Below are 69362 nucleotides of genomic sequence, written 5' to 3' on the forward strand. Positions count from 1 at the left end.
GCATCCAGGAAGAGTCTGTGGGTCCAGATCGCAAAAGGGGGACAGTGAGTAGGAGAGAAAAAGACAGCGATGGGGCCAGAGAGACACACAGTGAGGAGGGCGCTGGCCTTTCACTCAGCAGACCGGGTTCGATCCCCAGCATCCCATAGGGTCCCTTGGGCCCCACCAGGAGTGGTCCCTGACTGCAGAGCCATAAGTAAACCCTGAGCACCACCGGGTGTGGTTTTCACTCCCAAAATAAAGAAGATACACTACCTCTAGCTCTGTTTCTGCAGGAAAGGGACTCAGACCGACTTGCCTGGCAATAGAGTCCCTTCCTGTGGCTCTTTGCTCCCCAAAATCTTTCTCAGTGGGAGTGTGTGCTCTGCCTACAGCCCACTCCCTGGGTTTGAGTCCCCAAAAAAGTACAGTCGATTCTTTCAGAAATGGCCTTGCTGCAGGGCAGGGGTCATGGAGGCACGCAGTTACCCATGTAGGTGTCCTGCTGGCCTTGCCCGGGCAGTCTTGCACAGCATCTGTAAAAATAGCTTCTGCACAGCCCTTTTCTCACGGCCTTTTTACCCGGCAGCCCACCAAGCCGGCCTGGGCTCAGGCTCCGTGCATGTCACAGCAGATGTGAGTTCACGGGTGAGGAATCCCTCCTTCATGCTGCCCTAAAATCTGGGAAGGAGCCCAACCGAGCATGAGCCATGAATGAACTGATGTGAGTGCCACGTGGCGTGGCCTGAGTCACCAGCCAGGTGAGACGGGAAAGCAGGGGCCAGAAATCCACTGGGCCACTGAGTTTTGGAATGTTGGGCCAACTTCTGATCAGCTCAGTGGATATTTTGAGAGGCGGAAATAAGGGTGGGGGGTGAGGACGGTTGGAAAAATCACATAAAAACGAAAACCTCAGCATTGGGCTGGCTCCCTCAGAATATGTGAGCAAACACATTTACTTATGGCAGCTGAAAGCATATTTATTCCCAGACCTCAGACTCTGGCCTCTGACATCAGGACAAAAGGGACTTGTTTGAAGCCCCAGGACAGGCCATTTGCTCACAGATGCTGTGGCCGAGCAGCTGGGAAGGGGAGAGTGATGGATGTAATGGGGTGCGTTGGACCTGACCAGGCACATGTAGAGGCCTAAACATGGCCCCAGGAAGACAGAGCACATGCCTGGCATCCACGACGGGGTCCCTCCAATTCACCTCTAGAATAAGGCCCATTGGCTCCAAATGAGGCTGAGGGAAGCCCCCAAGAGGGGAAAATAAAATCAGAAAGTGAAGAAAAGAAACCCACACTGGTGCCTTCCCTCACCTCCAAGGATCCTTCCCTTTGTAGTTCAGATATTTTTCCATGCTTGGCTCCTCCTCCAGGAGGTGCAAGGCACAGGCCCTACCCACTACACTCTCTCTAGCTTTCACTATTTTCCTTTCTAGAAACTTCCACTACAGCATCGCCTGGTGGTTCTGCAGTCATCTTATCCTTGTGACTGATGCCCAAGAGTGTCTTTTTTGTTGTTTTTGCATTTAGGCTACACTCAAGAGTGGTGTGTGTTTGTGTGTGTGCGCGTGTGCATTTTTGTTTTGCAACCACACCCAGAGGCTTCAGGAATTACTCAGGAATTACTCAGGAATTACTCGTGGCAGTACTGGGGGTGGGAGGCTATGGGATGCTGGGAATCAAATCTGGGTTGGCCTTGTGCAAGGCAAATGCTCTCCTTGCTGTACTGGGCCTCTGGCCCCCAGGAGACCATCTTTCCTAGTAAGGGTTTTAGATGTGGGTTTCCTGTAAGGACGCCAAATCTCCCTTTCACTTCTAGTTTGTCCACCCTGAGAAGGAGTGCGGATGACATCTGTTTATCTTCTTGGGATAGCCAAAACTGACTTTGGGCTGGATCTCAGTGAAGTCACTAGGAAAGAGACTTTATTTATTTATTTATTTTGCTAACTCTGAAATATCATTCTTAAAATTACTTATACAGGTAATTAAATTATTTAATAGGCAATAATAAAACACAATAAAACAATTAAAATAAAAAAGAAGTTAGTGGAAAACAGCTCTGACCGGGGAGCTGTCTATCTGCCCTTGCCCTGGCTGTCAGGGTTTCGTCAGTAGCAGCTCCAGGCTTATTTCCTCAGACTATGTAAGGTCCCTCCTTTTAGCTATGGGGGTTGGGGGGTGGGTGGGTAGGTGGTAAACACTTGCTCTAGCTTGCAGATCTGAAGTCTTACCTGACCCTTAAGCAGAAAACACCCTCCTTTGCTTGCTTTGTCTCTGGAAATCCTATGCATCCCTGCAGCGTGGAGCACCCTAACACTGGGGCCTGTTCCCAGGACACAGCTCTGTGCCTTGACCACTTCTGGCAAGCATGGAGCAATTCATGCTCCACCCAGCCTTGCATGCCTGGGCTTGAATCCGCTGCCTGCTAACTGCCTCATATATACTTTTTTTTTGGCCTTCTCACTTTGCATTGCTCCTTATAGGAATCAAGCGGACTATCTTTCTATAAAACTCAAGCAACAACGAGAAAAAAACTTCTAGGGAGGACGAGGTCGACTTTGCTAGCTTAGCTAGCTCTCGGGGTGGGCCCTCTAGCCTGCCAGCAGGCCCCGCCCAGAAGGGGCGTGACCTCCTTCGGGAACTGGGCGTGGCGTTTCACCAGGGAGGGGCGTGGCCACCCAACCCGCGCAGGACTGTTGCTGCTCGAGGGCGTGGCCTCAAGCTAGATGGGCGTGTCTTCACACTCCGATTGGCTGTTCACTGGGGCGTGGTCTCCCTCCCTTCCCGGGGGCGTGGCCTTGCGACCAATGACGGAGCCACGGGGCGTGGCTTCGCTCTAAGGGGCGTGGCCTAGCGGCGTGGGGGCGTGGCCGCGCCTCCTGATTTATTCCCGTCCAGGCGCTGCAGGGAGGAACCCCGCGATCTCCGGCCCCGCGCCCCGTGCCTGTCCGCGCCCGGTCCAGATCGCAGCATGCCGGGCGCCTCCGCGTTGGTCGCGCTGTGCGGCGCGTTGCTGCTCTGCATTCCCAGCCTCCGGGCAGAGGAGTCCTTGAGTGAGTCCTGGAATCAGAAGTTCAGCCTAAAACTTGGGGTCCCAGGGGAATCCGGGGGGCTGCCCGGGGACCGATCATCGGGGCTCCCGCTGTTGGCAGCCCGAACAAAGGACGCCTTCAACGTCCGGCCTCTCCGGGACAGCAGCGGCGAGGCCCCCCCCCCCAGACGGAAGGAAGGATGTGGGGGAGTCTCCAGCCCCAAGGCCCAACCGCCCTTTTTGCAGTTTTGCCCGGAGGAGTTGGGTGCTGTTTTGGGGGAGGCAATTTGGGGGGGGGGGTCCTGCCTGGTTGGAGGTGGCGTCAGGGGAGGATTTGGAAAAGGGCCACCATCACCCTTCTTCCTGGGCTGGGCCTCGAACCTGCCTCTCCCTGCACTTACCACCCCGTCTTTGCACGTGGGCCTAGGAAGGCCCCACTAGGGTCCACAGGATGTGGGGTGGGGGGCGATCAGGCTTCTGCAGCGCTTTCCCCATACACCCCCCCTGAAAAATAAAACTTCTCATGGGGCTCTGCAGAAAGCGCTTTTGCCTTGGGTGCACGTGGCCGACCCGCTTTTCATGCCTGGCATCCCCTGAGGGTCCCCTGATCATTGTGGGGAATGATCCCAGAGCACAGAATCAGGAATAACCCTCCCCACCCCACCCCCCAGTACTGCCGGGTGTAGCTCCAAAACAAAAACAAAAACAAAACCCCAACAAACTCTTCTCGCAGCAAGAGGATCTGGGGAGCTGGCCCTGTGATCAGCCTAAAACGCCAGGCCTGGGCCTGCCCCTTCTTCAGGCTCCCCAGTGACCCAGTGGCCTTTGAAGTCTGCTCTTTGCTCTCTATCCCTGTAACCAGTTCCCCCCACCCATCAAACCTGGGCAAAAATTAGCTCTGGAAAAATAATTAGCTCTGGAGAGGTATTCCAGACTCGGGTGCTGGGATTCCCCAGAGATGGGGGTTTGGAGGAGGGAAGGGGGAACCCCCTCTGAGCCACAGGTGAGTCCTGAGCCAGAAGGAAAGTGGGGGAGGAACTTTCACTTCTTTTTTTTTCCCCTTGCCCTGTGGCTTCTTTCTTCTGACTAAAGGGGTGTGGGGGTGTATGGGGGAACGGAGAGTTTAGGAGAGTTTGTCCTGTCCGGAGGAGGAGCTGGAGTGCACACCAGCCTGCAGCCTGGCTGGATTTAACCTGCTATTTAAAACCAAATGACTAATAACAACCTGGGATCCGCCTTAAGGCGGGGGATGAAAGGGAGGAGGAGGAGGAGGGAAGTATGAAGGGGAGGAGGGATGGAGGGGAAAGAGGGATGGGAGCATGGTGAGGCAGGTACTTTGCTCCCAGGATTCAAGGCAGCTCTCCCTGTCTTTGGGGTTTCTGGGAAACCCAGCACACCAGCACCCTGCCATGGGGCCTGGCTGAGTGGAGGGAATTTTCTCAGCTTTGGGTGTGGGGGTCTGGGGCAGGCTCCACTAGGCTAGACACCTCCCCCCCCCAATCCAGTGTCCAGTGGCTGATCTTCCTTTCTGCTCCCTCCCAGAACCGGAGATGTTTTCCTTCCAATTCTCAAGGTCACCGTTTTCCACCTCTGGGTTTGAGGGGCCCAACAGCTTGGGGCACAGGATGGGGCTCAGCCTCCCTCAAGCACTTCACCAGTGCTTTGTGGAACCCTCAGGCCTCCTGTCTGCTTGGGGGGAATACTAGGCCTTGGGAATCGTACCCTCAGCCCCTGTCCCACATCTTGAGCTTATCCGTCACCTTGCAGGTGACATTTGCCACGACAGCAGGTGCCAGAATGGTGGCACATGCCTGCTGAGACAGTGGAAGCCCCCTTACTACTGCCTCTGCCCCAAGGGCTTCACAGGCTTCAATTGCGAACAGAAGGATAAAGGTAGCCCCGTCCTGATCTCAGCCACACCCCATTATTAGGCCATGCCCCATACATTGGGCTCCACCTCCTACACAATGGCCACACCCCAACTTCAGACTCACACTTTGGGCCCCTCCTCCCAGGCCCTAGCCACGCCTACTCTCAGCTCTGCCATTTAGGGTTCAAAAAGTTGATTCTGGGACCCCTGACCAGCCTCCCCACCCCATCCCGGAGCCCCTCCAGCCGATGTGGGGGGAAGGTGGGGCTGGGAGGCAGATGGTTCAGGAGGGGTGTCTAGGCTTGCAGGGGTTCCTGGGGTTGATGAGGCCCCTAAACTGCCTCTGACCCCAGCACTCACTGATATTTTTATCTTCCACAGGCCCGTGTTACCTGAACCCCTGTTCCAACAATGGCGAGTGCCACTTGGTGGAAGGTCGTCCCCGAGGGGACAACTTCCAGGCCTACTACTGCTCCTGCCCCCAAGGCTTCGTTGGCACCCACTGCGAGGCCAGTGAGTGGGGCTCAACCTCAGGGTTGGAGGGAGGCTGTCCTTCCCAGGAGCCCCTGCCCCCTCAGACTTCTTCCTGTTCTTGCCCCCCTGAGACTGTAGAATTTCAGGGGTGGGGACCTCATATTCACGAGTCTGTCCCCCGAAACCAGGCTCAGCATTGTAGGGTTAAATATGGGGGTTGCTGTTTGTGTTTTGGGGCCACACCTGCTAGCCACACCTGCCAGTGCTCAGGGCTTACTCCTAACTCTGTGCTCAGGAATCACTCCTGGTGATGCTTAGGGGACCCTCTGGGTTGCTGGGTCCCTCCCCACTGTATCATTGTTCCTGCCCTGAGTGGGAACCTATTTGAGCCAAAGTGATAGCACAGCGGTGAGAGAGCACTTGCCTTGCAAGCGAGCTGACTTAGGTTTGATTTCTGGCATCCTATATGGTCTCCCAAGTCCTGAGTGATCTCTGCAGAGACATAAATAAACCCTGAGCATTGTCGGGTGTGACAAAAATAGAAAGATTTGGGGTGTTTTTCCCTTCATTTTTTTTTTTTTGGATCCCATACGGTAAATTACTTGGGCTGAAAGGCCTGACATTCTGAGTTTGGCCTGTGATGTCACAACTTGGGAACCACGGGAAGAGGTTCGGTCTGGGCTGCTCAAAAGACAGTCCTTGTGACTGGCCGGGTCTCCAAAGTGCCTAGCCTCCTGGCTCAGCTGCTGACCCTCCCAAGGAGCCCCCATTCTCCTCTCCTGCTGGGGTGGGTGACATGGGGGCCCACCATTTTTGCAGTTTCCCCTGACCTCTAGGAAGGAGGAGGGGATTAGGCAGATTCCTTCTGTGGGCCCCAGGGTGGGGACTGAGGAATGTGAGGGTACAGAGTTGGGGGATTGGGTTTCTGGCAGGCAGATCCTTTGGGGGGGGCCAAGGGGGCCCATAATTATGTGCTGGGTGCCCCATAACCATAGGTGTGTCTGGGTTGGAATCACCCACACCTCTCCCAGGTCCTTCTGTTCTGGGGCAGAAGGAAGAGACAGGTGGGGTCATGGCATCCCCTCCAGATCCTGAAAGCCCAGAGGTTCTCTGGATTAGTTTCTTTTTGTTTTTGTTTGTTTGTTTGGGTTTGGTGGCCACACCTGATGACACTCAGGGCTCATTCCTGACTCTGCACTCAGGAATCCCTGGTTTCCGTCCTGGAAAGACCACTCTGGATGCCGGAAAACGAATCCAAACCACAAGTACAACTGTGGTTACTCGAGCACAAGGCAAGAGCCCTCCCCTCTGTACTATTGTTCTGGCCCCCCCCTGGGCCAGGTGGGCCAGGTTCTGTCATGCTTGGCCAGAGATGGCATGCCGGGTATCCACTACTCCAGGTTCCCAGGGTGTGGCCCGGTGGGGGCAGCCATGGTCCCTTTCTCTGGAGTCCTAGGGAAGCTGAGAGGGCCTAGGACGGTGTCTTCCCCCTCACCCCCTGTGGCATACTTAGGAGCAGGAAGTGAGCAGGAAAGGGCCAGGGATGGGGGAGGAAGTGGGACATAGCTCCGCTTCCAACCTTTCCAGCGGCTTTCCAGTAAATTCAAGCTAGGGCTGGAGCCATAGTACAGCAGGGAAGACACTTGCCTTGCATGCAGCTAATCTGGGTTCGACAGCCCCATCCCAGATGGTCCCCAGAGCTGACCAGGACTAAGTAATTCCTAAGCGCAGAGCCAGGAGCAAGCACAGAACATGGACAGGTGTTGGCCAAAAGCAAACAAACAAACAAAACAAAACAAAACAAAAAAACACCAGAAAATTCCTCTTTCTATGCCTAGTTGTCCACTGTGGTCAGAGGGTCTCTTGGCCCCTTATAATCACTGTCTCAGGGAGCTTAGCCCTGGGCCAGGCTGGGGCATTTGTTGTTGGGGATACTGGGGAAGATACTGGTTTTGCCCCTGTCCCCCACACCTTTTTTCAGGGTCCTCTCCTAGGCCTCCACAGTCGGCTCTTCTTGGGGGGTCACGGGCCACACTGGGATGTGAGTCCTGCCCCCCCCCCCAGCTTCCCTAATGGTGCCCTCCTCTCTGCCTCTCAGTGTGTGCCATGCCCCTGGGCATGGAGTCTGGCTCCATTATGGATGCCCAGATCTCTGCCTCGTCTGTACACATGGGGTTCCTGGGCCTGCAGCGCTGGGCGCCCGAGTTGGCCAGGCTACACCGCACTGGCATTGTCAATGCCTGGACTGCTAGCAACTATGACCGGAATCCCTGGATCCAGGTAAGATGCCTTGGAGTGAGGGGTGAAGGGGGGAACCACTGTTGCAGACTAGACTAGCCCTCCCTGTGCCAGAACAATCAGCCCCTCTGCAGTCTCGGTTTTGGGGAGCAGAGAAGTGCAGAGGACCAGGAATTCAGGGTGTTTCCCTCTCCCACCCTGGCTCTGACCAGGTAAATCTGCTGCGGAAATTACGGGTGACAGGCGTGGTGACGCAGGGGGCCAGCCGCACAGGCACTGCCGAGTACCTCAAGTCCTTCAAGATGGCCTACAGCCTGGACGGTCGCAAGTTCGAGTTCATTAAAGGCGCCAACGGGCAGACAGACAAGGTGAGGGAAGGGAGGAACCCCAGGGAGTGCTGGTGGCAGAGCCCAGTGAGGTGGGGAGTGATGGGCCGGCCGGGATGTCAGCCTGGAACACAACGCGTACATTCTGCGGGCATTGATCACCCCATTTTGGGGATGGGAACAGTGAAGCTCAGAAGAGATTCACTGGGAGCTGGAGCAATAGCACAGCATTGGCCTTGCACATGGCAGACCCAGGTTCAATTTCCAGCATTCCATGGGGTCTCCTGAGCCGCCAGCCAGGAGTGATTCCTGAGTGCAGAACCAGGAGTAACCCCTGAGTGCTGGTGGGTAGGACCCCAAACCCCATCAAAACAAAGGGTGTGTGTGTGTGGGGGGGTGTTAAGGGCTGACCCATGTACCACCTACCCTGTGTGTGTGTGTGTGTGTGTGTGTGTGTGTGTAAACCCAAGCAAAAGGTTTGTGTGTGTGGGGTGTGTGTGTTAAGGGCTGACCCATGTACCACCTGCCCTGTGTGTGTGTGTGTGTGTGTAAACCCAAGCAAAAGGTGTGTGTGTGGGGGGTTTGTGTGTTAAGGGCTGACCCATGTACCACCTGCCCTCTCCTTCCTAGATATTCGTGGGCAATGTAGACAATAACGGCTTGAAGGTGAACATGTTCCAGACTCCACTGGAGGCACAGTACCTGCGGCTGGTGCCCATCATCTGCCACCGTGGCTGTACCTTGCGTTTTGAACTCCTGGGCTGTGAGCTCAGTGGTAAGCACCTAGATCTGGAGGCCAGCACCCCGCCTCGGCCCAGCCCAAGGGCTGCTGCCGACGCTGCCTCCTAAGGGGCGGATGTGGATGGAGAAGGAAAACAAAACTATTAAAAAAAGACTGTTTGGGGGCTGGAGCAGTGAGGAGGGCATTTGCCTTGCACACAGCTGACCTGAGTTTAATCCTCGTCATCGAAGATGTCAGAGGAGTGATCCTTGAGAGTAGAGCCAGGAGTAAATTCTGAGCATCCCTGGGTGTGGTCCCAAAACTAAACAAAACATCAACAAAAGGCCAGAGCAGAGGCACAGGTGGTAGGGCAGGTGTCTGTCTTGAATGCCCTAACCTCGAAGGACGGACATCACTTCAATCCCCAGTGTCCTATATGGTCCCCCCCTCTGCTCCCAAGCCAGGAGCAATTTCTGAGTGCATAGCCAGGAGTAACCCGTGTGTGGCTCTAAAATCAAAAAAGAACCCCAACCCCCCCTAAATCGATAAGAAAGTCTAGGGACTGGAGTGATGGCACAGTAGGGAAGGCTCTAGTCTTGCACATAGCCAACCTCAGTCAGATCTTGCTGTATCCTTCCTGCTGAGGCAGTCAGGGAGGGCTTCATGGAGTAGGACAGGCCTGGAAGAAGTTAGGAAGTGGTAGGTCAGGGCCTGGGCTGTATGGTGGGAGAAGGGGCATGCTGAGGAGGGATACATTGGGGGTGTACCAAGATCTGTAGGCTCTGTGAAAGGCAAGCCCCGGGCTTTAAGACAAGGAGCTGGGGGCCGGAGTGATAGCACAGCAGTAGGGCTTTTGCCTTGCACCCGGCTGACCCAGGACGGACCTGGTTCGATCCCCGGCGTCCCATATAGTCTCCCAAGCCAGGGATGATTTCTGAGTGCATAGCCTGGAGTAACCTCTGAGTGTCACCGGGCGTGGCCCAAAAACAAAAAGACAAGAGGGGCTGCTTTTGCTGTCGGAGCAGATCTTAGGGCCTCCTGTCCCACTGGGGCCAAAGTGGCTCAGCCCCTCTTTGAGGCCTGGTGCTCCCAAGCCAGAGCCACTGTGGATCCTGAGATGTGGGGCTCCCCCTTGTTGGCAGGGTGCGCGGATCCGCTGGGCTTGGGGGATAACCGTATCCCGGATAAGCAGATTACCGCATCCAGTGTGTTCCGCACCTGGGGCCTGAGCGCCTTCAGCTGGTTCCCCTTCTACGGCCGCCTGGACAGGCAGGGCAAGTTCAACGCCTGGACGGCCCAGAGCAACTCGGCCTCTGAGTGGTTGCAGGTATGTCCTGTCCCAGGCTAGGGGTGGGTGGGAGGTGGGTGGATGGGTTCTGGCACATCACACCTGCTGCTCCCAGACGCAGCTACTGAGAAGTCCTGCTTTGTGGTTTGGTTTGGGGGACACACCCTCAGGGCCCAGCCATTCTCAGCAGAGCCCCTTCTCCCCACAGATCGACTTGGGTGCCCAGAAGCGGGTGACGGGCATCATCACTCAGGGTGCCCGGGACTTTGGCCATGTGCAGTATGTCGCTGCCTACAAGGTGGCCTACAGTGACAATGGCATGAACTGGACCGAATATCATGACACAGGTACCTCCGAGAGCAAGGTGAGTGGTGGGGTGTGGGGGTGTGGGGGTCAAGGGGCACATCTGTGGGGCCCCCTCACCACGTCTCACCACTCTTCACCGCCCTTCACTCACAGATCTTCCCTGGCAATCTGGACAATGACTCGCACAAGAAGAACATGTTTGAGGATCCTTTCCAGGCCCGCTTTGTGCGGATCCTGCCCGTGGCCTGGCACAATCGCATCACCCTACGTGTGGAGCTGCTGGGCTGTTAGGGCTGCCCGAGCCGAAGGGTGCCCAGGCTGGAACTGGGGGGACAGGTGCCCACCCTCCGCTTCCCTTGCACTCCTGAGCATAGCCGCTCTGGCCCTCCTACCCCCACCCTCCATATGCCCAGGACCCACCCACTGTCAGTTGGGCTGTCCAGAGTAGCAAGTGATGGGGTGCCCATCTCACACACACACGTAGATACCCCCAAACCTTTCACAGCAGAACTTTGACTTTCCTCTCACCCAGGCTGGAGACAGTGGTCATTCCTGCTGCCCTTCTCCTCTTCCCCACTTTCTCCTCCTTGGTCCTGACCCCAAAGCTGAAGAGACACTATTGGGGGTTGGTGGGGACCTGAGCTGGGTCTCCCCAGGGCCCTAGAACAAGTATATTTATGTCACCCCCATTGCTGCCGACTCCTCTGTCCACTTTGCGCTGGGTCTGCGGAAGCTGCTTGGCGGGGAGCCCCAGCATCTTGGGTTCCCCTGCTGAGGTGGCAGGAGCAGACTCTGGGGTCCCTTTAGTCTCCTTCTGGAAGTTTCTGTGCAGTTAAAGTCGCTGGAATCCAGGGGGAGCCCCCTCCCCCATCTCCCCGGCCACTTGGTAGCTACTCTGCTGAAATTTTCATCGTCTCTGCCCTGCTCTGGACTTTGCCCGACTGAAGAACCAGGTGGAAATATGAACCTTCATGTCAGAACTCCAGGAGGCCCAGGGCGCCCCCAACATAGGGATTTGGGGGGCAACTTGTCCCCTTCAAATCTCCTCACATCCCACCACTTCTCTTCTTGGCCAGCAGGTGGCAATATGGGCACTTAGCACGAACTTCCTAACTGGGGAACTGGAGGATAGAGGAATTTTCTGGAACTTGGGGGGGCCCGTACACCTACAGCCCACCTGGCCATGGGGCCTGATAATGGGCAGGCAGAGTTTGGGATAGTGACTTTCTAGGGGAGAGGTGGGGTCCCCCATCCCACAAACCAGCAGGCATTGGGTCTAGGCTCTAGTGTTCTCAGGACACCCCACCTGACCCGTCTGGGATTATATGTTCCCACATGCTCATGTGGCCTCACAGGCTCCTCTGCTTGGGGTCTAGGGCTGGGCTGAACCCTGCAGTGCTTGGGGCAGTTTTCAGAGAGGCACCAAGCCACAGGGTGCAAAGATTGATTTGCCAGGGCCTCTACTGTTGACTACTCTCGTCCGCTCCCCGCCCCATGATCTGGACAGAGGCTCTGGCTGGGCACCTCCTGGCGGGGCATTGATCCATGCACGACCCATGGCTGGAGTCAACTTCCTACCTACCATAGGTTCCTTTGTTTCCAATTTTTTATTAGTTTTGGTGGTGCTCAGGGCTGACTCAGCTCTGTGCTCAGGGATCACTCCTGCTGGTGCTCATGGGATCCTATGGTTTGCTGGGAACCGAACCTTGACTTGGCATTGACCGAACCTTGACTTGGCATTGAGGCCAATGCCCGCCCTTCCTGCTGTGCTGTGACTCCTGCCCCTCCTCCACTTCTATTTTAAAAAACAAGAAAGGAAACGGGTGAATTTCAAGGTCTTTATTTTTCTTATAATTATCTTCAATTTTCAAAAATATAAATAGGTGCATGGAACCCTGGTGCCTGCACGGTCCCGGAGGGGTGGGAGGAGAAAGTGGGGGACCCCCCAGGGGCAAGAGTTTCCCCACCTAGCCCTGCCTGGTAAAGCAGGGGCCAGGAGAGGGGGTCCTGGTGGTGGTGGTGGGGCCCACCCCAGGTGGCTGAGTATTCCCGCTCTTCTTTCTGTCCCCCTCCCCGGGGCTCTCCTCGAGGGGCTCTTGGGGGGGGCACGGGTCCCCCTGACCACTTCCTCTGGCCTCCCCGCGTCAATAGTCACACATGGCTCAGGAAACGTCACTGACTTTGCTTTGGCTTTCGGTGTGTGTGTGTGTGTTTGTGTGTGATGGGGGTGGGGGCGGGCTGCGGTGTTGGCAACAGTGGGAGGACGCTGGGAAAGGGGTGCATACACGAGGTGGGCCTGGCTTGATCCCTCTGGGACGTATTCCCTGACGGCCCTGGTTCAGTGTGCCTGGCCTGGCAGTGTCCTCCGAGGGCTGCGTTCCTGGCGTCTCTGCTTGTAGGGGGCAGCTGGGAGGAAATGGGGGTACTGGTGAGGCCCCTGAAGAAGGCTGGACTGACCCCCCCACTTTGCCCAGTCCCCCCCTCACACCCGGTGCTCACGGTCAGTGCAGGTGATCCGTGGCTGCTCCCACTGGCCGCTGGGCTGGCAGCGGATGGTGGGCACATGACGCTGTACGAAGCCTGGGGCACACTGGTACCGCTCCACTGTGTTGATCTCGTAGCGTGCTTTGGGGCGTCCCAAAGGCCGGGCGTGCTCCACCGCGGGGGGCTGTCCGCAGGCCACTGTGGGGAGGAGCTTTCAGCAAGGGCACCCAGATGGCCAGGGTGGGCTCAAGGCCTCAACACTCAGCAGGAAGCCCAAGTGAACAAAGTGGGGGACAGCTGGCTTGGTTTGGGGTGACTCAAGCAGTGGAAGGTGCTGGATGTTTTGTGGGGACAAGAACGGGGACACCTGTGACACCTGTCCAACCGTGGCAGAGGCAGGACAGCAGGTGCAGTGCCCGGGGGGTGGGGGGCTACAGACGGAGCTCTGTGCAGGTGACATGTCAGGGCACCCCCAAGTAGGGTCTGGGCCTCCTCTAGGGCCCTCTCCAGCATCGAACAACCTGCACCTGGGTTCAACTCACGTGTGTTGCCCCATGAACCCCCTTGTTCACTTGTCTTGCCACATGACTCCCTTGCTCACCTGTACTGCGAGTTCCCCATGTCCCCTGTCCCCCCATAGCCACTACATGCCCAGGTCATGCCCACCTGTGCCCTTTTTGCAGGTGAATGGCAGGTGGTAGTTGCACGGCACATCGTTCCATTCGCCCTTCTCGTGCCAGATCATAACCACGCAGTCCTCGCCCGTGGCAAAGAAATTGTCAGGCTGGTTGGGGCGCCAGTTCTCGAATTGCTGTGGGGGGTGAGTGCAAGGGGTGAGGGGAGCGCTGCCAAGGGGAACCCCGTGGTTTCCGGGCACCCAAGGAACAGGCCACCCCCCAGGCTGCAGAATGAGGGGGCAGCATTCCCAATGGGCCCCCAGGTTCAGATCTCAGCCCAGGTCAGCAGTGTGCCAGCGTGAAAAGTGGGCAGCCCGAGCCCCGAGCTCACCAAGGAGTGCCCGTCAGACCAGCGGAAATCCCCTTCGATGGTCCGATCATTCAGGCCGATCCACTGGTAGTCCTGAGCGTTGCCTGTGGAGGAGCAGCATCTGAGTCTGGGGGTGGGGTGGGGCTAAGGTTGGGTCTCCCCAGAACCTGCACCTGCTTCTCAGCACTCTGCACCCTGCTGTGGCATGGATGCGGACTGTTGGTGGGTCCAGACTGCGAGTGGAGCGTGACAGTGACAGTTGGGCTCTGGGGCACTCCCTGTTCCATCTCCCCCCACTCACTGTTGACGAACTCCTGCTCCTCGGGGGTGACGATGCTGCTCAAATGCGCGTCCAGGGCACGGCAGTGGCCCTCGGCATCTGCCCATGTGGCACGCTCGGGCACATGGCGGTAGCAATGACCTTGGAACTTGGTCCAGCCCTCATCACACAGGTCCTGATCTGCAACACAGTGAGGCTGTGATGGGGCCAAAGCCTCCCGGAACCGGGCACTCACTGTTCTTTCTCACGAGCCCCCGACCCCAGCTTGTTGGCTAATGCCTGTTCTGGGGTGCCTGGCCAGGTCAGGCACAGTGGGAGAGGTGGGATCAAGAAGGGGGGGCAGGGAGGCACCATGTGGTTTTAGGGTCCTGGGATCGTATGGAATTTCAGGGAGCAGAAATCTGTGGTTTGGGACTTGCAGGAAGTGGGGGTCCTGATAGGTGGGGTGCCCACCATAGTCCCCCCCCACCCCGGCCCTGGATTTCATCTCTGGTGGCAGTTGAGAAAGGCCACGCTTGTGACAGATACTCTTTAGGAAAGGGATTCTGGGGTCACCTAGGAGTGTGAAATCATCTCTCCTCACTCTGCCTTTGGGAACCCCACATGGGAATTTCCAGGAATTGGGGGTCCATGCAAGGTCTCCTCTCATTAGAGCACACAGCATGGTGCTGATTGAGACTCCAAGCCTGCTACTTCCTATACCCAGGAGCCCCCTAGACTGAGATCATGGAGACCTAGGCTTCCAGGGAGTGGGGGGGGGGGAGAAAGGGGGCCCCAAGGGCCACAGGCCCTATTGCTTGCACTTTTACTAGGGAGACAGAGGTGGGCAGAGCTGCCCCATGTGTTCACTTATTTGAGGGGGGGGGTGTCACTCAGTGGTGTTCAGGATTTTACACTTAGGAACCACTCCAGGTGGACCTCAGGAGATGCCAGGGAGGGAACCCGGATCAGCCACATGCAAGGCCAGCACTCTCCCTGTTGCTCTTCCATTCAGCCCCAGCTGTGGGTCACTTCTCAGTCCCCTCAGGGTCTGCTGACTGGGCAACGCTTGTACGGCTGGAGAGGGGCACCAGGCCATGCAGGGAGCAGTTTGGGGAAACAGCCAGAAGGTTCTAGAAGGTTGGAAGCAGCAGCTGTCTGAGGCTTGGAGGACATCGCCAGGGCTCTGGGCAGGAATACGGGCAGCCCTGGAGGGAATGAGGGCACCCAGCAATTCTCTGTCTCTCTATCCCTCTGCCGTTCCCCTGTCAACTGGCATCTTTCCTACCCAGTGCCAGCATGGCCCACTTAGACCCTCTCCCCATGGCCTAATTTCAGCATTCACCTGTAGCTTTCCTGTGCACCCCTCCTCGCAGCATGACCTCCAGACACCCATTTCTTGGAGTCTGAGGGTACAGGGATATAGGAGGGAGAAGAGGAGGGCTCAGGGGTGACCCTCCTGAAGAGCACTCAACCCAGATTTCCTCCAGCCCAACGGTGACTCCTCAGGAGTATCTGATGTCTCCTGGAAGGTTCAACAGGCAGGTGGTTCCAGAATGTATGTTATTTTGGGGGGGGGGGTTTCCCACACATACTGGTGCTTGGGGTCTGTCTATGCCTGGCTGTGTTCAGGCGCTCAGAGGCACATATGTGGTGCCAGGACGAACCTGGTCAGCAGCATGCGAAGCAAGGACCTAAACCTCATCTGGCTGTGGCTCTCGGCACCCCAGAGCTGGTGCAAGTGCAGAAGCAGAGGGGTGGGCAGGCCCCCATACTGAGAACAGACTCTGTTAGCCCCAGCAGCCATCCTGGCAGGGCAAGGAGGGAGAAAGCCAGACGACGAGGAGGCACAGACAGGGAGAGCGGCACATGCAATGGGTCTGACACTCTTCTGATGCCACTTGTGCTAGGGCTCTGGTGTCCACTAGCCCAGAAGAGAAGAAGCAGGTCCAGAGATGGGTACTTTTTCTGAACATGCAGCCCTGGCCTGGCCCTCTCCGGAGTCGGCATCTTGCCCACCCATTTCCTCCAGAAAGACAAGACATAATACCCTTCCACAGTACTCTGAGGACCCAGCTTAGGCCCCATGCATGTGATCTCCAGTTCTTGGAGCAGTTTCCCAATCCACCTTTAAGGTGCTAGTGAAAGCCCTAGAGAAGATGCTTCAGTTATGGATTTTGGGCCATACCCAGTGGCATTCAGGAATCACTCCTGGCAGACTTGGGGGACCCTATGGGATGCCGAGGATCGAACCCAGGTTGGCCGCATGCAAGGCAAGTGTCCTCCCCACCATGCTATGGCTCCAGCTCAGAAGATGCTTTAAAGACTTCCCCGAAACCCCACATTCCAAGTGCCGGGGAGTCTGGCCTCTCCCGCTCTCCAACACATACACAGAGGAGAGGGGACAGCCCTTGGTGATGGCTGTGTGGCTGGCCTGGATCCTGGGTTAGCAGGGGAGAGAGAGGAAGGAAGAGGAGGAGGAGGAGGAGGAAGAAGCTGTGCTGAGTGAGCAGCATTAGCTGAAGCCGACCGGCCTACCCGTCTCGCACCGGTCCCCTCGGTAGCTGGGAAGGCATAAGCATGTAAAAGCGGCGGGCGCGTCCACGCAGGTGGCTCCATTCCGGCAAGGATTTGAGAAGCACTCATCAATGTCTGCAAGACACCAAGGGCCCCTGTTAGCGCCCCTGCGGGCCCCTATTTCCTATGGAGCCTGCTGGTGGAAGACACGGCTGTACTTGAACCACCAACGGTAGATCCGTCCATCCATTTGTCCATCCATCTGTGTGGCTCTGCAGGCCACTAAGACGAGAGTTTCTCTCCTCCTGGGAGTTTCTGTGGGATCTCGGGCCGCTCTGCGCACATCCAGGGGCGACAGAAATCAAGGTCCATGCGCTGGGTGAGTTCCTCTTCCTCTCTCAGGCCCAGGGGTACTGCTCACGGGATCCCATTCTTGTGGCTACCACAAATCCTGTTCTGGAGCAGTGGCTACTCATCTCAGGACAGAGTGATGGATCGGGGACGCACGGGTTCTCCAAAGGGGGAGATTTCGCTCCTCACTCCTTCAGGCTTTGCTCTACTCCTGCCTGATCTTTCAGAGAGTGTCTTGGGGGGCCAGGAGAGGACCCCAACAGAGGAGCCACCTAATGCCAAGTTTGCATCTGGAAAGGAGGAACACCTTCTCCAGCTTCTGTCTGAGTCACAAAGGCTTCTGCTGGTTCTTCTGGGTTCCTCGTGGAGATTGAGTCTGTCCTGTGGCCTGGGGGAAGAGTCCATGTTGCTCCCCGCAGGCTCTGGATCCTTGGACTGTCTCTGGTCTGGTGCCGGTGGACTTGCAGGAGAATTTTCTTCCAGATCATTTTTTTGTTTTTGCTTTTTGGACCACACCCTGCGGTGCTCAGGGGTTACTCCCAGCTTTGTGCTCAGAAATTTCTTCTGGCAGGTTCAGGGGGCACCCTTATGGGATGCCGAGTATTGAACCCTGGTCAGCTGCATGCAAGGTAAATGCCCTCTTTGCTGTGCTATAGCTCCAAATTTTTTAGAACGCACTCCTGGCAGGCTCGAGGGACATTATAGGATGTCGAGGATTGTCTGTGTGCAAGGCAAATGCCCTATCCACTGTACTATCACTCTGGCCCCTCCAGATCTTTCTTGTCACCATAAACACAGGCAGCTAATGTCTCTGAGCCCAGACCTGGGGTGCCCCATGGGGGCGCAGCTAGACCTAGTTGGTCTCTCCTCCCATCACACTATGAAAAATAGTGTCTTGGGGTAGGAGGTGCCCTCCAGGCATTAGAAACACAGTGTTCTCAACTGGGAGCAGTTTCCTGCATGAGGGTGTGTGGGGCTACCCAGCATGCACTTAGGATCCCATGGGCAGGCACCAGGGATCCAGCAGCAGGGGGACCAGCGGGGAAGCTTGGCCTGGCTTCCTGCATAGCTGAGCATTTTGCCCTGTCTGGGGGGACTTGGGGCCTAGGGCTATGAAGTGATGATCATTGGCACATAAAGCAGAGCACAGGTGCAGTCTGGGGGTGGTGGTGGAGCTGAGCAGGACCAGGCTGAGGGTCCCAGAGACCTCTGCTATGTCCCCTGACCCTCACCCAGACTGCCAAAGAAGGCTAGCTGGGCAAGAAGGAGGCGAGAAGAAGGGGTGACTCAGCATCTTCCAAGCGGCCATGGCACTACACACACACACACACACACACACACACACACACACACACACACACACACACTGTATCCTCCCCCCAGGTTCATACGCAGACACACTATCGTGGGGGGATCAGAATGTGAGGTGTTGTGGACTCTTCTCAGTGCCGATTTCTGCTAGCCAAAGTCATCTAGAATTCTCACTAAGCAGGGGCAGAGGGGTTCCAAGGTCTCAGAGTCTAGGCACTCACAAGGCATCTGCACCCCCAAAGATTCTCATGTGGCTTTTACCCCCCCCCCCCCAATCTGGACCTTGCTGTTCCGAGGCCCTTAGATGCATTGTGCGGTTCACAGATCAGGGCTGCTGGGCATGGGGGGTGATGGAGCGTGGACGATGCAGGGACTGGGGCTCCTGGAATCTTGGGGGGCAAGGGTCTGCTGTTCACTGGTTCAGCAGTGATGCCACTGGTCTAAGCTCCCTGACCATCCACCAGGACAGGGTACCCCCTACTCACATGCACCCAGCCAGGGTCATAGACTGAGCCAACATCATGGTGTCAACCAAGGACAGACAAAGCTGCCCCCCTGGCCAGAGACTCTGAGCCCTGACATGCTAGGCAGGGTCCCCTGAGTTTTATATAAGGCTCAACTCTCCTAGGGGGAAGCCCTACGTGCCCTGTACCCCGACTCTGGGCAGAGTCAGGAATCAGTAGTGTGATGAACTAGGGGTGCTGAACACTGTCCCCAGGTCGCTAAGGCTCTGGTGAAACTGTCCAGTTTCTCCAGCTAGGGCTGACCCAATGGAATCCAAGAGGAATCCCCCAGAGGGAACAGAAAGACCAGAGACCTTCATCCGGGCCTGTGGGGACATTGGGATATCAGGCATCACCTACAAAAATGAACGCTGAGCACCATTCCTGAGATCACCTCCCCCCAAATCCAGCCCTGTGGTGAGGTGCCCTTGGGTAAAGAGCCTTTCTCTGAGAACCCTCCAGCTCTGATCCTGAGACACACACAGAGCCTGGGAAGGCAGGGGGCAGGGAGGGGCCAGTCTGGACTCTGGGCCCCCAAACCATGCATCTCCCTTAACCTGCAGCACTGACTCACCCCCTGAGTCTCAAAGGAAACTCACCCCACGGACCCAAAGATTGGAGTTCCTGTTTCAGATGTGAGAGTCCTCCCTGGGCCCTGGGCCAGTAGTGGCTACATCTTGCACCTCAATATCTCTTCCATTTGATCTTGAGGACCCAACCAAGGACCATACTGAGCTCCTAAGCCCCTGGTTCCTCTTTCCCACCCACCAGGATGCCCCAGGAATGTCCAGAGACTCAATCCTTACCTCCATCACAGTGCTCACCGGTGTGACCCTCGGGGCACAGGCACACGACGCGTCCCTCTGTCTCCTGGCAGGTCCCAGCTCCACAGTGAACCTCGGCACAGGACCTGGGGGGATCTGTACCCAGTGCCACATTAGCATCCCTGAGAACTGAGGGAGCTCTGGAGACCCCAAGACACCCAGACTCTTCTGGGCTTTGTGATGGGGAGAAGATTCAGTGTTCAGACGGGGGCCAAAGGACCAAAGCAGAGGAACCCACGGAACTAAACCAGAGAAAGGCAGCTCTGGTCCACCTCTTGAGGACTCCCACGGGGACCATAGTTAGAACCCGCCAGGTGACATTGGGGATCCCTTCAGAATGGGCAGGTGTCCCTGCCACCTCCACGTTTTACAAAAGTAAGTTTTTTGCTCTGTCATCCTTCCTGATCCTGATTCTGTGTTCAAGACCAAGAATAGTTGGGTTTGGATTTTTGTTGTTGTTGTTTTTTCGGGCCACACCCGTTTGATGCTCATGGGTTACTCCTGGCTAAGCACTCAGAAATTGCCCCTGGCTTGGGGGGACCATATGGGATGCTGGGGGATCGAACCTCGGTCGCGATCTTTCCTTGGCTAGCGCTTGCAGGGCAGACACCTTACCTCTAGCGCCACCTCGCCGGCCCCGGGATTTTTTTTTTTTTGAGAGGGACACACCCAAATGATACTAAGGGAGCACTCCTTGTTCTGTGCTCAGGGATTACTTGGGCTCCGTGCTCAGGGATCACTCATGGCTCTGCACCTGATTCTGTGCTCAGGACTCTCTCCTGGCAATGTTTACAGACTTGTGCACTCCCTTGGACTTTGGGAATAACTTCCCAAACTATTTATAGTCTGTTGTTAACCAAGTGTTATTTGTATTTTGCAATGATCACGCCCAGTAGTTCTCTGGGCTCACTCCTGGCAGGACTCAGGGGATCATATGTGGTGGTGGGGATTGTAGTTGTTTTGTTTTGTTTTGTTTTTTTTGGTTTTTGGGTCACACCCGGCGGTGCTCAGGGGTTACTCCTGGCTGTCTGCTCAGAAATAGCTCCTGGCAGGCATGGGGGACCATACGGGACACCAGGATTCGAACCAACCACCTTTGGTCCTGGATCGGCTGCTTGCAAGGCAAACACCGCTGTGCTATCTCTCCGGGCCCTGGCCTCAAATCTTATGTAATCTTTTCTTTAATCCTTCCTGGATCCCTCCTGTCTTAGATACAAGGCTTTGAGCGGCTGAGAAATTTCCCGAGATGACTCACATCTGGGAGGGGGTGCTCACCCCTCAGTCAAGCTGGAACCTTCCAAACACCTTCTCCCACAGAACATACCTGCAGAGGTGGTTTCTGCCTCATCGTCGTCATCGGTGTCTTCTGGAGAAGCCGGGCTAGGTGCGGCCGCTGCTTGGGTCTCTTCTCCCGAATGCTCTGTTCCGGATGTCTCAATTTCTTCCAGTGCCTCTGCGGGGGGCTGGCTTGGCGGGACCCACTCAGACTCAGAGGCCTGTGTGGAGATGACGATGTCCAGCCCTGAGCTAGAACCCTCTGTCCTGTCTCCAGAAGCTGTAGGGGGCTCCAGACTCCAGCCCGATGTTTCAGGACCCTTGGGGGAGGCTTCCGTGGGCAGCACCGTCTCTCCACTCACCTCGGAGGCCGCCAAGTCCTCCCCGGATACCCCCGGGTAGGCTTCTGGGAAGGAAGAGGGGGCTTCGCCCAAATCAAGGGACCCCGAGTGTTCTCCACTGGCCTCGGGGCTGGCTGATGTCCCCGTTTGGGAGGAAGGGTAAGTGAGTGTCTCTTTGCTGAATTCCAGCACCACCGAGCTTTCTGTCTCGGACTCCAGAGTTTTCTTGTCCGTGTCCCCAGACCCTGATCCTTCCCCGCTGGACCCCAGTACAGGGGGAATGTGTGTTGCAGGGGTTCTCTGACCCAGTTCCTGCGGTAGCGTGGGGCTTGTGACTCCCTCCAGGAACTCAGAGGTGATGAGCGTCACATCCGGGAGCCCCTCAGTGTCCCCACTGGTGCTGGTGGCCGCCGAACTGTCCCCGCTGATATCTACTGTGGGGCTGGGGAAGTCTCCACTGAAAGGTGGGGAACTTGGGGGTGCCCTGCTGGGCTGGAATCCACTTACGTCCCAGGACCCCGACGAGACCCCGCTGAGTTCCCAGGTGCCCGAAGACCCTTCGGCTTCCTGGGCAGTAGGAGCCAGGGTCCCAGAAACCACCAAAGTTCTGTTCACAAGGGAGATCTTGGGGAGCCCTGAGAGGTCCCCACTGGCCATCTCAGCCCCAGAGATGTCTCCACTGGCCTCTGTCTCACTACTCGGCAGCCCCTGGAGTTCTGTGGGCTGCGAACTCGGTGCCCAGGGCACTGTGATGCCAGGAGCTTGTCCACTGCCATCCATGGTGCCCGAAGCACTAGCCAGCTCTGTCTCCCCCGATGGGAAGCCACTGAGCTCCGTGGACCCCAAACCTTCCTCTTCTTTGAATGTGGTTGGGGTCACTTCCACCAAGCTTGTGTCCACAAAGGTGATGCCCAAGGAGTCTCCACTGCCACTCGCCGCTCCCGAAGGGGTCCCAGGATCCCCGCTGATATCGGGGATCCCCGATATGCCCTCACTCAGGCCAGTTATGCCAGATGATTCGGTGCTGCCTGTAGAAATTCCAGAAGCTTCTCCGCTGAGATCGGGCATTCCAGATGTTTCCAGAGGAATCCCCAACATCATCACCAAACCAGAAGAGGATCCGCTCCCCTCCCCACTAACATCCTGCTCCTCTGCCCATGGGAACCCCGAGACGTGACCGGCACCACTGACCCCCAGGGTCCCCCGGCCCTCCAGCTCAGCTGCCGTGGTGGCTGTGAACACCTCAACCAGTGTGGAGTCCACCAGGGAGACTGTGGGAATCCCTGAAGGAAGGCCGCTGATCTCAGGCAGGCCGGAGGACATGCCGCTCCCAGGCTCTACCCCAGAATACTCACCTCTGAGTCCCGGGGGCAGCCTGCCCAAGCCCCCAAAGTCTCCCTTCCCTGAGGACAGCCCGCTGAGTTCCTCAAGCCCAGATGCAGACATTTCCAGGCTCTCCTTTCCAGAAGTAGAAACTTCTGGAATTTGTCCAGAAGGAAATCCACTGTGTTCCCCTCCTCCAGAGAGAGAAACTTCTGGAACTGCTCCAGAAGGAAGTCCACTGATTTCCCCTCCACCAGAGATAGACACTTCTGGAAATTCTTTGGAAGGAATTCCACTGAGCTCCCCTCCACCAGAGATAGAAACTTCTGGAAATTCTCCGGAAGAAAATCCGCTGAGTTCCTGTCCTCCAGAGAGGGAAACTTCTGGAACTTCTCCGGAAGGAATTCCACTGAGCTCCAGTCCTCCAGAGGCAGAAACTTCTGGAACTTCTCCAGAAGCAAGTCCACTGAGCTCTCCTCCTCCAGAGAGAGAAACTTCTGGAAATTCTTTCGAAGGAATTCTACTGAGCTCCTCTCCTCCAGAGGCGGACACTTCTGGAACTTCTCCAGAAGGCAGTCTGCTGAGTTCCCCTCCTCCAGAGAGAAAAACTTCTGGAATTTCTCCAGAAGGAATTCCACTGAGATCCTGTCCTCCAGAGGCAGAGACTTCTGGAACGTCTCCAGAAGGAAGTCCGCTGAGCTCCCCTCCTCCAGAGAGAGAAACTTCTGGAAATTCTTTAGAAGGAATTCCACTGAGTTCCTCTCCCCCAGAGGTAGAAACATCTGGAATTTCTCCAGAAGGAAGTTCGCTAAACTCCTGTCCTCCAGAGGCGGAAACTTCTGGAACTTCTCCAGAAGGAAGTCTGCTGAGCTCTTCTCCCCCAGAGGTGGAAACTTCTGGAACTTCTCCAGAAGGAAAACCACTGAACTCCTGTCCTCCAGAGGCAGAAACATCTGGAACTTCTCCAGAAGGAAGTTCACTGAATTCTTGTCCTCCAGAGGTGGAAACTTCTGGAACTTCACTAGAAGGAAGTCCGCTGAGCTCCTCTCCCCCAGAGGTGGAAACTTCTGGAACTTCACCAGAAGGAAGTCTGCTGAGTTCCCCTCCTCCGGAGGCAGAAACATCTGGAACTTCTCCAGAAGGAAGTCCGCTGAATTCCTGTCCTCCAGAGGCAGAAACTTCTGGAAGTTCTCCAGAAGGAAGTCCACTGGGCTCCCTTCCCCCAGAGGCAGGAGGCTCTCTATCCTTGCCCCCTGAGGGAAACATTCCAGTGTCAGGAACACTGGACCCCACAATTCTGTCTCCATCCCCAGAGGCTGACCCACTTTCCTCGGGCAGGCCTGAACCCCCAGCAGGGGGGACGGTGGGACTCAGGTCTCCTGAAGACAGTCCACTCCCTCCTGAGGGCTGCCCCTTGGAGTCCAGGTAGCCGGAAGCATCTCCACTGCCTACGAGGTCCCCAGATGTTTCCTCAGTGCCTGGCTGCTGGGTCCCACTGGGCCCCAGAGGGAATAGAGTCGACGGCTTCTCAGAGGGTCCGGGGGACACAGACGGGCCTTCAGTGCTCTCCTTTGTGTCCATGTCTGTGGGAGGCCACATGGGAGCGAGCCCTGCAGGGAAAGGGAGAAGATAGGAGTGACTTTAGTAGCTGTCACCCTGAACCTTCTTTCTACAGGTCACCTTTCTGCTGCAGTTCCCCCAGAAGGCTGCCCAAGGCCTGGGATACGAGGGGCTGCACTTTAGGAGACTCAGAGCCCATGCTCATAGCCCGTGGCATGTGGGGTCTGGCATCAGGGACCGAGGGTCACCCCCAAGCATCTCCACTTTCTCATCTTGTTAGCCTAAGCCCAGGGGCCCCTGGAGGGGGGAGGGCAGTGTCTATCCTTGCCAGCATCAGTTTGATGAAAGAAAAGCTTTTTCTTTTTTTATGTGAGGGATCCACATCCAGTGATGCTCAGGGCTTATTCCTGGCTCTGCACTCAGATAGTTACCTGGGTCAGCTGCATGTAAGACAAGTGCCCCCCCCCCCCCCTGTACTATTGTTCGGGCCTAAAAAGCTCATTCTTAAATTTTTTTGTTTGTGGGGTGGAGAGATAGCACAGTGACAGGGAGTTTGCCTTGCAGGCGAACAACCTGGGTTTGATCCCCAGCATCTCATATGGTCCCCTGAGCCTGCCAGGAGCAATTTGGTGCAGAGACAGGAGTAACCCCTGGGTGCTGCCCGGTGTGGTCCCCTCCCCTAATTTTTTTGTTTCTTTTGGGCCACACCCGGTTAACTTCTGGCTCTGTGCTCAGGAATCACTCCTGGTGGTGCTTGGGGGGGCCCCTATGGGATGCTGGAGATAGAACTTGGGTTGGCCATATGCAAGGGAAGAGCCCTCCCTTCTGTGCTATGGTTCCAGCCCCAAAAACCCCATTCTTGGGGAACACCTGCTCCCCGTCTCAGGAGCAGGAGGGCTGAATCCTGAAAATGAACAAAAACATTCACTGGCCTCTTCTGCCTACTTCCTGCTGGCCAAACCCCAATACCCACCCTCTCAGTTCTGGAGGCCTTGCTGAGGGCTCAGAACGCAGAAGAAAAAGAGGCAGGCCTGTCTTCCAAAGAAGCTTCTAGAAGCTTTTTTTCCTGCAGATTTCAAAACTGTCCGCCTAGGGTGGAATCCTGGGAACCCCCACAGAGGGTTCAGGCAGCACCAACCTGGCTGTGGGGACAGACTGGAGGGGGTGTAGACAGACTCCCACTCCGTCGGGGTGTCGGGCTCTGGGGTGATGGTCACTGTCTCCCCCGGGGGGCGTGCGGCCACGCCAGGGGCCACTTGAGTCATCAGCAGGTCCTCCTGGGCCGGGGGTGGCGGAGGGGTGTCCCTTCTTTCTCCTGGGCTGGCCGTTGCCGTCGTACCTAAGGGACATAGAGAACGGGGGGCACCTGGTCTGTATGGAGTCTTACTTTTCTGGAGAGCTGCAGTCAGAGCCCCTCTGGCTGGGGGACCGGGGACCAGGGTTCGAGGAGAGTGGACAGGCCCCCACCTCGGAAGCAGAAGGCGTGGTGCCGGGAGAGTGGGTCAGGGAGGCCCGTCTGGTTGTTGTGTAGGTACACAGTGCGTACACCCGGCCTGTCCCCACCACAGGACGGCCGCGGGGTCACGATGGGGTAGCGCAGGGCGCCGTCTGCCAGCCAGCCCGCATGGCACTTGTCCAGGCCACGGCTCCAGGCGGCGTACAGCTGGCCCGTGGTGGCCAGTGTGGCCTGGTGGCCCGCACACGCGTCCAGCGCCTCCTGGAAGGTGAACAGCTCCGGGCGAGTGGTGAAGAAAACTTCCCCTGGGGGTACAGGAGGGGCAGTGTGAGCTGTGTTTCACCCCACCTACCTCCAGACCCTCCTACACAGGGAAGTGCCCCCACAGGAAAGGTTCTGGAATCCATGGGTTCGGACCTTGCTGGATGGACCTGTGGGGTCTAGAGGGGAGACTGATTTGGGACAGTTCTCTCTTTCACTCTTTTTTTTTTTGGGAGGGGACACACCCAGTGGCACTCAGGGGTTACTCCTGGCTTGGTGCTCAGAAATCACTTCTGGCAGGTACAGTGGACCATATGGGATGCTGGGATTAGAACCACCGTCCTTCCTGAATTGGCTGTGTGCAAGCACCCTACTGCTGTGCTCTCTCTCCGGCCCCTCTCTCCCTATTTCTTTTCCTCTCTCTCTCTCTCTCTCTCTCTCTCTCTCTCTCTCTCTCTCTCTCTCTCTCTCTCTCTCTCTCTCTCTCTCTCTCTCTCTCTCTCTCTCTCTCTCTCTCCTTTTTCCCCTTTCTTCCTTCTCTCCCTTCCCCATGTCTTTCTCACTTCCAGTGGTACTTAGAGCTTCCTCCTGACTCTGCAATCAGGAATCGCTCCTGGCAGGCTTGGGGGACCCTATGGGATGCCAGAGATTGAACCCAGGTGGGCTGTGTTCAAGGCAAATGCCCTCCCCACTGTGCTATTTATTGCTCCAGCCCTGGCTGTAGTTTTTACAGGCATCAAAGTTTCCTGCAGTGCTGGGTTTCCCAGGAACCCTGGCAGGAGAAAGGGGTGTGGGTACATTTGGTTTTTCCTTTCTGAAACGGGCTTCCCACTCAGGGGTAGGCTGGGGGAGGCAATGACCCTCCACTTGGCACCCTGAGTCCCCCTCAGCCTCTTTACCCTCCAGCCGGTCCACGTAGCAGTAAACGTCGTACGTCTCGGACGTGGGGCGCACGCCATAGGTCCGCACCCCTGGGCTGCTGTCCTTGTCCCCGACACAGGGGGTCCGGGGACTCACAATGGGGTACCTGAAAGGGAGCTGGTGAGTATAGGGCGGGTTCATGGGAAGCGACTTCCTGGGCAGGAAGGGCTCAGGAAGGGTCCAGCTACCCTGTGGCTCCCTGAGTCCTGCAACTGGGGGGTAGGTGAGGTGCTCTGGGGTATCCTGGCCACATGGGCAGACAGTGGTTCCAGAGCAGAGTCAGCACTTACGGCTTGAGGTGAGCGACCAAGACTCCAGTACCCTCCCCACAATGTCCAGACCCACTGCAATGCTTGGGGCAGGAAAGGCCGGTGCACCCCTTCACCTGACAGTCTGATCCTGCAGCCAGCCCGCGTCACACTGTTCGTAGCCAGCCTCGTAGGCTGCCTGCAGCTGCTCCGGAGAGGCCATGACAGCCCCGGTGCTCAGGCAGGCCTGCTGCGCCTCCTCGAAGGTCAGCGAGTAGCGGGTGGAGCCCGGGCGGTAGTGAAACACGACCCCTGGGGTTGTAGAGGACAGATGGGAAGCTCCTTAGGATGAGGGGCCTCTTCCCCTCTGTCCCTCCCTCTTCCTCCCTTTCCTATAGTCCCTCCTGTTCCCCATGCCACTCTGTTCCCTGCTGCTGGCTCAAACAAACTGCACCTGAACTCTACCTCCTTCTGCCCCTGCCAACATCTCAACTTTCCTCTTCCCTGCACTCTGCATTTATCTAGCAACCCCAGGAAGAGCCCCCATGTGGGGGCATGGCAGGGATGACTAGTAGATAGCTGAGCCCCTTGCTCTTTTTCCTTGTCCTCAGATGGGGCCCACCAAGACCTCATGGAGGTCACTGTTGAAGGGGACTCTTGTTCAGTATACAGTGGAGTTATTTCTCCCACCACCAGTCCTGAATCGGGGAGGCCTATGTTTTCCAGACTTCTCTAGAGAAGATTTTATTCTATTTTATAGTTATTCTATTCTATTTTTTTTTTGTTTGTTTTTGGGCCACACCCGGTGACGCTCAGGGGTTACTCCTGGCTATGCGCTCAGAAGTCACTCCTGGCTTGGGGGACCATATGGGACGCCGGGGGATCGAACCGCGGTCCGTCTCCTAGGCTAGCGCAGGTAAGGCAGACACCTTACCTTGAGCGCCACCACCCGGCCCCTCTATTTTTATTTTTTATTTTTTTGGGGGTTTTGGGTCATTGCTGGTGGCACTCAGGGGTTACTCTGTCTCTGCACTCAAAAATTGTTCCTGGCAGGCTCAGGGGACCATATGGGATGCTAGGAATTGAACGAGAGTCCAATGGGGGCCCATTCGGAGTTGGCCATGTGCAAGGCAAATGCCCTACCGTTGTGCTATCACTCTGGTCCCTCTATGTTATTCTTTTTTTTTTTTAAATAATTTATTATTCATTAAATGATTGATTAATTAGTTTTTGGGCCACACCCAGTGGCTCTCAGTGATTATTCCTGGCTTTATGCTTAGAAATCACCCCTGCAGGCAGGGGGACCATATGGGATGCCAAGAATCGAACTGGGTCCCTCCTGGGTCGGTCGCATGCAAGGCAAATGCCCTACCACTGTGCTGTCTCTCCGGTTCCCCTCTATTCTATTCTTATTCTATTCTATTGTATTGTTGTATTGCTATGCCAAGGCCTCACAGATGCCAGGCAAGTGCCCTCCTGAGTTTCTGGGGCCTCGGTGGGAGCCAGCTGTACTCTGTGGACACAACTATAAATCAGAGTTGCCCAGGCACTGATTCAGCGCAGACACGCATTGACAACCAAGCTTTAAGCCCATTGGAACTGATTTCCATCACTTTTTTTGGGGGGTGGGGTCACACCCGGCAGCGCTCAGGAGTTACTCCTGGCTCTATGCTCAGATATCGCTCCTAGCAGGCTCGGGGGACCATATGGGATGCCTGAATTTGAACCAATGTCCTTCTGCATGCAAGGCAAAAGCCCTACCTCAATGCTATCTCTTTGACCCCACCATCACTTTTTTTTTTTTGCCGGGGAGGGCACACCCATTTGACGCTCAGAGGTTACTCCTGGCTCTGTGCTCAGAAATCGTCCCTGGCTTGGGGGGACCATATGGGACACCGGGGAATCAAATCAAGGTCTGTTGTAGGCTAGCACTTGCAAGGCAGACGCCCAACCTCTAGCACCACCTCTCTGGCCCCATCATCACTTATTTTTTTTAATTTGGGTCACACTAAGTGGTGTTCAGGGATTCTTCATGGCTCTACACTTAGAGATCACTTCTGGTGGTGCTGGGGGACCGTATGGGATGCTGGGGATTGAATCTGGGCCAGCTGCATGCAAGGCCAATGCCCTTCTCACTGTGCTGGGGCTCTGCCACCCCCCCCCCCATCATTTACTGTCTTTCTTTTTTTGTTTGTTTGTTTTTTTGGTCACACCCAGCAGTGCTCAGGCTCCTGCCTCGGTGCTCAGAAGTTGCTCCTAGCAGGCTCGGGGAGTCATATGGGAAATGGGGAATCCAACCACCATCTCCTGGGTTAGCTGCTTGCAAGGCAAATGCCCTACTGCTGTGCTCTCTCCAGCCCCCCAAATCAATTAAAATCATTAAATATATCCATAACTACTAAAGTTCACTTTTTTTCCCTTCGATTTTTGGGCCACAGCCAGTGACGCTCAGGGGTTACTCCTGGCTATACACTCAGAAATTGCTCCTGGCTTGGGGGAGCATATGGGACACCGGGGATTGAACCCAGGTCTGTCCTGGATCAGCCGCATGCAAGGCAAACATCCTACCGCTGTGCTATTATTCCAGTCCTCCGGTCATTTTCTTGAGGCACAAAATAGTCTTCCCCAATGTATTAATTTATCAACTTAGTTTCCTTGTGTGGGGGTCACACCAGGAGGCACGCTGCCACTCAGGGTTGGCTCCTGGTAGTGGCCAAGGACCAGGCAGTGACTGGAATAGAATTGGAACCCCTTAGCTCTTCCAAACTCCAACATAGGTTACTTTCAGGCCATGTAATTGAGAGGTGGAGGCTGATGTGGGCTCTAGGACTGATGCTGGCTATAGGGTGAGAGCCGAGGCCCGTCCTGGGAGCGGTGTTCAAGGGACTCTATTGTATGGGGGTGAGTAGGAACCTGGGGCAGAGACACCCCAGCAGTCCTGCTCACCCCTTCACCAGCCAGGCTTGACTTGCGGACAACACACAGCTATGCCCTCCCCTGGCACTAACCTGTGGTCAGTCGCGGCTGCCCTGGTACTTCCATGGCTCCCGGTGCTGCGGTCACCTGCACCACCAGGTCCTGGCTGGTGAAGGAGGTGATGGAGCCAGGACGAGGCGTGGGCTCCTCGGCATGGTCCCAGGGCGCAGGGGTCTCCCTGGTTTCCGTCTCGCTCCCGTGAAAGTCGGGTGGGATAAAGGTGAAGGCATCTTCTGACCCGGGCATCGTAGACTGGGCTTCGAAGATGGGCTTGGCTGTGAGGATCACGTTGCCCCGAGCCTCACCCTCGGTGATGTTCCGTGGGGCCAGTGGCAGCTCCAGATCGGGCCAGGTGACTGTGTGGATGGTAATGTCCTCACCGCCTGCCCCAAAGAAATTTTCTGGGATGTCCACGAAGTCTTCTCCTGGATGGGAGGAGGCAGAGGGGGTGTGGGGCTCCAGGTTTTCATTTGCCTTTTTTTTTTTTTTTGGTTTTGTTTTTGGGCTACACCCGGCAGTGCTCAGGGGTTACTCCTGGCTCTACGCTCAGAAATCGCTCCTGGCAGGCACAGGGGACCATATGGGATGCTGGGATTCGAACCACCATTCGTCTTGGATCAGCTGTGTGCAAGGCAAAAGCCCTACCACTGTGCTATATCTCCAGCCCCCAGGTTCCCATTTGCAACCCTGGACTGTCCCTCTGCCCTGGCCATCCTGGCCATCCCCCTGTCTTCCTGTGGCTATGCTGCCTCCCGGGACCTCGTCATGGGGACGAAACAGAGAGGAGAGGACAGGTCAATTCTTTAAGGCCACGTTGTGTGTGAGAGCCTGACAAAGGTGTGTGTTTACTGCGGGGAGATACTCAGAATAGTCAATGGGGAGGCTTTAGGGAAGGGCCCCCTCCAAACTCTTTTTTTTTCCCTCCAAACTCTTGACCACTGGTAATGCACCGAGTGACCACGGCTGCCAGCATGTCCCCATGACCCTGACTGAGAATGTTCGAATGACGAACACAGCCTGAAAGTCACATCAGAGAAACTAGTCCACTGGTGGCCCTTTCTGAATGCCAGACATTGAGAAGGGCAGATGGCAGCTTTCCCTGACCCAGGAGGTGGGACTAACTCCTTGTGGGTTCCCTGCTGGCTTTCCACTAGACAGACAAGGAGAAAGATCTGAGGCCACAGGCTTCTCACAAGTCCCAGCTGTACCCCAAGCTTGCTCTTGGGGTAGCATAGGGGCCGGAGCGATGGTACAAGCAGTAGGACATTTGCCTTGTACTCGCTGACCTAGGACGGACCGCAGTTCGATCCCCCCGCGTTCCATATACATAGCATAGAATTTCTCAGAGAAACCATTAACAATAGTGGGCGCTCACTGAATGAGACTTGTGGTCCTGGTACCCTGAAGGAGCAGAAATCCAAGCAGAAACCCCCTTTTTTTTTTTTTTTTTTTTTTTTGGTTTTTGGGCCACACCCAGTAACGCTCAGGGGTTACTCCTGGCTATGTGCTCAGAAGTTGCTCCTGGCTTGGGGGACCATATGGGACACCGGGGGATCGAACCGCGGTCCGTCCAAGGTTAGCGCAGGCACCTTACCTTTAGCGCCACCGCCCGGCCCGAAACCCCCTTTTAATCATTTAACTTTTGGGCCACACCCGGCAGTGCTCAGGGGATCACTCCTGGCTCGCACTCAGAAATCACACCTGGCAGGGCAGTGTTCAGGGGACTCTATGGGATGCTGGGGATCGAACCTGGATAAGACATATGTAAGGCTAGCTCCCTCCCACTGTGCTATGGCTCAGGCCCATATTTTTTATTTAAAAATTTTTGGGGGGCTACCTTCAGTACCTACACTCAGCTCTGTGCTCAGGGCTTATTCCTGGAAGCTGCTTTGCTGGGACCCTCCTGCATGCAGACTGTGTCCACTCCCTCCCCCCGGTATCCCCTGTCCGTACCTGTGTAGCAGATGGCGTCATAGCGGGACCAGGGCTCGGGGTAGCCGGTCTGATTGTCGTGCAAGTACACTGTCCTCACGCCCAGCGTGTTCCCGCCGCAGTTGGGCCTCGCCTTGGAAATCGGGTAGCGCACGCTGCGGTCGGCTAGCCAGCCAGCACTGCACTGGTCCATGCCCGCCTGCCAGGCCAGGTAGAGCTGGCCCGTGGTGGCCAGCCGGGCACCCAGCCTCTGGCACTCAGAGGCAGCCTCCTGGAAAGTGAACTTGTCCGGGGATGTGGCATAGAAGACCTCGCCTGGGGAGGAAAAGGCGGTGGGGAGTGGCCCTCGGTAACCCATGCCCCCCCCAGGCTAGCTCTGGCTGGATGCCCAGGTTCCCCATCAGTGTCCAGATCCTGCCTACCTTGTCCTCTGGTCCTTGGGGGGGGACACGCAGAGACAAGATACTTCACCCAGCTCCCCAGCTCCCTGCTAAGAGTCCCTCAACTCCTGACTCAAAAAACAAACAACAGGGGCCAGAGAGATAGTATGAAGGTAAGGCATTTGCCTTTCAGGCAGAAGGATGGTGGTTCAAATCCCGGCATCCCATATGATCCCCCGAGCCTGTCAGGGTAGATTTCTGAGCATAGAGCCAGGAGTAACCCCTGAGTGCTGCCGGGTGTCCCAAGAAGAAAAAAAAAATCCAAACCGAAAAACAAACAAACAAACAAACAAACAAACCAAACACACAAAAGTAAGAGACAGAAGTGATAGCACAGCAGGGAGCATGTTTGCTTTGTATGCTACTGACTTGGGTTCGATCCCTGGCATCTTACAGGTTCCCCTGAGTCTGCTAGGAGTGATTCCTGAGAATTAGAGTCAGGAATAACCTCTGAGGGCCACCGGGTGTGGCCCCCAAACAAAAGAAAAACAAACAAAAAATACCGTGCTGCAAGGCAAAAGTCACAGCAGCAACCAACCCATTACCTCCCCGAAATCAGTTGCTCTCAAAGATGAGATGTGTGCGTCCCCAGATTCCAGAGGACATTTGATGAGACCGAAAGCCCTATTTCTTTTCTTGAATTGTTTTCAAGGTTTTTGGATTTGTAAATTCAGGGCTTCCCCCTTCTTCAGGGCTTAGTGCTTCAGGGCCTCACCAGGAGAGGCTCTGGGGTCCCTGTGTGGTGAGGTGTTGTCTTTCCAGCCCTATGCCCCTTTATCTGTCTCTTTTTTTTTTTTTTTTTTTTTTGGTTTTTGGGCCACACCCAGCGGTGCTCAGGGGTTACTCCTGGCTGTCTGCTCAGAAATGGCTCCTGGGAGGCACGGGGGACCATATGGGACACCGGGATTCGAACCAACCACCTTAGGTCCTGGATCAGCTGCTTGCAAGGCAAACACCGCTGTGCTATCTCTCTGGGCCCTATCTGTCTCTTAAAACCTAACCAGTTGGTGGAGTCCAGGGGGTCCTTCACCAGTGGCTGCCCATGTAGATGGGCACCACCAACACTTGTGTCTTAGCAGACAGGGCCAGTCCCGTGAGGGTCACAGAGGAGCTGAGGAGGTCAGGAAGGCTCTGGTATGGCACTAGAGGGTCACCAGTCTGATTTCTCTAGGGAGTCAGAGGGTTGGTTTCTGGGGAAAGTGGGGTGAAGATCTGGGGGTGAAGGGCACAGATAGGCAGTTTACCCTCCGGCCTCACGGGTAATGTGTGTTTGGCAGAAGACCCTGGGGTAAGCCTGGGGATCAGCCTGAGGCGGCCGGATGTGTGGGAGTAAGATTGGCTCCCGGACTATGGGGTGCGTGCTTTCTGGGTGTCCATAGGTGGGCTAAGTTTTAAGGACACAGAGACAGCGACTGGGGAAACATCCCAAGTGGAAACACAGCAAGGTGGATGATGGCAGGTGCCCAGGCCAAGAGAGGCTCCTTCCATGAGCACCCTCCTCTGCTGGACACTGGGGTGGGGACAGGACAGGATGGGGAGGGACGGGGTGGGGACTCACCCTCCATGTCCTCGGCAAAGCAGTAGACATCATAGGTCTCGTTGGTGTCGCGGATCCCGTAGGTTCTCACGCCCGGGAACTCGTCCTTGTCTCCATAGCAGCCTTCCCGTGGGGTGTGGATGGGGTACCTGTGGGAGGGTGGTTCAGAACACCGGCAGGAATGGTACAGGGAAGGGAGGATTGGGGCCGTGGGTGGTGGGTGGCATGAGTGAGAGCAGTCACTGAGTGCTGAAAAAATGAACTTTATCTGGACTTCCTTCCTTCCTTCCTTCCTTCCTTCCTTCCTTCCTTCCTTCCTTCCTTCCTTCCTTCCTTCCTTCCTTCCTTCCTTCCTTCCTTCCTTCCTTCCTTCTTTCCTTCCTTCCGTCCTTCCTTCCGTCCTTCCTTCCTTCCTTCCTTCTCCCCATTTCCTTCCTTTCCTCCTTCCTACCTTCCCTCCTTTTCATTTGTTTATTTCTTTCTGATTTCTTCCCTCCTTCCTTCTTTTTCCTTCATTCTGTCCTTTCTTCCTCCTTCCCTTCCTTTCTCCTTCTCTTTCTTCCTCCTTTCACTCCTTCCTTCCTTCCTTCCTTCCTTCCTTCCTTCCTTCCTTCCTTCCTTCCTTCCTTCCTTCCTTCCTTCCTTCCTCCCTTCTTCCCTCCCTCCTTCCCTCCCTCCCTTCCTTCCTCCTTCCCTCCCTCCCTCCTTCCTCCCTCCCTTCCTTCCCTTCCTCCCTTCCTTCCCTCCCTCCCTCCCTTCCTCCCTCCCTTCCTTCCTTCTCTCCCTCCCTCCTTCCCTCCTTCCCTCCCTCCCTCCCTTCCTTCCTTCCTTCCTCCCCCCTCCTTCCTTCCTTCCCTCTCTCCCTCCCTCCCTTCTTTCCTTTCTCCCTTCCTTCCTTCCTCCCTCCCTCCCTTCCTTCCCTCCCTCCCTTCCTTCCTTCCCTCCCTCCCTTCCTTCCTTCTTCCCTCCCTTCCTTCCCTCTCTCCCTCCCTCCCTTCCTTCCCTCCCTCCCTTCCTTCTTCCCTCCTTTCCTTCCCTCTCTCTCTCCCTCCCTCCCTTCCTCCCTCCCTTCCTTCCTTCCTCCCTCCCTTCCTTCTCTCTCACCCTCCCTCCCTCCCTTCCCTCCCTCCCTCCCTCCCTTCCCTCCCTCCCTCCCTCCCTCCCTTCCTTCCTTCCTTCCTTCCTCCCTCCCTTCCTTCCTTCCCTTCCCTTCCTTCCTTCCTTTCCTTCCTTCCTTCCTTCCTTCCTTCCTTCCTTCCTTCCTTCCTTCCTTCCTTCCTTCCTTCCTTCCTTCCTTCCTTCCTTCCTTCCTTCCTTTCTTCTTTCCTTCCTCCCTTCCTTCCTCCTTTTCCTCCTCTCTTTCCTTCATCCTTTACCTTTCTTCCCTTTTCCCTCCCCTCTGTCCCTTACTTATTTTCTTTCTTTTCCTATCTTCTCCCCCACCCCCTGCCTTGACCCATGCATGGTGTCTCTCACCGTACTGTCTGGTCAGCCAGCCAGCCAGCATCGCACTGGTGGAATCCGTCCTCGTACGCAGCCTGCAGCTGCTCAGGGCTGGCAATGATGGCACTGTTCTGCAAGCAGGCTCGCTGCGCACGGTCGAAGTCAAGAGTGTATCGGGTGGAGATGGCTCTATAGTGGAACACGATGCCTGCGGGAACCGGGGCAGGTCAGCACGGTGATTTGGGGTTCCTACTCCCATGCCACATGGCCCCACCTCAGCCCCTCAGAGTCATGGGGCCCGTCCCAAATAGTGTCTGAGTCATGCAGACCTGGGTCACCATGTCATATTTTTAGGTGTTTGTATGTGGCTCCTCTTGAACTGTGTATATGGAAACCCGTGGGTCCCCACCCTCGGTGAGATGGGAGAGGTGCTCAGGCCACAAGGGTGTGGCTGGAGCGGCTTGTGGAACAATCAGTTCTGGGGCTCGACCTCGAAGCCTGTGCTGTTTGAGCCACACATGTCCCACCATATTGCTTTTGCCTTATCCTCCAACTTCTCAATTTTCTTCGTAGTAAGGGGCTCATGGAGCCCCAATCATCCCCCCGTTCCACCCTTGGGTGAACCATATAAGGCCCCAGAAGAGAACTTTCCTCTGCTATGCTGTCCCACCCACCTGATCAGACAGGGCCCTGGGGAGAAAGGGGTAGAGGAGTGTTCCGTCCCTTCCTTTGGCTTCTGGAATCGGGAATGGGGACTGCTGGCCATGGGAAATCCAACTGACAGCTCTGAGTGGCAGCCAGAAACACCTAAGTATGCTTCAGTTTGTAGGAGCCAGAGAGGTAAAATAGAGAGGGGAGGGCACTTGCCTTGCCAGCAGTCAACCTGGGTTCAATCCCCAGCAACCCACAGGGTCCCCTTGAGTCTGCCAGGAGTGATCCCTGAGCACAGAGCCAGAAATAACCCCTGGGCTTATTGAGAGATAGCACAGCGGTGTTTGCCTTGCAAGCAGCCAATCCAGGACCAAAGTGGTTGGTTCGAATCCCGGTGTCCCATAGGGTCCCCCGTGCCTGCCAGGAGCTATTTCTGAGCAGACAGCCAGGAGTAACCCCTGAGCACCACTGGGTGTGGCCCAAAAACAAAAACAAAAACAAACAAACAAACAAAAAAGAAATAACCCCTGAGTACCACCAGCTGTGATTTTCCCCAAATGACTCAATTTGCTCATCTGCAAAATGAGGGAGCATCAAGTCCCAGACCAGTCTCTCATGGTGGGTCCCCATTCCATGGCCTTTATAGAACCAGGTATGGGAACTGTGGGGCCCCTGCACGTGGGTGGGAACCCCTCACCTTTCACCAGCACTTCCAGCGTAGCCCGACTGTCCTCAATGCCGTGGACCACCTCGCAGCGGTAGACACCCGAGTCATTGGTGCGGAGCTGCTGCAGCTCCAAAGTGACGTCGCTGGGGATGGCCGGATAGTTGGGGAGGGACGCCCGGTCCTGGTAGGCGCTGCTGACCCGCACCTGCCCCTCTGTGGCCACGAGCAGCACCACCTCGCTGTCCTTGGCTACGCGGCTCCACTTGATCCTTGGGCTGAGTGGGGCAGTGGCAGGTGCAGTAGTGACGGGAAGCACAGGGTCAATGAAGTAACAGGGGATGGTGATGGTACTGCCCAGCGGAGCCTGCAGAGGGGACGGCTCGGGGATGCTGACGCTCAGGGAGTTGTCAGGGGCTGCGGATGGGGGGCACAGCTGTGCATGAGGCTCAGGTCTCCCCTGATTCCCCCCCCCCCTCCGCAAAGGCCCTATCCATCTCCGATGCATCCTCACCTGGTGCTTGCATGGTCTCGGTGGTGGCAGCGACCCTCAGGGTGGCCAAGAGCAGAAGTAAAGTGGTCATAGTTCACCTGGAAGCATCAGACACAGACATTACTGCAAGGCACAGTCGGGGGCTCCTGGCACACCACAGCCCCACCCTCCTGGTTCTGGAACCTTCCTGGGCCCATAGAAGCCTAGAGACGCTTCTACTGGGAAGGCAAGAGTGAGCAGATAGATAAGGGCCAGAGAGATAGCACAGCAGCAAGGCATTTGCCTTAGATGCAGAAGGACGGTGGTTCAAATCTCGGCATCCCATATGATCCCCCAAGCCTGGCAGGAGCAATTTCTGAGCATAGAGCCAGGAGTAACCCCTGAGCGATGCCAGGTGTGACCCAACCCCTTCACCCCCCAAAAAAGAGTGAGTAGATAGTTCCAGAGTGTTGGTATCAGCCTGCTGAGTTAGCTGTAGCTGACATTGCTTTGCCCAGACACCCCCTCTTGGGTCTTTACACAATGGTCAGAGAAACCCCTGTTGAACCCCCCAGTCTACAGCTCACGGGGAGGGGCGCTCTGTCCAACAGTATCACTTGGGGCTGGAGAGATGCAACAGAGAGGCACTTCTCGCCTTGCATTGGGCTAACCCAGGTTCGATCTCTGGCATTCCATAAGGTCCCCTGGGTCTGCAGAAGTGACCACTGAGTGCAGAGCAGGAGTAACCTTGAGCCTCTCTGGATGTAACCCCAGACAGATCTACTCTCTGGCTCCCAGGAATCTGCTCGGGTCTGAGGGATCCCAGGGTCCACAGGGAGTACCAGGTCCTACTGAAATCTTTTTTTTTTTTTTTTTTGTTTTTGGGCCACACCCGGCGGTGCTCAGGGGTTACTCCTGGCTGTCTGCTCAGAAATAGCTCCTGGCAGGCTCGGGGGACCATATGGGACACCGGTATTTGAACCAACCACCTTTGGTCCTGGATCGGCTGCTTGCAAGGCAAACACCGCTGTGCTATCTCTCTGGGCCCCCTACTGAAATCTTAATGTGCCTCCAGTTTCTGAAGTGACTCTTGCAGATCTAGGGTTGGAGGTGCTGGAAACCGGATGTGTACCCCAGACCTTTCTGGACACTGCAGGAAAGAACAAAGTAGTCTTGTGTGTGGACAGCAGACAGTTGATCCCCTAGACTTTTCCCTGCTCCTGTGTCTCCCTGTGACCCCATGGAATGCAGCAGGGAAGCCTGAGCATGTACTCAGCATACTGGAGCTCCAGGTTCCAGGGCTGACTCTGCACAACACCTCCAGAAACCCCCTGGAGTGGCCACTGAGGACCAGTGTCATGGGCTTGGAGCCTGGTGTAGCTCCTTCCCCAAAGTCCATTGCAGAAAAGAGAACAACCGAACCATGTATACCATTGCCCACTGGACCTTGGGGTGGCTCACCTTGATTCCAAACACAGCATCTCAGCACATGCTTATTTGGGGGATATCCAGCATCCCAGACCAACAGGGATACCCTGCCCCCCCAAGACAACATACTCCAGGATCCCTTCTCTTTGTTTTGGGGCCACACCGGCAGCACTAAGGGGTTACTTCTGGCTCTGTACTCAGGAATCACTTCTGGCAGGCTCAGGAGATCCTCTCGATTACCTGAGATCGAACCCACATTGGCCAGGTACAAGGCTTGCCCTCCCCGCTGTGCTATTGCTCTGGCCCCGAGGTGGTGAGTTTTGTGTCTGCATTTTCTTCACCAGTTGAGGCATGAATTTGAATCACAGGGGGTAGAGATGGCACCTTGCTGTGCCTAGCAGGGTGGGTCCTATGGGTTAGATACCAGCCCCATTCTTTCCCCATTCACTGCCCTTGTGGATACCTAGTGCCACTTCACAGTAAAACCCTTGGAGTGTGGATGGAGCCAGTGCATTGGTGTCCTGCTTTGATGGTGCCCTGTGCCTGTACAGCCCTGGTCTCCCTGGAAATGAAGCAGATTCTTGCGCCCCCTTCCACGTGCTCTTGGCCTTCTTCTGCCCCAGCCTGGCACTTGGCCGCAGTCTCTGCATTAATTTCAGACATTGTGCAAACACCAGACCCCGGCTCTGGGGGAAAGGAATGTCCTTGGACCCAAACTTTCCATTGGGCCAGGGCACCCCTCCTGGATGGGCCTTGGTGCCAAGAAGGCAGCCGGCAGGATGTGAGGCTCTTTCCTGCAGGAAGAAGCCAGGCTGAAGCCTCTTGGCCCTTTATGAGGCAGGGTGGGTTTAATCTTGGGGTAAAGGTCCAGCCGGAAACATGACCTGGTTGCCAAGGGCCGATGTCTGAGTGTTTGGACACCCCAGGATGCTTGGAACGAGGTTTCAGATGGGCGATTGGCCCGGTTGCTAAAACTTTGGCCTTGATTGCTCAGATTCTGGGTGCTCCAGAAACCTCCCCCAGGTTGTGACCTGTTGGCGCCTGGGTCCCCAACTCTGTCCTGACCCCCCCCCCCCACTCTTGTGAACCAAGGGTTGAACCTGCCACACTTCCCCACCAGGCCTCCAGGGGGTGGCATAGACTGGAGCTGAGTCCTTCCTTCTGAAGAAGTGAATGGCCTAGACTCAGTCCTTCATCCTTGTGCAGTGTCCCCACTTGAGTGACAGCCCCAGTCCCCAATCTGTACCTCCCCTCTTGCCGGCCCAGGGGGCTTCTAGTTCTGTCAAAGAGGACTCTGAATACTTAAATACCTTTTGTTCCAAGAGGGGGACTTGGGCCACATTCAGTGCTACAAAGCTTGTCCCCCATCCCTGTGCCCCTCTTAGGGGGGGCTGGTGAAGATGAGGCTCCTGTGAGTTCTGACAAGGGTCCCTGGGAGGCAGGTGGCCCCTGGCAGATCCATGAACAGTAGGGAGCCTCTATTTGGGGCTGGCCAAGCCCAATGGCTGACTCTTCTGTGGCCTTTAGACAGTACTGGTACCAGCATGATGGAGTGATGAGACTTGGGAACCTCTAGTTCAGGGGTCTCAAACTCACAGCCCTCGGGCTGTTTCCGGCCCTCCGTAGAACATTTTGTGGCCCTGCCCTAGAGGAATCTTTTTTGTTTTGTTTTGTTTTAGTTGTTTGGGTCACACACCCCAATGTTCAAGGCTTACTATTGACTTTGCACTCAAGGATCACCCCGACTTTGCCTCCTGCGGCCCCCAGGTAAATTGAGTTTGAGACCCCTGCTCTAGTTAGCTCCTTACTAGGACTTAAGGGGCATAGGAGCATTGCCCACCTGTTATTGTTCTTCATTTTGTTTATCAAACACCCACCATTTTTTACCCATTCACTCAACCCATCCACCTGTCCATTCATTCATTCAATCATCCATTCATCTACCCATCCACCCACCTATCCATCCATGATTCATCCATCCATCCACCCACCAATTCATCCATGATTCATCCACCCATTCATCCATCCATATACCCACCCATCAGTCTATCCAATAGCCACCCACCCACCCCTCCACCCACCCAGCCATCTATTTGCCCAGCCATCAATTCATTTATATACCCATTCATCCATCCACCCTCCTTTCATCCATCTATCTAACATCCATCCACTATCCAACATCCACCATTCATCCATCCTCACACTCATCCATTTATTCATCACCCACCCACCACCATCCATCCATCCATTCATCCATCCATCCACCCACTCACCATCCATCCACCCATCCACCCTCTATCCATCCATCACACGGTTTGCCTGTATAACCCAACTGCACATCAGATACAAAAGGTTCCTTCCATGGGGGTGTCTACATAGGTGCCCCAACCAACACTCTTGAAGATAGCAATCTCTCAGAATGTTTATTCTGCATGTCTACACATGCTGAGGCCAGAGCCTTGATTTGTCTCAGACATAAAGAAAGTCACTGTTTTCTGCAGTTTTTCTCTGTGCATTGGCCCTTCAAAATGCCTCTGAATAAGCTTCAAATCCATTTTACAGAAACCATGGCTCAGAGGCCACATGCCAGGTCAAGGACCCACTGAGGATGAGCATCATGAGTGGATGAGCTGGAGACAAGGAAAGGCCAGAGATGGGCTTGTTCTTGGGTGCTGACACAGCTCAGGGGACAAAGTGGGGTCCCATTTGGGCAAAGCAACCTTTGCCCTCATTTGTGTGGCTCCCAGATGTGGCCACACACTCTTTTGGGGGTTAACTGTGTCCTATGAGGGAAGGAACCATTCTTAAGAGGCCTGGGGGGTCACTTGTATTTTCCTGGGTGCCCCTGAGCCAATGGAGTGTAGCAATGTGACAGGGTTTGGTCAATGCAGGGTTCTCGGCACCAGAACCTTGTGGGGAAAGAAGGAACGAATGATTGAGGTTTACATGGGTCTTTAGGAATCAATGATTGGGGTTTCTGTGGGGCTTTAGGAATAAATGATTGGGTTTTAGCGGTCTTTAGGAAGGACTGATTGGGGTTTATGAATCTTAAGAATGAATGATTGGGGCTTATGGGTCTTTAGAAATGAATGATTAGGGCTATGGGTCTTTCCTGTGATACAGGGGCGACCCAGGGCTGTGGCCTCGGGTGACACTGGGGAATTTCTGTCCCTCCAGAACTAGATTCAGGGCCCTTTTCTGGAAGGGAGTGGAAGAGGTGGGAGATGCTGTCTGCTGCCTCAGCCAGCTGTAGCCCCATCCCAGACCCCTGGGACACACTGCCCTGCTGTCTTCCACAGCCTTGCACCACTCTAGGACCTCTCTTCTCTGCCCCACAGTCAAGTCAGTTACAGAGACACCCCACCCCAAAGAGCTCCGTGTTCCTTTTCTGGGTGTGTTTGTTGAAGGGAAAAACACGTAACCTCAAAGGTAACCAAATCCTCAACTCAGAAGCCCGGCACCATCCCCCCAATCCGCCTATTCATGAGGCTCACAAAAAGCTGCTTCAGCAGACACTGTGGCCATTGAGAGGCACTGGGGCCCAGTCCACAAACACTCAAACAAGCGATCACACACACACACACACACACACACACACACACACGCACACACACACACATGCATGTGCACAGTCATGTAAAACCATGCTCACACTCCTGGCTGGGGGGATAGCACAGCCAGGAGGGTATTTGTTTTACATGCAGCCGACCCGAGTTCAATCCCTAAGCATCCCCTATGGTTCCCCAAGCCCTGCCAGGAGTGATCCCTAGCACAGAGCCAAGAGTAACCCCTGAGCAACGCCAGGTATGGGCCCCCCAAACAAAACCTCACATATGCTCATGAATATCATGGGTGATGTGTTTATAAAAATGAAGTCACCAGAGAATGTATGAGGGAAATGTAGAGCCTGTTTAGGGTACAGGCGGGGGTTGGGTGGGGAGGAGGGAGATTTGGGACTTGGGTGATGGGAATGTTGCACTGGTGATGGCTGGTGTTCCTTTTATGACTGAAACCCAAACACAATCATGTATGTAATCAAGGTGTTTAAATAAAAAAAAAAATGAAGTCACCTATAACATACACTCACAATCCATGTTCTTACAAGTGACATGGATAACATGTCCATACACATCCACACATATGTATCCTCACATATGCACATCCGTACACCCATGTGCTTACACACATGAGCACAAGTTCACACATAGACACTCACACGTTGGCTCCCTTTGCCCATGTACACACACTCACAGACCCACACCCCCAGTGGCTCCGTAGAGGGGGCCCACTGAGATTCTAAAAGTAAACGCCTAATTTCTGCACTCGCCCTTGCTTCAGCCTGGGGAAAGAAGGAACCATTTTTCACTCTCCCCAAGTTCCTCCTCCTCCTGGTTCTATCTCCGAACCCCTCCTCTTAGCTGGACTTGGGGACTTAGGGCCCTCCACGGAAGATGTGGCGTCCTTCTGGGTCTGGGGAGTTTCAGCAGCCCAGGAGGATCAGAGGGCAGGACCTGTATGTCCACTTAATGGGGCTTCCTGGAGGAAGAGGGACCCCCCCTTCTTAGTCAGTGGGTGACTAAGTCTATCCCCATAAAGTGTCTTCTGACCATTCCTTCTACCTTCATTCCCTCTCCCCTTCCTCAGCTGCTCAAAAAACTGGAGCATTTACGGGACCCCACATTGGCTTCCTGCAGCCCCCACAATTCCCTGAGCAATACCAATTGTGGCCCCTATGGAAGGCAGGAGGGCAGGACTGGGCTTTAGAGTATCATTGAAATAATGTTTCCTGCCAGTAGGAGGATGTGAGGGATTCCATGTTGAACTGATGTTCTGGGACCTCGATATCAGGTTCTCATCCTCTGTGAGACTAGGCCTGGTTCCAGGGACCCCAGGTGGTCCCCGAAGTCAGAGAGCCTGATGGGGATTCCCTGGTATCTCAAGTTCTGTTCTCGGGGCTCCCTCTTCCTCGCCATTCTAAGCACCAGATGGAGAGAACCGCAGCTTAGCTTTTGGGGTGCCTGGGGTGGGGTGTGTATAGGAATGAGACTGTGTGTGTGTTGTTGGGAGGGACAAAAGGACACAAAGAAAGGACACAAAACTCCTTCTTCTATGTCAGTAACGACCCATGTTTGTCCTGTGTTCTGCTCTGTGTTGATCTGCTGCTGCTCATGCCCCAGTTGGGGGGATTCTGGGTGAAAATTGTGGAGTGGAGGGAAAGCTCAGCTTCTGCCTAATCAGTAATCTGTGCCCCTTCTCTGGGCAGGCTGGTCACAACCTCAGGAAAGAGTCAACCATACGTAGATGTAGCCCAGAAATGGAGGGACGGGGGGACGGGGAAGGGTCACTCCTAGCGAACCTTCAGGTCCAGGTTGGTGTTTGGGGCTGCCAGGGCAGAGCCTGGACCCTAGGTGGCGCTCGAGAGACACGGGAATGAATGAAGGCCCCGAGGTGGCTCTAGAACTAGCATCTCATTTATTTCACCTTTTCATGCTTTGGGGGACCACACCCATGATGCTCAGGACGGACTCCTAGCTCTGTGCTCAGAGATCACTCCCAGAAAGCTCAGAGGACCCTATGGGGTGTCAGGGATCAGACCTGGGTTGGTTGTGTGCATGGCCAACACCTTTCCCACTGTACTATTGCTCAGACCCTTTAATTCACTTTTTAAGGCTTCACTTGGGGGTACTCGGGGCTACTCCCCGCTCAGGCGCCGCCATGCAGTTCTCCCACAGGCCAACCTTGAGCACAAGCCTTTGAGTTCGATCCCCAGCCTGTTACATTTCATTTAACCCAACTGACTGCCTCCAGGAGGTGCTAGCCCTTGGCAGAGATAGGTTTCTCTTCCTGGATCATTTGGTTGCCCCAACATTTTAAAACAGGGGGATCTTTTTTCTTTCTGCTTAGGTGTACCCTGTCCCCCTTAAATTCTCTGGGTTTACTCCCTCCTGGTCCCTCCATTTCTGGGTGGCATCTATACTTGGTTGAATCTTTCATGAAGTTGTGACCAGCTTGCCCAGCTGAGGGGCACCCAGTGGGGGGGGGGGGGAGAAGAGGAAAGAAAGATAGAGAAAAATGATAGAGATGAGAGAGAGAAATGTGGAAAGAAAGGAGAGAGGGAGTGAAGGAGGGAGATGAGAGAAATTAGAGAGATGAGAGAAAAGAAGAGAGGAGAAAGAAGAGAGGAAGAGGGGGAGATAAAGATGGAAAGATGAGATAAAAAGGAAGAGAGATGAGACAGAAATGAGAGAAAAAGAGAGAGAGAAGAGAGGAGAGAGAGGAGACCTCAGAGTGGATTCCCATTTCCTGGAAGCTGCTTGAATTCCATCCGGGAAAGTTCCCTCAGAAACTTTGGGCCCCTGACTGTGCTCCCCAAATCTCAACTGTCCTGGTGCTTTCAGTACTATACGATCCTGGGACTCTTTCCTCCTGAGGGACCCTAGCCAGGGAAGGGATTTTAGGGTCTCCCCAAAGCTGGACCCCAGATGAACCCCACTCTTGCCATCACCACATGGAGGAGCAAGGCTGGAAAGCCTAGTGAGCCCTACATGACTTGAAATTCTGCTTCCCCTCCAGATCCCTTCCCAGCCCTTCCTCAGCGGGTCTCCCCAAAACTAGGGTACATGCATTCCCACTGGATTTTCCCATGGATTCCCCCTGGATTGGACCAATAAGCCTGACACAGGGTTGGCTTGTTCTAGGTGCTGTATACGGGACACAGCGGCTTTGCTAGAGAGACTCAGCACCCCCAGCTGGGAAGTCAGCAGCGCCCCAGTCCTGGCTCTGGGGCACGGCTTTTCTTTCTCCTCAGACCTTGGGGCTCCAACCACCCGCAGTGGGCACAAAGTTCCCATCCCTCACTCTCTCTCTTCCCATTTTTGTTCCATTCACACTCAGCCAGAAAGTTTGCTCCAGCCTGTACCTTGAGCACAGGCGCAACGCAAGGAGGCAGGAGGAGCCTTTCCACCTTCCATGCGCCCCTGGGGTACCCCAGAAGCAAGGGACTCGGGGGAGAGTGGGCAGCGGGCACTGACCTGGAGGAAGTGCGGCTGCTGCTCCCAGAACTTTGGACCCGGAGCTGGGGGGCTCCCGGCCCCAGAGCTCGGATCGGAGGGATGTCGGGGCGCAGCCAAACGGGGTGCAGCTCCCTTCTGCCTTGCGCTCGCCTGTCCTGGCGCGTCCTGTCCCGTGCTGGCCGGCAAGTCGCCTCTGGCGGTGGGTGGCCGCAGCGGCTGGCTGCTTGGCTGATCGGCTGGTCCTGGGTAGGTCCCCGGAGCGCTGGTCCCCCACTGGCATCCGATGCGGGCCTGAGGATCTCGGGGCGCGCTTGGATAGGTAGGAGGGCAGGCGGGGCGCGCCGTGACACATTCATAGGGGCGGGCAGCGGGGGTGGGCGCGGCGCCCCGGGAAACCCCACCTCCCGGGGGCCCACCGTGGCCCATGCTGAGCGCCCTGGGTTTGGGGGGGGACGGGCCAGCGGCGGTCTGAGAGTGTCCACCCTGGCTGGGGCCCCCCACGGCCACCCGGGCGCACCCCGGCGCGCAGCCTGGGCCGGGCGTCTGCAATGCGGTGGGTCGCCAGGCATGCCCGCAGGGGCCCCCAGGAGCTGCGCCCCTCTTCTCTTCGGCCTTGGGGAGTCCCCCCTGCGCCTCTCCTGGCCATTTCAGCCCCCTCGAGCTGAGAAAGGCTGGAAGTTTTTTTCTGGGGGGGGGGGGTGGTGGTGGTGGACTCAGGATGCGCCAAGGAGATCTCAGCGCTGCAAGGACTCAGCCTAGCTGCACCCCCACCCCCCCGGAGACCCTCCGAGGGTCATTCCGTGGCCAAGGAAGCAGAGAAGAAAGGGTTTGAAGGAGGGCACCGAGGTGCTGAATGGGCACCTTCCAGCCTAGCAGCCCCGTGACTGGTCTCTGCAGCACTTCAGCCCCCCACCCCCAGTTCCCCAATAAGACACCAAAAGGGAAGCTCAGCGGGGTGGGGACACCTGGTGAGATGGGAGAAGGTTGGAGTCCAAGGTCAGCACTGCCTCCAGGGAGTCATCCCGGCCTGGCAAGGCATTAGGGAGGGAGGAAGAGCGAGAGGCAGCTCAGGGGGGCTCTGGGCTGGGCCAACAGGACTTGCCTCAGTTTCCCCAAACAGGCTTCTCTGGGACCGTTCTGTTTGCTTTTTCCAGCAACCCCCAACTCCATCCTTCTTTTCTAGGGATGGTTGAAAGACCAAGGGGAGCTCAGTTCCATTCTCCCCTTCTGTGTCTTTTTTTGGTGGGGGTACACCCAGCTGTGCTCAGGGGTTACTCCTGACTGTGCTTATCCATCACTCCTGGCAGTGCTCAGGGGACCCTAGGATGCTGGGGATGGAACCTGGGTGGGTCACCTGCCAGGCCAAGCACCCCTCCCCCCCACTGTGCTATATTTCTGGCCTCTTTTAATGCTCTTTTTGGTTTTCGTTTTTGGGTCATACCCGGTGATGCTCAGGGTTTACTCTTGGTTCTGCATTCAGAATCACTCCTGGTAGGCTCAGGGGGACACATGGGATGTTGGGGATCAAACCCGGCTATGCTAAGTGCAAGGCAAAACCTTCTCTGATGTGTCATTGCTCTGGCCCCAACTATGCTCTGTGGTAGCTTTAGAACACTTGGGGTGTGATTAACTAAAGGAGCAAATCCCCTTGACCCCACCAAGGGGCAGTGAAAGGGGAAGAAATGGTTTGAGTGCTGACCCCATCTATACAGGGTCCTATAAAAGATCCCCAGCAAGGTGCATGTGTGAGGTGGGGTGCTGCCCTGCTAGGGGATGGGGTTGTGGGGCTGTGGTCAACAGCGGTGTCCCTGTTGGGAGACAAGCACAGGGCTCAGAACTACCCCAAAGTCAGGCCAGTGGAGCTGGTTCCTGGGGACACTCTGAGACTGACCTGTGGGGTTGCATTGTATGAAGGATGACTGGGTCTTCTCTCTGGCCCCAGGAGAGTGCTGAGAGAAATGCAGGCCCTGAAGCACAGCCCAAATAAATTCTGGGAACCAACCTGTGTTTGGGCACTCTGGGGGGGGGAGATAGGACACAGGATTGTACATTTGTGTTGAGGGGATGTCTCTCAACTTAGGGTCCAGCTGTGCCTCATCCCCAATGCCTGATCCCATTCAGGGCAAGTCCAGGGTTAGCAGAATGCGGATGGCAAATTGGGGCCTCCACCTAATACAGAGCCAAGCTCTGGATCTTGTCTCCTAGTGGGAGAATGATGGCCCTGAATGGCTGTGTCTGAACTCAGCAGTCTGGGTGGACACTGAGGCATGCAAGGACGAAAGCCCTGGATTGTCACACACTCGCCACTGCCAACGGCCTCCTAACTGGGCCCCCAGCCACACCCAGGTGCCTGGAAGGAGATGCAAGTAGCACTTTGCATGAGTTACTCCATTTGTTCCCTGAAACTGGTGAGTGGGACCTCCCTCTCTGTTGCTCCCCACAAACTGGCCACTGGGGTCTCAGGAATAGAAGGTTCCCAGCCCACCTTCCCGGTCCTTTCTGTCACAGACACTGCACCTTGTTCACCCCATGTTCGCCTCCAGCTTAGAAAAGGTACAAATTACACACCTTAGGCTGGAGCCACATAGCAAAGAGGGGGATAGCATTTGCCTTGCACGCAGCGAATCCAGGTTCAATCCCAGGCATTTCAGAGGGTCACCTGAACCTGCCAGAAGTAATTTGTTTGTTTTTGTTTTTGAATCACACCTGGAGGCTGTCTAATTTCTGATTTCACTCAGAAATCACTGTTGGGTTTTTTTTTTTTTTTGGGGTCACACCCGGCAATGCTCAGGGGTTACTCCTGGCTGTCTGCTCAGAAATAGCTCCTGGCAGGCACGGGGGACCATATGGGACACCGGGATTCGAACCAACCACCTTTGGTCCTGGATCAGCTGCTTGCAAGGCAAACGCCACTGTGCTATCTCTCTGGGCCCCAGAAATCACTCTTGGCATGCTAGGGGGGCCACATGGGATGCTGTGGATCAAATCCTGATCTGTCCCGGGTCTGCCATGTGCAAGGCAAACACCCTACTGCTATGCTATTGCTCCACACCCCAGAAGTAATTTCTGAGTGCAGAGCCAGGAGTAACCACTGAGCACCACTAGGTATGGCCCACCCCAATACACGTTTCCATCAGAGTTAGATGGGCACCCCACAAAGATACTCTGGAGAGATAGAGGGGGGCCAGCTAGTATTCCCAGAGTTTGAAATGACCTGTCAGGACACAGCCCTATGCCTTTCTTCACCCTGCCCTCCCCTCAGTTCCCAGTCCCCCATAGCTGTCCCTATGTTTGGCTCATTCGTTGGTCTCTAACTTGACCTAACTGGGGTTTTCACCCACATTTTCAGGTTCTGAGAACAGAGAAGGAAAGAAAATAGCACTGAACTGGGTTTTCTTCTCCTAGTTCCTTAATGAGCCTCACAGCCTTTGTTTTGTTTGTTTTTGGGCTATAGCTGGTAACCTTTAGGGGTTACACTCTTGGCTCCGGGCTCAAGAATCACTCCTGGCAGGTTCGGGAGACCCTATAGGATGCCAGGGATCGAGCCAGAGTCAGCCATGTGGCAAAGCCTGCTGTGCTCCTTGCTGTGCTCTAGCTCCAAACTTGCTCTCAAAGTCTTGAGAGAGACTCCCAGGAGGTTTGGGGGCTGGAGAGGTGGGACAGGGACAAGATCTTGGCCACGGCTGACCCCATTTGAGGCCCTGCATAGGGTCCCCTGAACACTGCATGGTATGACCCCAGCCCCTGCGAAAGCCCCACAAAGTAGGTTTTGTCTGGATATTAACGGGTTTAGGCTTAGCGTCTTGATGAAGATGATGGCCCGAGAGTTCCCCTTGGGCTGCCATGGCCTCCTCACAGATCCGGTGGTGATCCATTGGACGGTGTTTTTGTCTTGTGTCCTGGGGATGGATGCATCATCCACTCAGCAGCAGTGCCTGGTTCCAGGTCCAGAGACACCAGCTGCCTCGTCTCTGGAACTTGGTTACTGTGACACTGTTGGTGTACCTAGCTAAAACCCTGAAGTTGGGTGCAAAGACCCTAAGACCCACCCATATCTGGGAGGGGTCTTGGGAACCGGATAATAGGTGTAACTACCTGCAAGACCTCCCATTTCTGGGAGGGGTCTGAAAAGGATAGATAAACCTCTGAGCCAGGGGATTCGGCCCTTTTGCCGTTTCTCTCTTGGCCCGGCTTGGCTTCCTGGCTTTTGGATCTTTGGGCCGCATGGAGCCCAAAGGGAAGATGGCTAACAGGAGATAAGATGCAGGGCTAGCAAAATATAGCTGAATGCTTAAAAGGTTGACATAGGCCACACACCTGTGGTGGCAAGGGCATAAATAAAGATGATTCTTCCTGAAGCCTGCGTGTAAGTGAGTCTTGATTACGCCGACTACCTGGGCCGGGAATCCGCCAGCTGGATGGGGATGAAGCCACGTGGTTGGGGCCTAAGCACAAAGGCCTCCATCCACCGCCATCCAGCCCCATCGTTAATTATTTGATTCTACAAATGGCGCTCCGAACTTTGACCTGAATCCTGAACCCAAAAAAAACAGCGAAAATGGTGAGATTTCTGCTCTTCTGTTTCATTTTGGCTCTTTTCGGGTGCACTAAGCCCAAAACCCTGGGTCACGTGCAACAATGTTCAAACATGGCCGTGACCCCTTCTAGGGGAAGAAGGGCAATTAAAATAAGAAAGGTGAAAGCTTGCATCACCTCCAGCCCAGGCCCAGGCCCAGAACTGAAACTTTGTTACAAAAAACAAAAACCTGGGCCTCTTCAAAGACTTATTAAAAGTCTAAATTGGAAAAGGAGGAGAAAAAAGACTATTAAAAATGGACTGATTTTCTGAAAATGACCTTTGGCTTGAATTTGGATTTCGACTTTGGAAATTTCGAACTGAACTTTTAGTTTAAATCACTTGGAACTCTGAACGGCCATAAGCTGCTTCCAAAGTGCTCCCAGAGGGGAAAAAAGGCAGCGGGGGCGAAAAGCTCCAAGCGGCAAGCTCCAAGCAGCTCGGCTTGGCTGGGCTGGGCTGGGCTGGGCTGGGCTCAGTTTTGCCCGGAAAAGCGAAAAACCTGGAATCCACGCTCCAGATCACAAACCGGCAGCGGAGCCTGAAACTACGAAAGAAAGCCACGTGGTAAGATCAGCGTGGGACAAACCAACATCTGAACTTTAAAAGTTTACAAAAGCCACGTGGTGAGATCAGCGTGGGACAAATTAATCTAAACTATGGTTTTAGGTGTAGAAAATTAGTGGGTAGTAATATTTTACTCATAGTTGGTAATGTAATAAGTTTTAGTTAGTTAGTGGTTAAAAAATAAAAATAAAAGGGAAGTAGTTCTGTTTAGATCATTTAAACATCTAATTTCTAACCACCTGCATCTTTGTCTTAGTCATTTTCTTTATGATTTAAATGTGTTCTGTTGTCTTTCATAGTTAATATTTTCTATTGCAAAATGTTTTACTGTGTATTTCAATGTACTTAGCCTGTTTTTAAAATGTATGTTATGCATGTATGCTGCAGTACTTGTGTATAGAATAGGTATAGGAACATGAAGTTCCCTCAATATAGTTTAAAAGTATAGGAACATGAAAGTTCCAAAATAGTGCTTGGTAAAAAAGCATTAATAAAATTTTAGGTTACAGGTGTAAAGTATATTTTGCAAAAATATGTTTTTAAAAAGGGCTGGTATATTAATTTTCACTCTATTACGTTGGTGCATAAAAATATTAAGAAAAGGAGGAAATGTTGGTGTACCTAGCTAAAACCCTGAAGTTGGGTGCAAAGACCCTAAGACCCACCCATATCTGGGAGGGGTCTTGGGAACCGGATAATAGGTGTAACTACCTGCAAGACCTCCCATTTCTGGGAGGGGTCTGAAAAGGATAGATAAACCTCTGAGCCAGGGGATTCGGCCCTTTTGCCGTTTCTCTCTTGGCCCGGCTTGGCTTCCTGGCTTTTGGATCTTTGGGCCGCATGGAGCCCAAAGGGAAGATGGCTAACAGGAGATAAGATGCAGGGCTAGCAAAATATAGCTGAATGCTTAAAAGGTTGACATAGGCCACACACCTGTGGTGGCAAGGGCATAAATAAAGATGATTCTTCCTGAAGCCTGCGTGTAAGTGAGTCTTGATTACGCCGACTACCTGGGCCGGGAATCCGCCAGCTGGATGGGGATGAAGCCACGTGGTTGGGGCCTAAGCACAAAGGCCTCCATCCACCGCCATCCAGCCCCATCGTTAATTATTTGATTCTACATGACACGAAATACCCCCCTCTCCCCACCCAGCCACCCGGCCCCCTGCACCCACCTCTCAGTTTCCGGTCTCTCTGAATGTGCCTGTGTTGGGGACACGGTGGCCACAGAAACATCAGAATCAGCCCTTTGTGGCCGGTGATTCCCAGGCCTGATGGGTCCCAGGAGCGATTCCCGGCCCTGGGAACTCACTGGCTCAGCTGCTGAGTGAAGGCTCGGCCCAGGGGTCCGGCCACATCTCCAGCCAGGGTGAGAGCTAACAGGGGCACATCAGGGCTTAGAGGCTTGGCCCCCATTCACAGTTACCAGCAACCACTTCTGGGTCATGGACTGTGTGTGGCTGAGCTCCCCAGGCCTGCTTCTTCCTGTCCCACTCCCTTTCTTCCTCTATTCGGGGGCCAGGAGCCGGGAAGCCCAAGGGACAGCTGTACCTGCAAACACCATCATGACACCATCACATTCCAATCAAATCTCTGGAGATTCTGGGGTGACCCCTCCCAGATACCCCACATTTGACCTATTTAGTCTGTTTCTGACCCTGTGAGAGGCACCCCTGCTCATTCCTTTGGATTTAGATTCTGTCCCCCCAGATAGGAGATAGACAAAAGAGTCGCTGCCCTCTCTACATCCATCATTGGGCCCAACAGCACCTCTCAGGATTTAGACTCCTTGGAGAAAATCAGGGAGGAGGAGGAGGAGAAGGAAGAGAGGAAGAGGAGAAGGAGGAGCAGAGTAAGGGTCGGAATGGAAGTGATGGAGCAGGAAAGAGGATGGGAGTAGAGGTGATGGTGGAGGGGAGGGAGGGCAAAAGTGGAAGTGATGGAACAGGAAGAAGGGGGGAGTGGAGGTGATAGAGCAGGAAAGGGGTTGGGAACGAGATGATGGAGGGGAGAAAAAGGCAGAAGTGGGGGTGATGGAGCAGGAAGTAAGGTGGGAGTGGAGGAGATGGAGAGGAGGGAGGCAGACATGGCGGTGGATGGCTGGTGATGGGAGTAGATGTGATCTAGTGCTGGTGAAACCATCACAGTGCTGGAGTCACAGCTGTGGGGTCTCTGGGACCAGGGAGAGGCCATGCAGAGGTGGCCCAAGACTAGCCCTGAGTGGGGGTCAGGCTGTCCCTGGCCCGGGTCCCACCATGGGCCCTGTGGGGCTACCAGAGGCAGTAGCCAGAGGCTGGGAGACATGTGCATTGTGGGCAGGTCCTGCCCAGACCCCTCACCACATCTGCTTTGCATTGCGCAGCCGGGAACCTTCCATTCTGCCCCACAAATGGGGTCCGTCCGCCACTGTGACAAATCAGGGGAGCGTGGGCAGAGGAGGGGGTGGAGAGGCAGAGCCCGGACACTGAGCAACAGACAGGGACCAGGGAAGGGTGTGTTGCTGGGGCTGAAACAACCCAAGAAGAACACTGCAGGCCAGTGATTCTTTCAGGAGAAATTAGGGGCCCCAGAAAACAAGGGGGAGTATCTTCCACAGGATGCAGCTGGGTTTAAACACAGGACAAACTCGCCTTCTGCGGGGACTGCTGCCTGGCTAGTGGCTCCTACTCTGAGCCCCAATATCTGAGCAAAAAGCTATGCTCTATTTGTTGGAACCCTAGCACCATGGTGTGGCCACCCCCAAAGTCTCCCAACCCTCCTGTTTCCAAAGGACCATGTATGTCTGGGCTAGCTAGACTCAGGGACTCCTGGAGCCAGCAGGGGCCTTTGGGAGCCCAGGGAGGAAGATGATGAAATCCATTTGCTTTCTTTGATTTGGGGGGGGGGCTGTGTTCACTCTCTCTGGGGAATTATTGAATTCCACATGGTCCCATCAAGTCAGAACATGAACTGTGTGTGTCCTGTAGGGCCATCAAAGTCACTTATAGGGGCCAGAGCAAGAGCACAACAGGAAGGGCACTTGCCTTGTACATGGCTGATCCAGGTTTGATCCAGCATCCCAAAGGATCCCCCAAGCCTGCCAGGAGTGATTTCTGAACTCAGAGACAGGAGGAAGTCCTGCTATCATCTGGTGTGACCCCCCTGCCCCCAATAAAAGCAACTTAACTATCTAATCAGGAACCACATTCTAGAACCTTAACATTTTTTTTCCTTTTTTTAAAAAATGCTTTTTCTTGGGGGGGGGGCAGAGTGATGGCGCAGTGGTAGGGCATTTGCCTTGCACGCGGCTGACCCAGGAAGAGTCATATGGTCCTCCAAGCCAGGAGCGATTTCTGAGCGGATAGCCAGGAGTAACCCCTGAGAGTCATCGTGTGTGGCCCCAAAATCCAACACACACACACACACACACACACACACATACACACACACACACACACACACACACACACACACACACACACACACACACATTAAATAAAATTCTTTTTTGTCACACCCGGTGAAACTCAGGGATTACTCCTGGCTCTGTGCTCAGAATCACTGCTGGCAGGCTTGGGATCCCTAAGGGATGCCAGGGATAGAACCTGGGTTGGCAGTGTGCGAGGTTAAACACCTTTCCCACTGTGCTATCGGTCCCAGGGAACCTTAGAGTCTTCATGGAAAATGTGCGAGTAAGGAGTGTCCCTGGCCACGGAGAAAGAAGCAGAAATCAGGGGGACAGGAAGAGGCTACTCAGCTAGGCATAAGTGGGCGAGCAAAAGTCTCAGCACTGGCAGAGAAAAATGGCCCTGACAGGAGAATTTCTCCTTCGTCAGAACCCTGAGTTCAAAACCTAGCTGCTCTACACACTCAGACAGAGTGGGGACCCCTGGGACTATCCCAGCCCATTGGTTCCCCCAAGCCCTACTTCTGGGGCCCCTCTTTGCCCCAGCTTCACTCGAAAGTGTGGTTTTTCCAGAGCCCGAAGTGAGAACACAAGAGCCCATTCACCTCACTAGGCCGCCGCACTCCAAAATTCCTCTTGCTGTGGACGCGCCCCCCCGCACCCTGCCGCCCGGCACACTGAACATCTTTTCAAATTTCAGACATAAACAGCAGAACCCGCTCGGCTTCTCCTGATAAAAATAGGAGGGCCCAGTGGGGCTGGACAAACACTTTGCCACTGTGGGGGCCTGGTGTTTGCATGGCTGGGAGGGGCCTTCGCATTCTCGTCATCCTGCCCCTGGGCACCTTTTGAGGTCGTGTTGGACACTGCGTCCCTTGGGAGACAGGCTGACCTGTGTTTTGCCATTGTGTCATGGCCTGCGACTTTGGGGAGTAGGGAGGGGAGGCCACGGGCATGAGAAATTTCCATGGACACCTCAATAATGCACAGTGAAGTCCTGAGCTGAAGTGGGGTCACAGTCCCTGAAACAGGCAGAGAAAGACCTTGAAGACTGTGGGAGTAGAGGGGTCATGAGGTTGAGATAACCTTTCCTTACCTCCAGCCTCATTGTCTACCCAGGACATGAGCTGGGACCCCAGTTTCCTGCTCAGTAGAGAAGCCATCTCCCCTTGTTCTGCCACCCTCAGACTAGGCTTCCTACCTTGGGAAACTGGAAAGGAGTGGGGTGAGCCAGATGTCAGTGGGGGTTAAAAGTACAGGACCCTCAGTGACACCACAGAGGGGAGGGCGCTGGCCTTGCATGTGGCTGACCCGGGTTCCACCCCAGCATCCCATAGGGGTCCCCCAGGTCTGCCAGGAGTGATTCCTAAGCACAGAGCCAGGAGTAAGCCCTGAGCAGACTGGGTATGACAGTCCCCCGCCCCAAAAAAAAAAAAAAAAAAGAAAGGAAGAAGATCAGGGCACACGCAGGCAAGGACAGTACTGTCCCTTCAAAAATATCCCAGAGTCCTTCTCTGCCACCCCCAACCCCACTCCCTGTCATAGCTCTGAGCCTCAATCTGGTATGTTAGAGAAATCGAGGAATTAGGGGACAGAACAGACCCGCTCTGTCCCCCTCTGGGGCTCTGGGGTCTGGCCCGCCTCAGTTTGCCTACAGAACCCTGGGAACTGGCTGCACTTGATGGGGGGCTCTGGAGAGGAAGTGATGAGTCTGTCAACCCAGCCCTGAGTGTACTCAGACCTCAATGGGGACTAGAAAAGCACCTCAGCAGCCCCGGGGAAAGCAGCAAATGCCATAAATCAGCGTGTCAACTGCCTTCGAGGCTGGTTCACAGTTTTTGCTGTGCCCCCATTTCAGCGATGTGGGCAGGGGTTGGTAGAGCTGGGTCTTCCCCAGGGCAGCTGATTCCCAAGAATATGCTCTTTAAAAAAAAAAAACAAAAAAACAGGGCCCGGAGAGATAGCACAGCGGCGTTTGCCTTGCAAGCAGCCGATCCAGGACCAAAGGTGGTTGGTTCGAATCCCGGTGTCCCATAGGGTCCCCCCGTGCCTGCCAGGAGCTATTTCTGAGCAGACAGCCAGGAGTAACCCCTGAGCACCGCCGGGTGTGACCCAAAAACTAAAAAACAAAAACAAAAACAAAACAAACAAACAAACAAAACAGGTCAAAATGATAGTACAGTGGCAGGGGGTGTTTGCCTTGCAAGTTGCAGACCTGAGTTGGGGTTCCTGACATCCCATATGGTCCCCAAGCCTGCCAGGAGCTATTTCTGAGCGCAGAGCCAGGGAGTAATCTCTGAGCACTGCCAGGTGTGGCCCAAAAACAAACAGACAAACAAAAAAAATCATTACAGAATCACGTTTCACAAAGTTTTTGCTAGCTGAGTTTTAGGCATATGTTTCAGAACTAATCCTACCACCAGTGTCACCAGTGTCTTGGACCACTCTCCACATCCCCAGCAGAACCAGAGCCCAGACCCTCTGTTTCTCCTGTGACTTCCCTTCCTCATCTTTCTACCTGCCTTGATTTTTTTTCCTTCTCTGTCTCTCCTCAGCTCTAAGTTCTGGGGTCCTGAGTGATTTAGTACCTTTACTTCATCATCTCCTTATAGACCTCCACATTTTCTTTTTCTTTTTCTTTTTTTGTTTTTGGGTCACACCCCGGCGGTGCTCAGGGGGTTACTCCTGGCTGTCTGCTCAGAAATAGCTCCTGGCAGGCACGGGGGACCATATGGGACACCGGATTCGAACCAACCCACCTTTGGTCCTAGATCGGCTGCTTGCAAGGCAAACACCGCTGTGCTATCTCTCCGGGCCCTGACCTCCACATTTTTAACTGGGCTTGCAGTGATTTTAATAATTTCATGGCTACCTGCAGCTGTACCCCTATTCCACCATGCATATGTTCCCCATCTTAAAAAATGTACCCCCCCTCATTTGTTTTTTTTTTTTTTTTGGTTTTTTGGGCCACACCCGGCATCGCTCAGGGTTAACTCCTGGCTGTCTGCTCAGAAAATAGCTCCTGGCAGGCACGGGGGACCATATGGGACACCGGGATTCGAACCAACCACCTTTGGTCCTGGATCGGCCTGCTTGCAAGGCAAACGCCGCTGTGCTATCTCTCCGGGCCCATACCCCCCTCATTTGTATCCCATCTTCAGACCCTCTCATGTGTTGTTGGCCACCTTGGTTGTTTTTTTGTTTTGGGAACCACACCTGGCGGCAGCTCGGGTTAATTCTGACTCTGCGCTCAGAAATCACTCCTTGCAGGTTCAGGGGGACCCTCTGGGATGCCAGGGATTGAACCGGGATCAGCCCACAAGCAGCAAATGACCTCCCCGCTGTGCTGTTGCTTCAGGCCCTTGGACACCTCAGTTAATTCCAAGTCTTGGAATTGTGCTGAGTGCAACAGTGAGTAAGGATGTGCATAAAGGACTGACAATGCCCTTTCGCAATTGTCCCATTTGGGGTTCACACCCAATGATGCTTGAGAGCAGCCCCTGGTTGGAGGCAAGGATGGAACTTGACCCAGCCGTATTCAGGGAACCTGGCAGCACTCATGACCCGCCGAGCACTCTCCCTGGTCCCAAATGCACCCTTGTCCCTGGTTGATTTTGAACTGATTCTAAGCTTCTGGAAAAAAAAACCGGGGGGGGGGTGGCATGAGTCTTTGAATGTGTGAAGGACACCTGGGGTTTTCCTCTGTACCCTCATGGAGTTTCCCTTGGTTCAGCACTGGGGAGCCATGCACCATCAGGTGTTTTTTGGGTCAAATGATGGCGGACGGTGGATGTTTCACTTTGCAAACCTGGTGAAAAGATCCATGGAGCTCAGTGGTAGAGGGGAATGGTCCTATGAGGAAAGTCCGAATATTGGCCCTGCCCAGAGAGGGTCCCTCACACTTTGGGGGTCTGCTGTGGCCCAAGGAGGTCAGCAGCTTCTACATAGATGCCTCAGGCCTACAAAGCGCCCTTGTCCTGCAGGAGAAAGGTCCCCTGTCCTTCGTTCTGCCCATCGTCAGCAGTGTGTCCTGGGCTCAATGCTGCAGCTGCTGGAAAGGGGTACTCTTATCCCTGGTTCAGATGGGTTTCCCTCAGCACCCTCGAGCTGTCTTTTATCCACATTTACCCCTGAAATTCCAGGGTGTTCAGATCTCAACCCAGAGCATGAGTTCTTATTGATTAAAATCTCAATTCTCAAAAGCATCCTTAAAAATAGGGGGCCATGGGGCTGGAGAGATAGCATAGGGGTAGGGCATTTGCCTTGAATGCGGCTGACCCAGGAGGGACCTGGTTCTATTCCCAGTCTCCTATATAGCCCCCTCAGCCTGCCAGGGTGATTTCTAAGTGCAGAGCCAGGAGTAAGCCCTGAGCGCCACTGGGTATGGGCCAGAAATCAATCAGTTAATGAATAAATAAAATAAAAAAATATAGGGGCTGGAGAGATAGCACAACCGTAGGGTGTTTGCCTTGCACGCAGCTGATCCAGGATGAATGGTGATTCGAATCCCAGCATCCGTGCCTTCCAGGAGCAATTTCTGAGCTCAGAAGCAGGGGTAATTTCTGAGCACCATAGGGTTGATGACCCAAAAAACCAAATAAATAAATAAATTAAAATAAAATAAAGACCTGAGGGTTAGAATTATAGCACAGCAGGGAGGGCATTTGCCTTGCATGTGCGGCCAACTCTGGTTCAATCTCTGGCATCCCATAGTGTCCCCTGGCCTGCCAGGATTCCTGAGCACCAGAGTCAGAAGTACCCCTGAGCACTGCTGGGAATGACCCAAAAACAAACAAATAAAAATCACAGTCACACACCTCTTTGCATATCACTACAAACTGCCTGCTTGTGTGTGATGATTTGTAACATGATATTATGTCTGAGGAAGATCTGGTAGTACAAGGGGAGAGTGATTTATGTATTGTAGATGGAAATTGGCCAGACAAGCTGCTGGATTTCCCTCACCCATCTCCCTTCACACGCAGAAACAGCTAGGTGAGCTCTTGGTGCTGGAGGTTGGATCGGGGTCTGCTGTGGGCAGTGGATGCCGCTCGGACCCCTGTCTTTCGCTCTGGGCCTTGAATCCTTATTCTGAAAAACATATCTTGGATATTTGACACTTTAAGCCTGTAACCAACCACTGTTGGCTTTTGAAAACTTTTTATGTCTGTGCTTTCTCTCTTTCCTTCCTTTCTTCCATGCTTTCTTCCTTCCATCCTTTCTTCTTTCCTTCCTTCCATTTCTTCCTTCCTCTTCCATTCCTTCCTTCCTCTTCCATTCTTCCTTCCTCTTCCATTCTTCCTTCCTCTTCCATTCTTCCTTCCTCTTCCTTCCTTCCTTCCTTCCTTCCTTCCTTCCTTCCTTCCTTCCTTCCTTCCTTCCTTCCTTCCTTCCTTCCTTCCTTCCCTCCTTCCCTTCTTCCTTCCCTTCCTTCCTTTCTTCCTTTCTTCCTTTCTTCTTTCTTTCTTTCTTTTCTTTCTTTCTTTCTTTCTTTCTTTCTTTTCTTTCTTTCTTTTCTTTCTTTTTTCTTTTCTTTCTTTCTTTCTTTTTCTTCTTCTTCTTCTTCTTTCTTTCTTTCTTTCTTTCTTTCTTTCTTTCTTTCTTTCTTTCTTTCTTTCTTTCTTTCTTCTTTCTTTCTTTCTTTCTTTATTTCTTACTTTCTTTCTTTCTTTCTTTCTTTCTTTATTTCTTTCTTTCTTTCGTCCCCCCCCTCTCTTTTAGGTTTTTGGGCCATATACAGTGACACTCAGGGGTTATTCCTGGTTATTCACTCAGAAATCTCTCCTGGTTTGGAGGATCATATGGGATGCTGGGGGATCAAACTACGGTCCATCTTACATTAGCACCTGCAAGGCAGATGCCCTACTACTTGTGCCACCACTTTGGCCCCTTCTCCCTTCCTCTCTCTGTTTGTTTCTTCATTTCTTCCTTTCCTTTCTTTTTTCTTTCCTCTTTCCTTTCTTTTTCCTTCCTTTCTTTCTCTTTCCTTTCTTCCTTTTTCTCTTTCATCCTTTCTTTCCTTCCTTCCTCCCTCTCTTTCTTGCTTGATTTTTTCTTTTCTTTCTTGTTTCTTTCTTTCTTTTCCTTTCCTTTCTTTTTTCTCCCTTCTTTCCTTTCTCCTTCCTTTCCTACCTTTCTCTGTCTTAAAATCTTTCCCCCAACTCAACTGATACCCTCAGGGCTGAGTTTCTGGTGAGACAGATTTCAGGAGGTGATAACCTTACCTCCTGCAATTGTGGGGTCCCTATAAGGAATACCTCATTATTATAACTTGGATGCCTCACCTGGTCCCTTCCTTCCCTGAAGTGACTGCAAGCATCATAAAACTATTGAACTATTAAGCTACGGAAGACAAAAAAGGGTACATTGCTCATTTCTCTCTAAAATTGAGGAGAGATTTTTTTTAAATGACATTGTGCTTTGTAATGATCTGTATGATCTGCCCAGTTACCCCAGATCCCTCCTGACTGCCTCTAACACGTCACTTTGATCTTTTTCTGTGAGTCAATGTTCCGGTGTAGATTTAGGGGCCTGAAGTGGAACTGAGAATGTTTGTCTTCTAGGGGTTCTTGGGGGAATATAAGTACCCTCAGTTCTCCAGCTCCCCAATGCACCTTATAAATACAATTGATTTAATTTCAGAATAAAATATTGCCATGTGCTGAAATGAGAATGGCCAGCCTCGCTGTTAACACCCAGGAAATGGTCTGAACATTTAGCAGAAACCCTTTCAGGGCAAGACACAAAATGATCCCGGATGTGTTTTTGCAAAGAGGCCCCAGGGAAACTCTGAGGTTTCAAAATAATGATTGCAGCATGATAAGGAGGCTGTAAGTGATAAATGGTAAATCTAAAGGTTTCTTATAGGTACAGAGCAGGAGAACAAAAGGAGTTTATCTCTGTAGATGCATATGTTTATGTCCTGAACTTACTTTTCTTAGAACATACAGAAACGCAGAGACTTAAGATTTTCCACGGCTAGAACAATAATGTCACATCCTGTGGCCCTTGGAAATTCTCACTATACAGGCATGAGAGAATGAAGGTTAGTAGAGCAAGTGATGTCTCCCAAACAGAGGATTGTTCTGTTTGGGGGGTTGGGGGTCACACCCAGCAGAGCTCAAGGCTGCTCCTGGCTCTGCTCAGAGGATTATTCCTGCAATGGGGTTCCAGGGATCAACTGTAGTGTTAGGGATCAACCCGGAGTTTCTGCTTGGCTAGCAAGCACCAAGGCCCCTGTACTATCTCTCTGGTCCTTGTGTTAATCTCTAGTCAATGCAGTTTCCATCTGTTTTTCCAGCAGAAATGAGGCTGCATGTTGGTCTATCAACAAAATAAACAAAGGATCTAAGAGATCCATGAGCCAAGGGCTTGCTTTGCCTGCAGGAGGCCCAGATTTGAGCCCCAGCCCTGGCTGGTTCCTTGAGTAGACCCCAAGCCCACCCACCCTCCAAAAAATATCATCAAAATAAGGTAAGTGAGATGTGCTGAGTGTGAATTGTGCGCTGAGAGGCTGGAAAAATTTAAAATAAAGTAAAAGCAACTTTATGGAGATTTGAACAAGAGAGGAGAGAAGGCGAGAGGAAATGCTGAGTAGGAACCAGCAGCAGGAGCTCTGCTTTGGGGGAGGGGGGCTGAGTCCTCTGGGCTTGGCCTGCTGAGATTCTAGAACAAACTGAAAGCCCCTCTCTGCCCCTAGGGAGGCTGAGTCCCAGGTCGGGTCCAAGGCACTCTGGCAGCGGGCGGCGCCGGCTGGCACACACAGCGGGCTCTGTGCAGGCCTGAGGTAACCCGACGGGGCGGCCGGCTCTCCCTGCCGGAGAATGGGCCTCTGTGAGCGCATGTTTGCTTTGGTTGCAAGCTAAAAAAAAATGATTTCACACATAATTAGGGCTGTGGCGGCGAAATCGCGCTGGAGGTGCTTTTACTGGAAATATGGAGCGAAGTACAAGGGCCCGCTCTGTTCCCCATCCAGCGGCCCTGCAAGGGAGGAGGTACCCAGCAGCGGTATGGGGACAACGGGCGGTGTTCAGGGCATACAGGCAGCCTTGAGGAGGTGGGCCCAGCTCTGAGGGGCTGACTCTGGGCAGTGGCGTGGAGAGGGGTGGCCACCCCCTTCAGCCCCGTCTCTTTGGCTGTGTTGGAAGGGATGGGAGACACTGGTCCGAAACTTCTACTTCGTCTGCACTGATTTCTAGTCCAGCTCCAAATTTGAGTCCTGCATCTGGGGGTATCTGGACAGAGGGGCTTGAGGGGCTTCCAGGGGTCTTGGCTTTCTGCACAAATACTCCCTAAATCAGAACCTTCCCTCCATATTCCCTACCCACTGTGGACCACTTTTGACTAACATTTGTGAGTACATCCCTAGAGAATAAACTCCCTGAGTGCTGTACATGATTTATTTGTCAACTCTTGGCCATCTGCTTTATTGTCCCCTCCCTATCTCTCCATGTCTGTCTGTCTGTCCATCCCTTCATCTATCTGTAAACTTGTCTGCCCACTTACTCATCGATCCATTCATCCATCTGCTTCCCCCTTGCTACCAACACAACCATTCTTCTGCTACCCATCATTCATTCATCCATTATTCAGCCATCCACCCCTCATCCATTCATCCACTTTTCTACACACCCATCCATCCATCCATCCATCCATCCATCCATCATCCTTCCACCCATCCATTCATCCATCCATCCATTTATCCACCCACCCACCACCCATCCATTGTTCCATCCACCCACCCACCCATCCATCCACCCACCCACCCACCCACCCACCCATCCATCCATCCATCCATCCATCCATCCATCCATCCATCCATCCATCCTTCCTTAATTCTTTCCTTTCTTCCTTTCTCTTTCCTTCCCTACTTTCTTCCTTCCCTCCCTCCGTCCCTTCTTTCCTTTCTCCCATTCTTCCCTCCCTCCCTCCCTCTCTCTCTCCTTCCATCCTTCCTTCCTTCCTCCCACTCACCACCCATTACCATCCATCCAATGTTCCTTTTGAGTCATTCGAGGCTGTTAGGCTCTGCTCCTAAATATTCCAGTGTGTGTTTGCTGAGAACAGGAATATTCCTGCACCTAACCACAATGCCCTTATAAACCAATAAATAGACACTTCTGTTAACACTTCTTTTTATATAAAAAATCTACTGTTTATGTTCTGGATTATCAGTGAACCTAATAATACCTTTGAATAACCTCCCTCGTCTCCTGCTATATTCCATTGAGAATTCAATCTCTATTGTCTTCTATAATCTGGAATATTCCAGAGCTTTCTCTGCCCTGTATGTCACTGGCATTTTTGATGGGTTAGAGTTTGCCTCCCCTCTCCTCCTCTCTCTCAACGGAGCACTCTTCGTTTTGTGTTTGTTGGATGTTTTCTGGTGAATTCCTTAGGATTTGGAAACCCTGGCTGGCAGGCACCATGTATCAATGGTCCTGTGTCCTTGTGATGCTAGCCTGGGTTCCACCGGGCTGTTTCTCCTGCTTTCTCATGATAAACATGTAGTGGACAGGACCTGGGACCATTCTTTCTTCCTCTTCTTTCTTCTTTCTTCCTCTTCTTTCTTCTCTTGCCTTGAACATCTACTGACAGTTTATGGGGTCAGCACAAGGATTTTCTCAATGCTGACCTGCAGGACTGGCCTTTAACTCAAAGTCCATTCTGCCCCTATTTATGTGTGAGGATAAAATTGTGATGTCTCTTCCAGATAACTGGACTTCATGACACTATTCTCAATAAATGCTCAAGTTCTTTTTGTTGTTGTTTGTTTGTTTTTGAGTTACACCATCTTTCAATGATTTAATGATTTCAATGATTCAAACCACCTTTCTTATGCATGCAAAGCAAATGTTCTACCTCCATGCTATCTCTCCGGCCCGATGCTCAAGTTCTTGATTGACTCACAGAGCTGGGGCCTTACCCTTTAGTCTGCCCTCTCCCCTCACTTTTTTTTTTTTGTTGTTGTTTTTGGGCCACACCGGCTTTGCTCAGGGGTTACTCCTGGCTATCTGCTCAGAAACAGCTCCTGGCAGGCACGGGGGACCATATGGGACACCGGGATTCGAACCAACCACCTTTGGTCCTAGATCGGCTGCTTGCAAGGCAAACGCCGCTGTGCTATCTCTCCAGGTCTCCCCTCACTTTTTCTGTCTAATTCCCACCTTTATTTTTCTTCAGGAAGCCTTGATTTCTTCCAGGGGGAGGATAGCAGCAACCCAGGTCAATCAGCATAGGGTCTTCCTCCCTGGAATGGAACCTTTATGTGTTCTGGTGAAGACAATGTTGTGGGGGAAGTTGGATCTTAAACTTCTGGGTCCCTTCTTTTCACCCACTGCCCCAGATCTTGTGTCCACAACTGTGCACAGAATATTGTTTTTTGTTTTCATTTGTTTGTGTTTCTTTTGGGCCATGCTAGGAGATGCTCAGAGGTTACTCCAGGTTCTACTCTCAAAAATCGCTCCTGACAGTGCTCAAGTACCTTATGGAATGCCAAGGATCAAACTTGTGTTGGCCATGTACAAGGCAAGCACCCTCCCTGCTGTACTATGGTTATGGGTCCCTGTGAGGAGACTTTAGAGGAGACTTCAGGTTTCTGTCCTTAGAGGAACAGGTAGTGGCTGCTTATAAGTTAAGTATGTCTCTCTGTCTTGGGCCAGTCACCTCCTGATGACAAAGTGACTGCTGATCTTCGACCAGCCACAAAAGCACCTCACCCACTGCAAATACCCCCTGGTGCTGCCCAGAGAGCGAGCTGGTCACTGGAACCTTGTGTCCTGTCCCAGAGCTGACCCTGACCGGGAATAACTGCCCCCACCCCTACCGGGCTGCTCGGTCCCTCGGGACATCCAACAGTAGCTCTTTCTTGGGTCCCTTGGAGTGACCACCTTTCCCTGTAAACAGTGGAGTCACCCCCTGAGCCCAGTCGTTCCCCCCAACAGTGTTGTGCAGTTGGACCAGAGGCCATCCCCAGACCTGCACTTCCAGAACAAACATTTTTGCTGAAACATTTGAGGGTGAGGGCCCCTTTCTCCTGTCAAGTGGGGCCTTATCAGGAAGAGCACTGGCCTTGCACGTGGACTATCTGGGTTTGGTCCCTGCTACCCCATAGAGTCCCCTGATCCCTAACAGGACTGAGCACAGAGCCAGGAGTAAAACCCCTGAGCACTGCTGGGTGTGTGAGTCCAAACAAAAATGCGTAAGGAAAACTACCTTTCCTTAGACCCCCCAGGGCCTTGGTGGGTGTTCCCACTGTACATTATCTGTAGTTCACCTTGAAGCTGGATTGATACACCTCAGGATGCTCCTATGGCCCAGGGTGCCAGAGCCGGCCAGCAGGCGAGTGAGAGGCACATGTAACCCTCTCAGTGACCCCAGTCACTGTAGCTGTCACAGCAGGAGGGAAGGGGAAAAAAACAAAACTTGGAGAATGAAAAATAAAAAGACCAAAGCAAAACAGCTCTTTCAGGACAAGGCCAGTGAGCGATCACTTGGGGTGATGGAGTGCCCCAGGATGTGGGTGGCCTCAGACACTTTGGAGGGGGGCCCAGAGGGAGCCCAGAGAACCTGTGCCTTCTGGCCCAAGATATGTGAGCGCATGAGTGGTACATTTCCACCCAGCCCCTGCCCTGGAGTTTGCTGCTACCATCCATCGCTGGCTTTGTTTTGGGGCCACACCTAGTAGTGCTCAGGCTCTGCACTCAGGGGTGGCTTCTGGTGAGGATTGGGAAGCCGAGGATTGAACCCCGGTTGGTCACAACGGTTGGCCAGGCGAATACTTTCTTTGCTAGTTTCTGGCATGGCAGATTTGTCAGAAAATAAGGCAGGGCACAAGATGGATCTAACAGGCTAAAGTATTTGTGAGCAAACCTCGGTAACAGAGAGAGGAGGAGAAAGAAGAACAGAAAATGGGAGAGTGAGCGAGCAAAGCAAATGTTCTCCCCTTATTTTTTTTATTAATAATTTTTATTTTGACCAAAGTGGATTACAAATCTTTCACAGTAGTATTTTAGGTACATAGTGACATTGAATCAGGGGCATTCCCACCACCAATGTTGTCCTCCCTCCACTCCTGTTCCCATGATGCATCCCATATCGCTCTTCCTTTGCCCTGTTGGGCTGCTAGTATAAGTGGTCCCTTCTGTGTCTAGCTTGTTGTAGATTAGGTATCGATTCTGTTGTAGTTGGCTTTGGATTTGGTGTTTAAGTCTGATCATAAGGAGAAATTTTTGTTTGTTTTGTTTTTCAGCCACACCCAGTGATGCTCAGCGATCACTCCTGCCTCTGCGCTCAGAAATCGCTTTTGGCTTGGGGGACCATATAGGATGCCGGGGGATCAAACCGTGGTCTGTCCTAGGCTAGCATATGCAAGGCAGACACCTTATGCCCTGCACCACCACTCCAGCACCTAGGGGGAATATTTAAGGATCTTCCCTTTGACTGTACATAGCTCAGGGGCCGAAAGATTGGACAAGTGATAAGGCATTTGCCTTGTGTATATCAGGTCCCATTTGATCCCCAGTACTGCCTGTTCCCCTAAAACGGTCAGTAGGGGGCCTCTCTGAGGGCATATCATGGAGTACCCCTATAGCATTGCTGAGTGTGCCCTCCAAAAAACAGAAAATGCAGACAACTTCCATTCTGCTGGCTGCCATATGCCATGGGGATGGAACCCCCTTCCTGTGTGAGGGTTGAAATAAGAAGTAGGCAGGGATTGGGGGTGGCACAGTGGTAGGGCATTTGCCTTGCAAGAAGCCAACCTGGGTTCGATTCCTGGCATCCCAGATAGTCCCTGAACCTGCCAGGGGCAATTTATGAGTGCAGAGCCAGGAGTGACCCCTGAGAGTCACTGGGTGTGGCCCAAAATAAAAAGAAAAAGGGGAAAAGCTAAAAAATTGAGCACATGCTATGCTCGCTGGAGCCCTGGATCCAGTTCCCAGCACCACCTGGTTCTTCCAAGAGCACCTCTAGGGAGGACTCCCAAGGGCTAATCTGGGAATCTTCCTGAGCACTAAATTGGGAGTATCCCAATACTGGTGCCTGGCCCACATGCCAGCTGTGTGAAATGAAGCAGATAACTGAACCCTCTGGTCTGAATAATTTCACTTATTAAATGGGGCAAAGAACCTGGCATGGAGCCTATTAGAATCCACTACCACAAGAGCCATAGAAGTCAGAAAATGGTGGTAGTTTTGCATCTACTTTGCTCTTGGAGACACCAGTAGATCCTTTACCAAGACACTCAGAGGGTTTAGAAGGTCTGGATCCGGCCTCCAAGGAATGATCAAGAGTAAAAAGGGAATGAATGGGGGGCAGGGGGTGCCAGGAACTATAACACAGCAGGGAGGGCATTTTAGCCCTGCACACAGCCAGCCTGGATTCAATCTCCTGCACCCCACAAGACTTCAGTGATCCTGAGCGCAGAGCCAGGAATGAGCCTTGAGCACCACCAGGTGTGGCCCAAAACCCAAAAGAAAAAAAAAGGAGGAAGAAATGGGACCCAACTGAGAGATGGGGACGGCAGATTTGCCAGAAAATAAAGCAAGCACAAGATGGATCTAACAGACCAATGTATTTGTGAGTGAACCTCAGTAACAGAACGAGAGGAGGAGGAGGAGGAGGAGGAGGGGGAGGAGGGCGGAAAACCAGGAAGTGAACGAGCATGCCACAAAAGCGCTTACATTTGTCTGGTAATTGTTCCCAAATTTTCCGAATTTCAGGCCATATTAATGCGACCGCTGGAGAGAAATTTTATTCCCAGACACTGTTGAAGACGATGTAGAAAAAGAAGCGAAAAGAATGAGGGGGGTTGGGGGGGAAGACTGTTGACATTTGGGTTACATTACATTTAAAAATAGCTTCATTTTTCAGTACTATAGAGAAACCCATATTTGGTGGTATGAGTGGCTTTACAAGGATGGATTTAGCCCGCTCCAATCTGCAAATAACTTTTAATTCATCCGTCGCATCAGTCTTTTCCTAGGCTGTCACAGCTGTGCGACTTCACGTTGACTTGTACAGAAACCAGCGAGGGCAACGCTATTTCCCATCCTTGGGAGCTAGCTACAAGCGACGAGAATTTTTAGTCATTAAAAAAACAAAACGTCTTCATGGGTGGTTTGTTTCTAAATGCAACCTCCGGTAAGGAAGGAAAACTGGGAAAGGTCCTTTACAGGGAAACTCGAAATATGGGGTTCAAGGAGGTGTTTGCCCCGTGCTTGTGTCTTAAGGGATAGAAAGGGCCCTGGGAGTGTCAGACTTTAGTCACTGAGTGACCATGCCCCCCCCCCCAGTTCAAGAAAATTGGGGTGGTGGAAGCCACCCCTGGGAAGAGTTTGGGCCAGTTGCTACTGTCCTTACTGTCCCTGTGACACAGAGGATTACCCTGTGTGATCCATCACAAGGGTTTCTTGACACCAAAGAGGAGCCTGCCAGGGACTCAGGAGTGTTTTTTTTTTTCCTTTTGGGTTTTTATTTGTTTTATTTATTTATTTATTTTGGTTTTTGGGCCACACCCGGCGGTGCTCAGGGGTTACTCCTGGCTGACTGCTCAGAAATAGCTCCTGGCAGGCACGGGGGACCCTATGGGACACCGGGATTCGAACCAACCACCTTTGGTCCTGGATCGGCTGCTTGCAAGGCAAATGCCGCTGTGCTATCTCTCCGGGCCCGGGTTTTTATTTCTTGAGGTTTGTTTGAATTTGGGAGGTGTTTGGAGCCATACTTGATAGTGTTTAGGGCTTACTCCTGGCGCTAGCTCAGGGTTCACTCCTAGCAGGGCTCAGGGGACCCTAAAAGATGCTGGAGATCAAACCCAGACCAGCCGTGTGTAAGGCAAGATGCATTTGTACAAGCTCCAGGAGCTTTTTTTTTTTTTTTTTTTTTTTTATGCCACACCTGGCAGTGCTCAAGGGTTACTCCTGGCTCTGCACTCAGGGATAATAATCTCAGAGGTAATAATCTCAGAGGTCCCTATGTGCTCGAGATTAACCCTGGGTTGGCAGCATTTAAGGCAAATGCCTTCCCTGCTGTGCTACTACTCCTGCATCTGTTTTATTCCTTTTTTTTTGTTGTTTGTTTTTGGGTCACACCCGGCAGTGCTCAGGGGTTACTCCTGGCTCTACGCTCAGAAATTGCCCCAGGCAGGCACGGGGGACCATATGGGAGGCTGGGATTCGAATCACCATCCTTCTGCATTCAAAGCAAACGCCTTACCTCCATGCTATCTCTCCAGCCCCATTTGTTTTATTCTTTTTTTTTGTTGTTGTTTTTGGGCCACACCCGGCGTTGCTCAGGGGTTACTCCTGGCTGTCTGCTCAGAAATAGCTCCAGGCAGGCACGGGGGACCATATGGGACACCGGGATTCGAACCAACCACTTTTGGTCCTGGATCGGCTGCTTGCAAGGCAAACGCCGC

The 69362-nt window shown here is 53.7% G+C and overlaps 2 protein-coding genes across 2 annotated transcripts; one reads left to right on the forward strand and one right to left on the reverse strand.

Moving 5' to 3' along the window:
- The first annotated feature begins 2952 nt into the window (after positions 1-2952).
- MFGE8 (milk fat globule EGF and factor V/VIII domain containing) lies at positions 2953-10930 on the forward strand. Its single transcript, XM_049783263.1, has 8 exons — positions 2953-3038; positions 5268-5399; positions 7459-7640; positions 7811-7966; positions 8555-8699; positions 9788-9972; positions 10142-10297; positions 10393-10930. The coding sequence occupies exons 1-8, from the start codon at positions 2957-2959 to the stop codon at positions 10528-10530; spliced, it is 1176 nt and encodes a 391-aa protein (XP_049639220.1). The 5' UTR covers positions 2953-2956; the 3' UTR covers positions 10531-10930.
- A 1521-nt stretch (positions 10931-12451) lies between these two features.
- Positions 12452-45679, reverse strand: ACAN (aggrecan). Its single transcript, XM_049783244.1, has 21 exons — positions 45435-45679; positions 37018-37094; positions 36537-36920; positions 35222-35396; positions 33767-33894; positions 31790-32083; positions 29869-30261; positions 26998-27172; positions 26591-26718; positions 25442-25735; positions 25113-25313; positions 23529-24024; positions 22845-23414; positions 20800-22559; positions 19458-19571; positions 16508-16621; positions 14012-14170; positions 13732-13814; positions 13390-13534; positions 12739-12921; positions 12452-12645 (listed from the first exon to the last, which is right to left on the reverse strand). Exons 2-21 carry the CDS (start codon positions 37085-37087, stop codon positions 12578-12580), a joined length of 5934 nt encoding a protein of 1977 aa, XP_049639201.1. The 5' UTR covers positions 37088-37094; positions 45435-45679; the 3' UTR covers positions 12452-12577.
- Between the last annotated feature and the right edge of the window lie 23683 nt (positions 45680-69362).

Source organism: Suncus etruscus, chromosome 11, assembly GCF_024139225.1.
Source record: "Suncus etruscus isolate mSunEtr1 chromosome 11, mSunEtr1.pri.cur, whole genome shotgun sequence".
Taxonomy (NCBI): domain Eukaryota; kingdom Metazoa; phylum Chordata; class Mammalia; order Eulipotyphla; family Soricidae; genus Suncus; species Suncus etruscus.

What these genes read in the sequence shown, in the direction of transcription:
- MFGE8 (XM_049783263.1), top strand. Translation starts at nt 2,957, where the DNA reads ATGCCGGGCGCCTCCGCGTTGGTCGCGCTGTGCGGCGCGTTGCTGCTC. An exon ending in TGGCACCCACTGCGAGGCCA is followed by an intron (nt 5,400 to 7,458) that starts GTGAGTGGGGCT and finishes TCTGCCTCTCAG; the next exon opens with TGTGTGCCATGCCCCTGGGC. An exon ending in CGGCCTCTGAGTGGTTGCAG is followed by an intron (nt 9,973 to 10,141) that starts GTATGTCCTGTC and finishes TTCTCCCCACAG; the next exon opens with ATCGACTTGGGTGCCCAGAA.
- ACAN (XM_049783244.1), bottom strand. Translation starts at nt 37,087, where the DNA reads ATGACCACTTTACTTCTGCTCTTGGCCACCCTGAGGGTCGCTGCCACC. An exon ending in GAAGTTCCAGATGTTTCTGC is followed by an intron (nt 23,415 to 23,528) that starts CTCCGGAGGAGG and finishes AGAAGTTTCCAC; the next exon opens with CTCTGGAGGACAAGAATTCA. An exon ending in ACGGATCACCTGCACTGACC is followed by an intron (nt 12,646 to 12,738) that starts GTGAGCACCGGG and finishes ATTTCCTCCCAG; the next exon opens with CTGCCCCCTACAAGCAGAGA.